Here is a 72,089-nt window from a genome sequence, read left to right as displayed (position 1 = left end):
GGGTATTTAAATATAAATTTGTTATATATTCTTGGGCCTAAATTACTACTATGATTAAATACTCTAACAATGTTGCATTTTGTTTCAAACAATCTTAAAGAATTCATACCTTTTGTTTCATAACTATGAGATTGTCTTATGTTAAGTACATTAAAGTCTAAAAACAATTCTTTAGATGGAAAATCAATAGATTTATGAAGACATATTTCAAATTATAATGTTAATTGTATTCTTAATATTGTAATTGTAAACCCATGATAGAGGGAAAGAGAAAGCCTGATGGTTTATCTCCACCAGATTAAATGAATAACATAAATAAATATATATATAAATATAAAGAAATAATTAAGTAAATAAATAAGTAATTAAGTAAATAAATAATTAAATAAGTAAAGTAAATAAATTAGTAATGAAAAATTACAACATCGCATACAGAGCCAAATAATACTCTACAAAACCATCTCAACACAAACAATACAAACAAATACAACCACACAGGTGTATACAAACCCAAATGTAACACCTGCAACAACTTCTACATAGGACAGACAGGAAGATCATTTCAAACACGTTACAAAGAACACATCACAGCTATAACAAATTTACAAAACACATCCACATATGCAGAACATATCACAAATGCTAATCACACCTACAGAGATATCAACACAGACATGGAAATTCTACACATCCAACAAAAAAGCCAGAAACTAAACATCTAGAGCAATACGAAATATACAGACACACAAGAACACATCCAATTTAAATTCTCAACACACAACTCAATTTCAGAATACACACACTCTTTAACTCCACATTACACTACACAAAAACTCTCCCACAGGAAACAAAACAAAAGGCGCCAAGACCAGCAACACCCAGTTCTGAAGAAGGTCCATAACAGACCGAAACATGTTAACCAGGTACGATAGAATTTAACACGAGAAACAGATAGGCCCTATAATACATATCCGAAGTGATAGTGTTAAAAGTTGTGTGATCAAGATGTATAATGAAATAAATAAATAAGTAAATAAATAATGAAATAAGAGTAAACAAACAAATAAGTGAAGAAAACGAACAAGCAAATAATTAAACAAACAAGAAAGCAAACACAAACAAAAACAGACAAACGAGTGAATATATGGTTAGGTAGACAGACAGACAGACAGATAGACAGATAGATATTATTCCAGAATATCATTGAGACTGGGCTGAAACTGGTCCTGGGAAAATCTAAGTCAGTTGTGAGAGAAATAATGGCAGCTATTTTAGATGACGATCGAGTTTTACATTTTGTTACAAATGAAGATGACACAACACGAACAAAGCTTGCCAAGAAGATGTTTTAGAGAGAATGAAAATCTACTAAAATCTTACAATGATGAGCAGTTTTACAAGTCCTGTAAACTGACAAATGACATCGTTTTAAATGGCATTTCTATTCTATTACAGAATCAAGACAGGTCTTGGTTTTTCCTGTTCCAAAACTTCTGCAACTTTTCACTGCATCGTGAGACCTTAAAGTGAGTGCAACTTAAACTTTATCTTAATTAAATTAGATATGAAACTTTATCCTAGTGTGTTTCTTTGGTTTTAATAGACATAGCGGAATTAGCTTGTTAAAAGTTGGGTATTTTTAATAACTACACGAAACATTGCACGACCGTAAGCAATGCAAATTTACGGGCAGTGATCACGTGATCTGCAATGACAACATAAAATAATGTATAAAAACATTCGCCTTCAAAGTGAATATTATGTTATTCTCACTTGTCAGTACAATCTCATAATTGTCTCAAGAGCATGACAGAATAGAGTACGCGACTTTGTGAACGAAAATGGAGACGGTTCTTCGTCTAGGCCAGGGCTGGGCACATTACATGATTCTGAGAAATGAGCGCTGTTTACTTTAAAGAGCATTTCTCCCGAGCGGTGTGACGTTTGCATACTGTACGTCACTCGCTGTCATTGCAGTGGTTGACTCTGTAGTAGGATGGCGAACTTTAAAGATGCGCCCGCCTGAGAAGCTATATGTCAGACGAAAACCTAAATTATATTTTGAACATGGCTAATTCATTTGTTCCAAACATTAAACGACTTCTGCAAATGAAACGATCTCATAAGTCTCGGAAAACAACCACATAGTTATTTTGGTTATTGAGTTTGAAAAAGTTTTGTTTCAATAGCAAATATTTATTGATTTCAGACTGATAGAAGTACGATTTTGTTACAATAGTTTATTCATACAAAGAAAATGATGCAAGATAATGTTTATTATTAATTTTGTTATTGTGTTTTCTACTTGAAGCAAGTAAAGAGATAGGGTTGGAAGTAAATCCCGAAAAGACTAAGTATATGATTATGTCTCGTGATCAGAATATTGTACGAAATAGAACTATAAAAGTTGGAGATTTATACTTCGAAGAGGTGGAAAAATTCAAATATCTTGGAGCAACAGTAACAAATATAAATGACACTCTGGAGGAAATTAAACGGAGAATAAATATGGGAAATGCGTGTTATTATTCGGTTGAGAAGCTCTTGTCATCTAGTCTGCTGTCAAAAAATCTGAAAGTTAGAATTTATAAAACAGTTATATTACCGGTTGTTCTGTATGACTGTGAAACTTGGACTCTCACTTTGAGAGATTGAGGTTTTTGAGAATAAGGTTCTTAGGAAAATATTTGGTGCTAAAAGGGATGAAGTTACAGGAGAATGGAGAAAGTTATACAACGCAGAGCTGCACAAATTGTATCCTTCAGCTGACATAATTAGGAACATTAAACCCAGACGCTTGAGATGGGCAGGGCATGTAGCACGTATGGGCGAATCCAGAAATGCATATAGAGTGTTACTTGGGAGGCCAGAGGGGAAAAGACCTTTGGGGAGGCCGAGACGTAGATGGGAAGATAATATTAAAATGGATTTGAGGGAGGTGGGATATGATGATATAGACTGGATTAATCTTGCTCAGGATAGTGACCAATGGCGGGCTTATTTGAGGGCGACAATGAACCTCCGGGTTCCTTAAAAGCCAGTAAGTAAGTAAGCAAGTAAGTGTTTATTTCATTTATTTAACTAGCTAGCTAGTGAGTAAAAATTAAATTTATAAAACAAAAGTGTTTCTAGCCACTACCGTAAGAGCCAGGCTCATGTACGGTGTGGTCTTAGCCAATAATATAACGTTAAATTTACAAGGACAGTAAATTTCTGATTTAAAATCCTTTATTACATATGTTTATATTATTAATACCATTATGTAATTGTTAAGGCATTGTGCATATAGCCTAATGATTTGTGTGTGTGCGTGTGCGTGTGCGTGTGCGCGTGCGTGGTTTATTTCATTAAATTAATAAGAGTGTTAAAAAGTCTGTACTGTACAATGGACTGATATAATATCCTTATAAACTATTATGTACTGACAGACTGAATGAATAGAACAACCATAGCTCTTGTTATATTAATGTAAGGAAGGTAGCTGCAATGTGAGTCCGCCACTGCTTGAGCATTCTGCCCAGGCTTTGAATTGAAGTGTCTTTCGGAGCGAGAGCAGCTCTGGCCGGCTACACGGAGCCGCTCTCATGCCCGGCGCTGGTCTAGGGAAAGTCTTGAGAATAACTTGATGTTAACTATGCGTACGGAGAAGAAAAACTACACTTTATTTTCGTCTTATTGAAAAGGTCCTATGGCCTTAATTGTGTCTTCCTCTGACGCATATCGGCAAATGAAATATAATGATAATAGATGTACAGTATTTTGTCACACAGATAGTTTATAAGTTCCAGAAAGGAGACATACCACGAAAAAAAACTTATTTTATTACCGCAATTATTTCTTCTCTTGTTAACCAGGTCGCACGTTCTTCGATCACTCGCACTGCCTCCTTTCTGGGATATCTTTTTTTCTAAGACTGCACATATCAGCCAGAACCTCAGAGGTGGGATGAAAACTATGTATAAATCTGGACATGTAAAGTGTAAATTCAAATAAGCCATACACGTCTTTTTAGATGGTCTGCAGTACAAAGTGCCTGATGATAACATGTGAATATTTTGAAGGAAAAAAATAATAAAAAGTAATAGGTTAGGTTAGGTAACGGTGGCTAGGGGCGGATTAGAGACGGCCCTTTGCACGTCGGCCATACTGAGGCCTATTATGCATTCCGAATTTTATGGGATGATTAAGGATGAGGTGCACCAGCCCACCGACCGCATGTAACCCGTCATCCGTTCATTCAATGGGGGACCCCTCCCCTCCCGCCCTAATTTCATACCGCCTAGGTGACCAAGCAGCACAGGATCCATTCCAACGGCCCTTCCAAGGTGTCGAAGCGCCCTTGGAAGTGCTCTTAAGGAATGAATCCTGGCAGAGATATTGCGGAAGGCTGGGAACCCAGGAACGGTTGCGGAGAGGACGCCCCCTCCCGTAAGCGGACGAAGACAGGAAGAAGATGAATGATATGAAATCTAAATTATTTTATACACGGGAGGGGAAGGTAAATGGACCGTGCCAATGAAAATTTCAACTTGGCATTTGCCTAAGGAACTGTAGAAAACCACAGTCAGGAATGGAACCAGGTCCTCCCGAATGCGAGTCCCATGCAAAACGCATGAGTCATCTCGCTCAGTAAAAAAAAAAAATAGTAAAAATTATGCTTTTATAGTCCCGTCGCTCTAATTTCCGGCAGCCAATCGCGTTGCAGGTCGGCTACATTTAAACGTGTGCGTCTTGTAATTCGCTTATGAAGACGTTATTCATTTCTTAAGGCTCGATAAATACTTAATATAATCGCCCGCCATTTTGGCTCTTTCGTTGGCGTTCGCAGAAAGCACACGAAGCACGTTATTTGCCGCTCAATTATTTGCTGAATTACAGTGCGTTTGATTTATTATCATAGGAGCTACGACATGATAATGTTTAACGGTGTGGCAAATAGATTCCTCGTATGGTAGCTCGGGAACGAAAGAACAAACATGGCGAACGATACTTCTTACCTAGACTTTATAGAGCGTTCACTTCCTAAGACGTAAGCAAAGAGGCGGAGTTACGCCGGAAATAATACCGTCGCGACTATAGTTACTTAAATACTAAGTCATGTCAGTTTCATGGTATTGACTTTTTCGTATATTTGTCTACATTATTAGTTTAATTATCAGTCAACAATTTCTGAATTAAAAAGTAGCAATCAAACCCAAAAAGATTGTCCATTCGTGATATATACATAACTCAATCAATCAATCAATCAATCAATCAATGAACTAATACGTGAGTGAGTAAATGAGTAAATGGATAAATAAATATTGATGTTAGCTTTTATTGCAATTAAAAGTTACGGATGGAAGGACGGACGGACGGACGGGCGAGTGGTTTACTGTATAGTTTTATGGGCTGTTAGATAAGTATACAGGAGCACGGGTGAGTGGATGGATGTAAAGTTAATGGACGCAGGATTATATGAGTCAATAAGTTTGTGAATGTCTGTATGAGAAAATGTGTGTGTGGGAAGATGCAGGCAGGAATGGCATGCCTAGGTTCATTGTAAGCTTTATGGGGGAATGCATGGATGAATGGGTAGGTGTGTGCATTGCTAGATTGATTAATATGGAATAGAGTTTTCAGGAGAGGGCGCTATGAATCAGCACTGCGACATTTCACGATGCTTTGCAGTAACCTTCAAGCTAGGCACATTCCTAAATCAACGCCGGCTGACTAGGCTAATGTTCGGTACGTACTCAGGTTTCGAACAAGCCACCCCACTCGTTCCTTGGTTCCTAGACCAGCCCCCTTCGTGCGTCGCTAGCCGGTGTTCGGGGAATGATATGGAATGATGACATCATCATACTAGCTTAGTGACACCATCATACTTACAGCGTATTCCGAATCTCACCGGACCGGTGGGCAACAATGACGTCACGCTGCAGCGAATAAGGAACAAAACTGCTGGAAGGATCGATGGCTGTCATGGCGACTGTATAAGTTGTTGTCTGTGCTACGGTAGCAAAATTTTGCGAAATTTCCGTACTGCCATCTCGTTCAAAGAAAAGAGAGCATAAACAATTTATTTCTTGAACCGGTAGTAATAACTGGTCCGTTGACATGTTCGCTCATAAGCCATTAACATATTGTTTTTACGTTGTGCTCATTACAAACAATACAGCAGAACTAAAGCAGAACACACCGCCATGACACAACAGTGCACGATGTCATTCGTCTGCTAATTCCCGCCCTATACAAGAACCAATCAGATTCACTGATGGCGGCTGATGGAGACTGCCACCACCTCTGCAAGCTGATGGCACCGGTGCTACACCGGTGGAGCATCAGTGTCACCATCGGTGAAATTCGGAACACTGTGTTACCATCAGATTGCTCAGCGCTGAGATTCGGAATACGCTCTTAGGCAGGGCTGTTCATATTATGAAGTTTAAATGCAGAAAACAAAGAACAGACGTGGCAAAATTTTCCTTTGTTAACCGCACAATAATAGATTGTAACAGATGATCTATGGCAGTCTTTCAGAATTGTCCTCACAAAGTCAATAGATTCAAAAATGATTTTTGAACCATCAAAAGAATCAATATTAAGGGGAAGGTATAGCCTACCTTTTGCTAGTATAATGTACTATATTTCAATATTTCTTTTCCTCATGGTTAATGGATTTTTCGAAATAAAAATTGGCATGCTGAATCTATCTGCACATCACTAAGCAATTTTAATTTTTTTTTAATTAACATTTTTTTAATTGTTAAAGTTTTTGTAGTATTTCAGTCGTCCGAGCAACTTCTACATAATATACCGTATTACTGATATAATTCTTGTCTCAAGAAATTTTAGTAAACATACTATCTACAACATAAAATAAAAATCCTTTTTTTTATTTTAGTAGGTTATTTTACGACGCTCAGGTTATTTAGCGTCTGAATGAGATGAAGGAGATAATGCCGGTTAAATGAGTCCGAGGTCCAGCACCGAAAGTTACCCAAAATTTGCTCATATTGGGTTGAGGGAAAACCCAAGAAGAAACCTCAACCAGGTAACTTGCCCCGACCGGACGTCAGCCTAGTCAGCCGGCGTTGATTTAGGAATGTGTCTAGCTTGAAGGTTACTGCAAAATATCGTGAAATGTCGCAGTGCTGATTCATAGCGGCCTCTCCTGAAAACTCTATTCCATATTCATCAATCTAGCAATGCACACACCTAAATCGAACCCGGGCCACCTGGTTTCGCGGCCAGACGCTCTAACCGTTTTTCCAAAGGTGTTGACAGTAGTAAAAATCTTAACATGTCAGTTCAAAAATTACTTTTCTTTATTTTCAAATTTAATTTGCTATTTTTATAAAGAATTTGATCCGTATTATTTTAAAAATAAACTATATATTGTACATTAAAAATTTCAGAGTATGTTGCTCACATACGAAAATACACATGCATGCCAAAGTAATGTAAGTACTTCCATGTTATCATGTAAAAGCTACTAGGCTAAACAAAATAATTAAAACACTCTCATAATTAAAAAAAAATACTTTCGGATTTTAAAAAACAAAAGTTATTTAGATATGTGCTGATAATGTACAGTAGTGGCAAAAAGAAACCGGACCGACCCTTGTAGCTGAATTCAGAGCCTTGTTCACAGTGACAGCACGATAGACTGGTAACTAAGACTTTCGTGGTTCGAATCCTGCCTCCGAAGGAAACTTGTTTTGCTCCTTATTCAAATTTATTCCCAATACTTTTCGATTGCAGCGATATTTCACTGCTTAATTAACTCATTATTCCCAGAACATGAATTTCACCAGCTTATTTTCTAATGGCTTTCGAAATGGGCTACGTCAGCAGTCGAAACTACAACAATTTCAATAGATCACTCGCTATCTTGTGAATGCGTGCGTGGCATGCGCAGTGGCTTATTTCGGGGACTTTGATTATTCCGTCTGTCCGGTTCTTTTTGACACTTCTGTACATTAATCATGGGAGTTTTTATTTCTAAAAGACTTACAGATTCTGAGGAAAATAATTTAGAATGCAGTACAATTACACTAGCGAAGAGTATGTAGTCATTTATTTCTGAAACTTTCTGCTATAGCTTATTGATTTTGTACTTAACGTTTTGTGTTCGTTATTTAATTATTAATGGAAGACGACTAGCCCATTATCTCTTAAATACTGAACTAATTTATGTACTTCACTATTTACATCTCTGTTATAAAATGAGTACCAGGAATAATAGATAGCTACATTACATATCACAGGGAATATGCAATGATTACAAATATAACATGAATAATAGATAACGTACTTAGCAAATGTAACCAATGAGGCAACTACGACTGCAATCTATACGCTTTTATATAGCAGCGCAACCTCAGACATAGTAGTAATTGAAAGCATAATATCAGGAATTAGGAGCGAGACAAACTAAAATATTAAATGAAGAGAAGAATAGTCCTACTCTCTCCAGATTATAAACAAAACAAAAATGTTACAAATTGAAAATAGATGCAATTATGCATAAAATAATAAATTGTGAAACAAAATGAATATAACGTTTCGATCGATTGAATATATGTATATGTTGTTGATTAGTCAACTGTCCGAAGACAGGTCTTAACTTCACCAATAAGGTACACTTATGAGGCAACTAAACCAGGAGATAATATATCAAAATTATATCACAATGTCAGGCGAAGAGGAAGAAGCAACCAAGAAGGACCCATGAAGAGGGAAGGATTTTTTTTATTTTTCTTGGCTATTTTACGACGCTGTTTCAACTACTAGGTTATTTAGCGTCGATGGAATTAGTGATAGCGATATAATATTCGGCGAGATGAGGCCGAGGATTCGCCATTGATTACCTTGCTTTTGCCTTATGATTGTGGAAATCCTCGGAAAAAACCAAACCAGGTATTCAGCCCAAGCGGGAAACGCACCCGCGCCCGAACGCAACTCCGAGGGAATAATCCTCATCATCATCATCATGGTTTGTTTAAGGAATTGTAGTCCACTTCTGTAAGATTGTTTAAATTCCCAACGATTTGAAGGAGACTGAAACTAGCTGAGACTTGCAAGTTTACCTACAAGTTTTCCTGTATTTCTCCTCTGTCTCCTATGAGAGGAATCAACAACGACTGGCAAACGACTCAAAATCTATGACAGCGGTCATCAAAACACTGCACGCTCGAGCTAGCGTCCATTACCCGCGGACAAGACACTGCCCTAGCGTGCAATTGTGGTTGCTGCGGGTATGCTGTCTCTCTATCCCTTGTGCACGACGGAGCAGAGTTCTTTATCCTCTATGCACTCTACCCATTTCAGTGAGTGCTGACGACCACTGATCTATGAGGTCATGCTACATTTAATTCCAATTTTAAACATTATTAATAACGAAAATATTTAACTCTACAAATGTAAAGAAACATTACAGACTGTTTATCATATTCTATATGACTGCATAATTTTGTACAGAGAAAGATCTAAATAAACATCACATTTATATAATCCTCCTCTTTTGAAAATGTTTGTTAGACCTTGCTGTTATAAACATTTTCTCAGTTTCAGTCAACATATTTATAAAATATTGTAATTATATTTGTACTCACATTATATTATATTTGTTTCATATTATATCGAATTTTACTTCTTTCCGTACTCCAAATCAATACGGAAAACGGAACTTCACGTTATAGTTACTTTCCGATCTTCAGGCCTACCATCATAGGCCTACGAATATACCATGTCAACCTTGTATGAGAAAACTCAATTATAAGCCTTTTGGACGGGTCTATGTTATTGAATATTATTCCTACATCCACAGCTATGACTTCAACATGTAATACCGATGGAGTGTTAAGATTTATATTAGCCCATTGTTCGCCTTATTATGCAATGATTATGCAAGTCCGACAGATGGTCCGGGCGGAATTCGTGGATACGATGCTGACAGATGGGCCATCCTGTTTAGCTCTAACAGAGCCAGGTCCCATCCTCCGACTAATACCCGATAAGCCCTAGACCCGGAACCCCAAGCCATTCTGTATCAACTTCGAAAACCCATACTACCCAAAGACTTTATCCCAGCTTGTTTTTAATTATTGAAGATGATAGATGAAATGAGGGAGATTATTGGTGGAGGGGTTCGAGCTCTGGCCACTTGAATTGCGAACCAGAGTCACTGGGTCAGACATGCAGAACTGTAGCTCTTGAGAGCGACTGCTTTCCTCCCCTTTCTTACCCCACTCACCTTTTCTACCTGTGCGGTCACGGCGTTCTAGTTACGCTCGGCTGCATCAATATTCATTCTCGCGGCGGAAGTCGATCATCCCCAATAGACGTGGAGTGAGGCTGACGTCATATTTCCCCTACTTGCGAGTTCTGCAGGCCTGTACTGGGTGCTTACTTTTTGACCACTGTAATGGAACGTTGCTTCAGCTATACAGTCCTTTGAAATTTTTGAAAGCAATATGTCTGATGTTTCATTTCAGCTGGGCAATATAACAAAGGACACAATTACGCTAATGTTTGTAAAGCTCCAGCATCGATATGAAGAATATCTGGAGTATAGTAGTGCTACACTAGAGCTTTTAGTGTATGAGTTTCAGTACACTTTATTTTCGGCCAGACTTTGTTTTATGACTACGCGTTGAAAACTGAACGAAAGCAAATTACACATCTGTCTATTGATTGATAGGTTTATTTATTTATTGACAATTGATTTATTCATTTCTTTGTTGGTCGATTGATCATTTCTTCCATTATTTACAGCGAAGCTGTGGTACATTAATCACTGCATACTCTCAATTTTTCTGAAGTTGTTACGAGCTTTGGAAACAATTCGTTTGGAAAGCGCTTAAAGCAATAGCTTCAGAACTCGTCAGCTAGAGTAACACACGTAACAGTTTGAGGCATGATGTAGTTCAGAGGCTAGATAACAATAGTGAACAGCAGGATTAATGACGACGATTTAATTATCATGATTGTCAATTCAGTAGAATTGTTTGCCTGCTTTCGAGTATTAGATCTCCTGTTCTGTGCCAACAGTTGGAGTTGCTCAATAAGTTACAAAACATACGAGTAGAGTTTATTATGCGATGGCATCGAATCTCCAATTCCAGCATCACGACCTTATTCCGAAACTCAGTACTGACAAAAACATAACTATTTTTGGAAAATAATGAACTCTTCACGATTTATTCACAAAAATTAAAATAATCAATATTCTACTAATAACAATCCTGAACAAGTTCGTTCGTTCGTTCGTTCGTTCGTTCGTTCGTTCGTTCGTTCGTTCGTTCGTTCGTTCGTTCGTTCGTTCGCTCGCTCGCTCACTCACTCACTCACTCACTCACTCACTCACTCACTCACTCACTCACTCACTCACTCACTCACTCACTCACTCACTCACTCACTCACTCACTCACTCACTCACTCACTCACTCACTCACTCACTCACTCACTCACTCATTCATTCATTGTTTTCTAATATCGAACATACAGGGACATCATTTTATTTTTACTTCAATTTTTATTGTACCTGCGTTTCTAAATGTACTTGACTCACACCCCTTTCACTAATGTTCTTGCTAACGTCAGCCACACAAACTTACAGTCGCTGTTGCTAGCAGTGAAGTAAACAGTACAGAGTACAGTGTGTTTCACAAATATGTTGTATTTTCTATAGAAGAAAAAGCTTATATTATTGAAGCTTATTTTCACACAAGTATGGTGTGTAGCATAACTGAATTTATCTATGTGGACTGAGCACAAGTGAAGATTAGAGTTATCGAAAGTACGGTACCCTATAATACGGTAAGGTACTTAACAGCATTATTTAAACAAAAGTTTTGTTTTACTGTTAGTAGGTATGCTGGAAACTGGCATTACAATATAACAGAATGTGAACAACAGTTTTTCTTTTTTTTTTCGCGCTTTCCTGATTATATCATTACGGAATATTTTCGTAGAAATGTCATTAATCTGGTAGATAAATTTAAAGCAACAGAGTGTACAGAAAGGAAGAAAAGTGTAAGATGGCCAACAAAGGTGACAGAAGATGCTGTAGAAGATGCTAGAGAAAGGATGCAGCGATGTCCTAATAAGTCAGTGAAGAAGTTAGCTGTAGAAATTAGGGTTTCTTATGGAAGTGCTCACAAAATTCTCAGGAATAAATTAGGTTAGTAATATGCTGAATAAAGTAGACATTACATAATATATATAACCGCCTGAAGACTTGAGTTTGTGAAAAAAAAATTGTTACTATTCTACTGTTTTTTGATAAAATACTGTAAAGTAATGACCAAACTGAAAATCGTAATACTATATTTCCTTGTAACATAAATAGATACACAACTTTTCTCTCCTCCTATACCTAGTAAAATGATTTGTTTACATATTGCACTAGCAACTCCAAACTCCTGTAATGGAAGGGGGGTAACAGTGTTCCCGACTATAGCCAGGTTAATGTTAAAAATGTTAGTAAAAATAAATTGATGTCCCTGTAGAAATGCTAATATAGTTACTAATATTGTTAAGGGTATGTGTACGTGAACGACCACAAGTATTATCAGAAAATCCAGGCTCTAAATTTCTAAAATTTTATAAGAAAATGAGCTCACAATTGGACAAAAATTACAAGATATCACAACAAGACTTATTAGAACTTAAATATCTGATAAATGTTTAAAAAATGCTACTAATAATATTTCTCAAACCGGTTTTATCAGAGTATGAAAATAACAAAAAAAAAAAAAAATGCTGCAGTTACATAACATTGGTATGGTCTCACTTACATCTCTAATATTTTTCCTGTATGTAATAAACACTTATTTGTGAAAGGTAGACTACTCTGAGACATGTAGAGTTGTTTATTTTAATACAATTATTTTTTTTATTTGTCCTATATATTAAAATTTACGTAATGTTTTGTGACCTAATTTTTCTATTTTTAAAGAAATGGGGCATTATTGTAATCTGCCTCTTGCGTAATGCATGTTAAATCAATGTACAAAATTTCAGAATTCTATATCTAATGGTTGTGAAGTTATGAAATAGTCTAATATGTGTGAAAATTGTCAAATTTTGGAAAATTTAATTTAAAGTAAAAAGTAAATTTTTTAAAATATTATTAGTAACCTTTTTTACACTTTTATCAGATATTTAAGTTCTAATAAGTCTTGTTGTGGTATCTTGTAATTTTTGTCCAATTGTGAGTTAATTTCCTTATAACATTTTAGAAATTTAGAGCCTGGATTTTCTGATAATATTTGTGGTCGTTCATGTACCCTTAAGAAATGACTTTATTTCAATTTCCTTTCTTTAAATATATCTAAATCAGCCTTAGTTTTTTTCGTTAACAACTGCAATGAATATAGACTAATAATACACAGTGAAAACTGTTTAGATCCCAAAAGTTGTTGATGTCCACATTAAAAGAAGCCACATAATGTCAAATATCTGGGTATAATTATTGATCAAAATTTAAAATGGCCTCATCACATTACTTATCTTAGTAAGAGGCTTCGTAAAACAATTTGTAAATTCGTTAATATTCGATGCTACTACCCATTAGAGTTCTACGAAATGTTTATTTGGCCATTTTTCAGTCTATTATTCAATATGGCATTATTGTTTGGGGTTGAAGTACTAAAATTAATCTTAGTCAATTAAATTTACTACAAAAGCGAATAATTAAAATTTGTTTGAAGAAACGTTTTGATTATCGATCTAAATTAATTTATTCTGAACTTAACATATTTAATATTGAACAAATTTATAAATGTGCTCTTTCAAACTTTTATCATAAAAATCGTAATAAATTTATATTATAAACACATAATCATGACACAAGACGAAATAAATGCGTAATCTTGTTATTTGCTCTGATATGTTTCAGTTACTTCTCTTACACATCTCCGTCCATCCTGTTGTCCTCGATAGTGTATTGGTTACCATGCTTGCTATTAGCTAATAGGTTCGCAAGTTCAAAGCCCGCCTGCGGCAATGGATTTTTTTGCATGTTAAAAGTTCTTAACTTGATTTCTTTCGATTTCTTCTTCATATTGTAAATTTAGAGCTCATGAACCAATTTTATGTAGATGGAATTATTGGGGATCATCAGTGTGGTTTTAGGCGTAATAGATCAACTATTGACCAGATATTTTGTATTCGACAGATACTGGAGAAAAAATGGACGTATAAGGTTACAGTGCAACAGTTATTCATATATTTTAAAAAGGCATATGACTCGGTTAAGAGAGAAGTTTTATATGATATTCTTATTGAATTTGGTATTCCCAAGAAACTAGTTCCATTAATTAAAATGTGTCTTAGTGAAACGTACAGCAGAGTTCGTATAGATCAGTTTCTGTCAGATGCGTTTCAAATTCACTGTGGGCTAAAGCAAGGAGATCTACTATCATCTTTACTTTTTAACTTTGCTCTAGAGTATGCCATTAGGAAAGTCCAGGATAACAAAGAGGGTTTGGAATTGAACGGGTTACATCAGCTGCTTGTCTATGCGGATGACGTGAATATGTTAGGAGAAAATCCACAAACGATTAGGGAAAACACGGGAATTTTATTGGAAGCAAGTAAAGAGATAGGTTTGGAAGTAAATCCCGAAAGGACAAAGTATATGAGTATGTCTCGTGACGGGAATATTGTACGAAATGGAAATAAAAAAAATTGTAAATTTATCTTTTGAAGAGGTGGAGAAGTTCAAATATCTTGGAGCAACAGTAACAAATATAAATGATACTCGGGAGGAAATTAAACACAGAATAAATATGGGAAATATGAGGGCCAGTATTTAATATGAATACTCCCCTTCATACAGACCTCAACCGGATTGGACAACGTAGGACCAATCAGATGCCAGAAGGAGAACCTATGACCTATCATAGCAAGTACTCACCCCATCGAGACTAAATCATATATATATATATATATATATATATATATATATATATATATATATATATAAGAGCTGGCAGATTATTTCCTTATCCAACAACTGCTCTGAAGATGGCCACAACACAGCGGTCGAAACGTCAGCCAATAACAACAAGACAACGCGGTAGAAGCCCTGAAGCTTATCAACACACCAAATATGGGAAATGCCTGTTATTATTCGGTTAAGAAGCTTTTATCATCCAGTCTGCTGTCAAAAAATCTGAAAGTTACAATTTATAAAACAGTTATATTACCGGTTGTTCTTTATGGTTGTGAAACTTGGACTCTCACTTTGAGAGAGGAATATAGGTTAAGAGTATTAGAGAATAAGGTTCTTAGGAAAATATTTGGGGCTAAGAGGGATGAAGTTACAGGAGAATGGAGAAAGTTACACAACACAGAAACTGCACGCATTGTATTCTTCACCTGACATAATTAGGAACATTAAATCCAGACGTTTGAGATAGCCAGGGCATGTAGCACGTATGGGCAAATCCAGAAATGCATATAGAGTGTTAGTTGGGAGGTCGGAGGGAAAAAGACCTTTAGGGAGGCCGAGACGTAGATGAGAAGATAATATTAAAATGGATTTGAGGGAGGTGGGATATAATAATAATAATAATAATAATAATAATAATAATAATAATAATAATAATAATGGCTTTATTTAACCTGACAGAGTTAAGGCCTTAAGGCCTTCTCTTACATTCAACCAGGATTAAAACTTGCTTACACAGTTGATCATAAAACTTGATCAGAATTACGTAATTACATACTGATTATATAATGAGATCAAAAGAGGTAGTTACATAAAATTTACCTCATAAAATAAAAATAAACATAGTGAAATACATATTAATTTGTTAGAATCAAATGCGAATCACATAAAAACAGAAGCCGATAATTCAATAAAAAAAAGAAAAATGAACACAGTAAAAATAAAAATAAACACATTAGTATACATATTAGTATTAGATTACAATTAAATAGGATTTACATAATTAAATCAGAAACAGACAATTGAATGAAATGTACACAAAAAATAGATTAATAATAACAAACAACAACACAGTGGGATACATATTGGCATTAAGTGATAAATAAACACGATTTAGATAATAAAAATAAGAAAAAAATAATAATAAATACAGTGGAACACATTTGCAACACGTTAGGTCTGGCAACTCATCATAAGATACTTTTCTAATTTACATTTAAAGGAAATTAAAGTTCGGCAGCCCTTGACTTCAGGCGGCAGAGAATTCCAGTGACGAGAAGTAGCAACAGTGAAAGATGAAGAATAAAGAGATGATGTGTGGAGTGGTATTTCTAGCGTGTTATCATATTGTGACCGAGTATTTAAGTTATGATACCGAGAAAGACTGTGGAATCGGACAGATAAGTAAGAGGGAGTAGAGGTGTGCAAAATTCGGTATAAGAGAGAAAGGGAATGTAACTTTCTCCTCTCATTTAACCTGAGCCACAATAATTTATCGAAAGAAGGCGAAATGTGATCGTAGTAGCGGACATTACAAATGAAACAAACACACGCATTATGAACACGTTGCAGTTTCTGGGATAAATCCACCCCGAGATCACTGAATAAAGCGTCACAATAATCAAAATGAGGCATAATAAGAGTCTGTACAAGCATCTGCTTTAATTTAGCTGGATAGTGGTACAATCTTTTTAATGAGTAAAGAGTGGAAAATACTTTCTTGCATGTGTGTTTGATATGCGTGTCCCAGGTAAGGTTAGATTCAAAATGAACTCCCAGGTTTTTTACAGTTGAACTGAATGGAATGATCACTTTATTCAGAGTCACGGGAGGAATGTTGAGCTTATTAATATCGGGGATTAATCTTTTATTCGAAAATGAGATAGCCTGTGATTTATCTGTATTTAAGTCCGAATTGTTGAGACCAAGATGAAACGGATTCGAGATCTTTATTGAGTCTATTAATACAGTTACTTAGTCTATCAGGACTGGCGGAAATGTATAATTGAACGTCATCTGCATAAATATGATATCTGCACTATTTAAATGACTTGGCGATATCGTTAATATAGAGACAGAAAAACAATGGACCCAATACCGAACCCTGGGGAAATCCTGACTCCACTCTCTGCCAGGAGGAGAACCGATTATTAAAGACAACACGCTGCTGGCGGCCAGTGAGGTAGGAGCACATCCAGGTGATAACGCTGTCAGAAAAATTTAACACTCGAAGTTTAGTTAATAGTAGCTCCATGTCAACAGAGTCAAATGATGATAAAGAATGGATTAATCTTGCTCAGGATAGGAACCAATGGCGGGCTTATGTGAGGGCGGCAATGAACCCCCGGGTTCCTTAAAAGCCACTAAGTAAGTAAGAAAGAACCAAATTTATCAGTAAACTTTCCAATTATTCCTGGCTCTGACCGAAATGTTGATGTGCACTATGGTCCCATATCTGTGGCAAATATAAGTTTTGGTTTTCCTTTATTTTTATCCATATCATACCACTTAATATCCTTGCAGACATGACATCTGCTGCCATTTATTGCTTTCTTACATCAACTGACAACATTATTTAGCATACACCTTCCGTCGTGGGCGTGCGTGATGTCTTTGTTTTCATTACTCCTACTTGTTATTCCGGAAATAATAAGGCAGAACTTGGTTCATGAAATTGTAGTTAGTTACAGTAAGGGTGGCTTCAACATGGGCGTACTAGTCTCAATTATCGTTGTCGATTACACCTAGTGACCCGCTTCTTTCTCATTAAACTCTCACTAATGATCGGTTTCCTAGCAACGTACCCTTCGTTAAGGACTTTTATTAAAGTGTATAGCTTGTTGTGTAAGAAATTCTGCCACAACATTAATACAAGGCACAGCTTCTTTACTCACTATCACGAGATGTTATCACTTTATTTTTGGGCATTGTTATTTAATTTTGTGTAAAACCTTAATTGAAATTTAGCTCATTGTTAGCATAATAATTGGCAGCACATTGACTTTCTACTTTGGAGAATAACACGCACTCGGTTAAGTTCTGTTAGACTTGTTCCCGTCACATGACATTATGAAAATTAAATTGATTGAATATGTTCTAACTTGTGCTCCCAAATATTTCATCTTGAACTATCTCTATGATGGATTATTAATTTTGGTATTCGATCTTATGCTGTTACTTCGAAACTATGTTCATTTTCTGTATTCGTTTTTAGTATTAATTAAAAATAGTTAGTATTTAAGAATTTTTCATTTCTTCAGGACATATAAGAATGTGAAAATTATTGCATATTTCCTATGCAAACCTGATTCCATTTGTGTCCAATTTTTTTTTCAAATTAATAATAATAATAATAATAATAATAATAATAATAATAATATTAATAATGACTTCATACAATGACTTTTAGAAAACATGGAGGTTCATTGCCGCCCTTACATTTATTTATTTATTTATTTATTTATTTATTTATTTATTTTACATACATATTTATTTATTTATTTGCTTGCTCATTTGTCCATTTATTGATTGACTGATTTATTTATTTGTATTTATTCATAATATGATACGTCATCTACTACTGCGTATTCAGTTCAAAGTGTGTCATGGCTCGCTGTATGCCGTCATGTGGCTAGCCGATGAGCCTAGTGAATTCAATTTTCCTACACTTCCGCAGAGGCGTATTACCTGAATGCGAGAGAAGTTGCCTAGCAAGTACGGCGTTCATTCTGAAGTACGCAGAGTCCGTGGATACCCATGGACTCTGGAAGTACGTACCGATACGTGCGGTAACGCCGGTAGTGGCAGGAATGTGAACTGTTTGGAAACACGTACTGAGGTGAGTTTTTTTCTTACTGTCGGGATATGGCGAGAGGGTTAAGACGATTACTTACGTATTTGTTGACATTTACTTTGACGGTCAACATGGACACGGAGCATTTGATTTGTGTTGTGGAATGTTGCGGTATGCAACGGATGATAACAAATACCCTGCGTACGACTTGCCCACGCAAAACACAGTTCGAAAGAGATTATGCTAGCACACAGACCGTACAGACCGCCATCTGTTGCTACGATGTTCAAGTTATACCGTATACGTTCTCAAATTCAGATTGAACGCCTTGATTAATAGGCAACTTCTCTGACATAAAAGCTGAAACTCGCTTCAAATCGCTGACTCACAACATTGACGTCATGACACACTTTGAAATGAACACCCAGTATTGGTGTTCATTTCAAATTGTGTCATGACGTTGTGAGTCAGCGATTTGAAGCGAGTTTCAGCTTTTATGTCAGAGAAGTTGCCTATTAATCAAGGCGTTCAATCTGAACTTGAGAACGTGTACGGTATAACTTGAACGTCGTAGCAACAGATAGCGGTCTGTAAAGTCTGTGTGCTACTATAACCTCTTTCGAACTGTGTTTTGCGCGGGCAAGTCGTACGCAGGGTATTTGTTATCATCGGCTGTGTACGGCAACATTCCACAACACAAATCAAAATGCTCCGTGTCCATGTTGACCGTCCAAGCTAATGTCAACAAATACGTAAGTAATCGTCTTAACCCTCTCCCCATATTCCGACAGTAAGAAAAAAAACTCACTTCAGTACGTGTTTCCAAACAGTTCACATTCTTGCCACTACAGGTGTTACCGTACGTATCGGTAAGTAATCTTCAGAATGAACGCCGTACTTGCTAGGCAACTTCTCTCGCATTTAGATAATACGCCACTGCGAAAGTTTAGGAAGATTGAATTCTCTTGGCTCAACGACTAGCCACATGACGACATTCAGCGAGCCATGACACATTTTGAACTGAATACCCAGTATATTAACATTGTATCAGATTCACTTTTTATAACGGATTAACAACTCTTAAATACCCATTCCTGTATAATGATATTCCTTGACTTTCATGCTCTACCTAAACATGATGCTTGCCTATTGCGGCGTGACATATTAAAAACCATCATAACATATTGTCCATAAGAGATGTCTTTACTTCGAAACGAAATTTCGTCCCCGCATTACCTGGCAGGACATGTGTGGCTCTTGGAAACCATCTCTTTACCTGTATGCGGAGGCTTTCATTCTTGTCACTTAAATATGGATCACGACCACGTTGCATTGTTTTGCTGGTTTCTTTGAACTCAAAACATTCTACTAAATGGGCGGAGCAACATATCTGTTGGCGGACGGCGAGTGGTTACACGCCGGCATATGGACAGGTCCGTTCACCTTCCCTGTACAGATTGGTCCCATTGCACGCACCCTCTACCGCTTATCTTCCTCGGAACGGACGTTCCATACTACCGTCATATAAACCGCCAGAAAGTGAACTACCTGGGACCGGTCTGGATACTAAGTAGAGATGAACAAAACTAACTGCCGCTCTCGCTCACTGTGTCCATTGCACTTGTCTTTCGAGTATGGTCTCGAAACTCTCGTGCGCTTCGAATCTTGCTCAACATTCTCGAAATAGCATTTGGTCGGCTTGGAAAGATTTCGTAACTTTGAATAACATACAGTACACCATTGAAATAAATGAATTAGAGATGTTTAATTGATACAAAAAGACAAAAAAACAGTATCTAAGGGCCATTTTCATACACATTCTTAGCGCGGGTTTCTGGTGGGTGATCAGCGAACAAACGTTTTTCGTATTCATAAACCAGTGTAAGCGATCCTATATGATATGAATCCTGTACAAGTAATCACTCGATAGCCGGGGCTAGTTTAGCACGCTCGTAGCGCGGGCTAGCGAAATGTCTATGCATAGCATCCATAGATATCATAGAAATATAAAATAGAAAGAAAAATATTCTGGAATAAATTCTCTCATATCTGCAGTGCTCGGGAAAAGTGACATAAGTCAGTTTCCACAAACCTTTTTTGATAATTTATTGACAACTTACATTGGTTTATGTCGATTTGAATTTTTTTCTGTATGAATTATTGTAATGGGAGTTATACTTATGTATATTTTTCCAAGCGAGCAGATGTTCCGTAAGTTGTCAATAAATTATCAAAAAAGTTTTGTGGAAACTGACTTGTGTCACTTTTCCAAAGCACTGCAGATATATTGATCAACTTATCAGAATAGCGGAAATAAATATGTCATTCAAATAAAACATAACGTTAAATAAAGCGTTAATATATTAATTTTTTTACTTGAGATCGTGCACTCTATCTGAAACATAGGCCTACGGAAAAAAATTCCTAGCCTTTTAATAAGGACCTAGTAATTAAATAAAGATTGGGGAACGTATTATTATACACTGAAAGGTAGAGGTGATATTTAAAATAGACTAACTGATTGTTTATACATAATATATAACAGTTACCAAAACAGATAGAAGTTCAGCCTGGTATAAACAGCTGTGACGATTCAAGACTGCTTGACTTCCGAGAGTTGACTACTCCAGATGTCTTGAACGTATTAGAGATGTTTAATTGATACAAAAAGACAAAACGAAACAGTATCATAGTTATCAAAATGTTCTTGTTCAATTATCAGGTATTACCTAGCCTATGGTTATATAAATAGAAAAAAAAAATATTCTGAAATAAAGCATCTTATATATTGATCAACTTATGAGCATAGCGGAAGTAAATAATATGTTCTTCAAATAAAACATAACATTAAGTAAAGCGTTAATATATATTTTTTTTTTACTTGAGATTATAGGCCTACACTTTATCTGAAACACACGGAAAAAATTCCTAGTCTTTTAATAAGGACCTAGAAACTAAATAAAGATTGGGGAACGGATTATTATACACTGAAAGGTAGAGGTGATGTTACAAAAAGACTAACTGATTGTTTATACATATATAACAGTTGCCAAAACAGATAAACGTTCAGTCTGGTATAAACAACTGTAACGATTCAAGGCTGCTTGACGTTCGAGAGTTGACCACTCCCGATGTCTTGAAATTTCGCTTGATTCACTCACAAGCAGTCAATAACGCCGACGTAGGCAATGCTGTCGTGCGGGTTTTCGGCTTTGCGGGCGCTGTTTGTCTTGCTTTCTCGATCGTTGTTTAATTCTAATACGAACTCTCTTTAGTGTACGATTAAGATATAGAACACTTTCTGTATATTCTATGATATTCAGTTTCATTCTCACACAATTACTATATCATTAAAGAATAAATACAAGGGATTTTTTGTTCGGAAATTATAATATATTAAAATGGTAAATGTTTACGTGGATCACTACAATAAATCCTAGACAATTACATTATTGGCTTGCTACTTTCGTATGAATTTTGTTTTGTAATTATTTCAAATACAATTAATGTAAATAGTTTTAAAAGCTCAGGCAAATTTCCGTATACCCCCTATTCACATTATTGTAATTACTCTATTGAAATAATTATGCAAATTGTATGGAGCTCAATTAAATTAGAACATTTTTGCGAGTTACATAATGAGTTAATTGAATCGCTTGTTTCAATATTTGTTATGAATTTAAAATGTAGGAACGTTGTTGTGGCCTCTGTTTCTGTATTACTGCATTGCCAGAAATATGATATATTTGCTTCTTTCCTGCTAGTAATATTGCAGCGATATGTTTAACACTTACACGAAAATATTAAGGACATAGCAGAGTCGTAAAGAATTGTCACTTTTAGATGGTTGAGAATTTCGCCTGATTTTAGCCAGCACAAACTTCTAATTATGTTTCCATATAAGAAGTGTGAGTGAATAATAGGAAGGTAGTGTCATGGGAATTTATCTTTCGTCATTAATTGGTAAGATGTGGTGAATGTCCATTTATCTGATACAGAAAAAATGTCGAAAACAATAGCCAATGTTTTACGCCCTATTCCTGAATAAACCGTACTATATATTTTATTGACCGAAAAATATTCCGTCTCGGGCCAGACTGCAATATATGACATTCAGATAATAAAGGATTACAATTACCAGACTGTCCATAATATTGAAATTTGAGTACTGATCATTACCAGGAAGTTTTTATGAAACGAAGATAAAGGCTGTATGCAATGTTTCTGTAAAAGAATTATGTCTAAAATTTATAGATAATATCCATAAATTTATTTGTTATAAATCCATAAACTAGTCCTACGTCTCATGAAATGTGTGCAAAGTTGTTGTAAAAAATCTATTTAGTAACTATTCATAAATTCATAATAGTTTTTCCGTTAATCCATAGTCATAAATTTCATCATTAAATATCCACGAACTGATTTTCATAATATTATTTTAATGAAATGTTCATAAATGCCTCATGAATTTGTATACATTGTTAAATTGAGGGCATCATAAATTTTATAATCTATTCCTAAAGTTGTCATTTTTTATTTGACTGTACTATAATACGCTTATTACATGTGATGTAACTGTATTTTCATGACATAATTAAAGTACTACTATTCATTATGTTATTGCAACTATCGATTTCAGCATGTGCGATATTGATCAATATCGTGCGCGCAACATCCCGCAAGCCTAGAGAGCACCAATCCAAAATGGTAGGCGAGAGTTTTGAAAGTGACATTGATGGAATCACTGAAATAAACATTAACCCAAATTCAAATATTCCACTAGGAACCATTTGCCAGATAAATTTCACAGACAGCACAATTAAATATTTAAAATAAAATAAATTCTGTTCATCTTAATTTTAATATTCTAATAAATAGAGTTAATTTACTATGTTTTAATGTGTGTTGCTTTGAGGTTAAAATCTCCAAACCAAGCCCTGCAAACAAATCAAGCGTACACGCCTGCCATCTCTTGCACTTCACAGGAACACACTGAAAAGACACTCACACTCGTGCCATCTGTTGGAATAGTCGAGAGTACGCTGAAAATACACGCATGCTCACCATATTATTACTAAAGTAACAAGGTAAGATATTTATAAAAACTCTAAACTTAGACATTTAATTATGTTCGAACAAAAACAATCGTATGCATATTGCGTCATAATGGTAGTAATTAAGACGCTCGTATGAAAATTATGAAACTCACGTTTTAATTACTGCCATTATATGTTCGTTGCATAATGTAGTCTATTATTAACATGCAACATTTATGCTTGAGAATGAAATGGTATGGTATGGTATGGTATGGTTTATTCTCACTCAAACTTTTGGTCCTGCTGGCCCTTCACATTATATAGTATTCGGGCCAGCAGTCCCTTCCATATACTATTTACAACTTGCACAATACTTGATGTTAATGACCGACATCTCTTCATCATTTAAAGTTCACCCACTAAGTCTTTCATGTTCGTTCACCACACTTCCTATATTTCTGCGTTTATTAAATATTCCTTCTTTCCCTCTACTCCTACCTTCTACTATTTCCTATTCCTAATAACAACGTAACAATTACTTTTTCTATTCATCATTTCCACAGACCAACTTATTTAACATATCACTACAATCATTTACTGTACTATAACTAAGCCTACCCTCTATTATTTGCTTTACATCTATCTATATTACTTTTTTTGTCCTACTGATACCTATCTAGTCTAGTCCTACTTTTAGCTCCTCTACTCTTCCTATATTTACAATACGTCCTATTCATTCCTACTAATTAAATTACTCATCATGACCCTTCTCATACTAAAACACTATTCACCCAAATTCACTGCACCCTTAATTAATCCTTCATTCCACTGACACACCATTTCCTTAGATTGTATGCTGGTTTATCTTTGCTGCTCTCCGCCTTATCCCTATCGACTTTCTTTTGCACATTAACCTTTCCCAGCTGTTGTCTCACGTTGCCTTCATTTCTTTCGCTGACACCACACACGTCTACATTATCGCTCCTATACTTGAGAATGAAATGAAGAAAACGTTACGGAAGTTTCAACATCTGACGTCACTTGACTAGCAACAGTAACGAGTTTAGTCATACTATATTACGTTACTTACTTAGCAACGACAATTTACGTCACACTATAACAGTTGGCCGAGTCCACTTCGGCAAGGAGAATATGGAAGTAAACAGATTAATTCATTTAATATAATTATTTCTTATGCATTAATAAAATGAACTATCTTCTAAAATGAAAAACCCATTTGTAATTGAATTACTGTGTTCCTTGTATTGCTTATGGTAGCATATTCAATATGGAAAGAGAGAAAAAATAATCAATAAAACAACACACAAATTGCATTACTCTTTTTTTACTCTCAATCATATTTACAATATTTATAAATAAGAACCAACAATGTTAATATAACTATAATATTCCCTCTAGAGCATAAACGTTTGAGGTAATTACAGGAAAGCTGTGAATCCCACGTCACTTTTTTTAATAAATTAGTTACTGTTTCTCTTATCAGTAGTCGACAATGCGGTAGCCATAGTTTTTATATTCTGTTCATAATGTCATCAACTTTCTTCTTTAATGAATTCATAGTCACAATGTTTCCTCACTAAATGTACGTATACAGTAACGTCAACAAAATTTTAGCAGTACATCCTAATAATGCTTAATGCTTACGTAATTTATTTTATAAATGAACCATCATAATTTTCGTCATGAAATATGTACAGTGTAGTCGTCATAATTTTTCGTCAACTGCCTATCAAGTCATTTTCATTCATACTATATTTTAAGAAAGCATCATTATAAATTTTATAATGAAATTTCAGAAAAGTGTGGTTGCAAAAACGGTGTTTTGAGCTGATGATACGCTAGTTTCACCTATATATTAAGTAGAGCCTGGATGGTTAGGCATTTATAACATTTAAAATAGGCAGACAAGAAAGAGCTTTCTATGTCGTTGGTATTTTCCTTTTGGCTTCTTGGGAGTAGCATATGTTACTACTTACATTTGAAGTTGTCCAATTAATGGAAGAAATTGTCTATGTATCCAATACAACAGTGGTCCACACCTGTGGAGGAACGGTCAGCGCGTCTGGCCGCGAAACCAGGTGGTCCGGGTTCGAATCCCGGTCGGGGCAAGTTACCTGGTTGAGATTTTTCCGGGGATTTCCCTCAACCCAATACGAGCAAATGCTGGATAACTTTCGGTGCTGGACCCCGGACTCATTTCACCGGCATTATCACCTTCATTTCATTCAGACGCTAAATAACCTAGATGTTGATACAGCGTCGTAAAATAACCCAATAAAAAAATACAGTAGTGGTCGTCAGCACTCGCTGAAATGGGTAGAGTGCATGGAGGGTAAGGAACTCTGCTCCGTCGTGCACAAGGGATAGAGAGACAGCATACCCGCCAGCAGCGACGATTGCACGCTAGGGCCGTGGCTTGTCCGCGGGTAAGAGACGCTAGACCAAGCGTTCAGTGTTTTGACGACCGCTGCAAAACAGGAATGCGAACAGTAGCCGATACATTTCTAGCCACAAGCTTTAATACTTTTACCATAATTGGGGATTTTATTTATGAGAATATTATTTTGCCTTCTTCTTTGGATAATGATATCAGTTCTTTTTTTTTTTCATTTTAAACTGTCGTTGATATTTTTTCATTCATAAAAATATGATGAAAGTACAATTATAGTTATTTTTAAATAATTTAATAAAATAATTGAGGCGTTTAGTTGCAAAATCAGATACATAACTAAAAATTATTTTTCAGTATGAAGGAAAGACTTCTGTAAGGAATCAACGATTTTCAACCAATACTATTCTTTCATCATACAAATCCATGTGGTGTATCTGGCTTTGGAGCATAACAGTGCTATAGCAGTTGTAGAATCATATGAAGATATGAAATATAACATTAACTCATTTTCGAAAAAAAAAAAAAAAAGTAATGTATCTGATTTTGCAACTACACACCTCAATTTATTTATTTATTTATGTATTTATTTATGTATTTATTTATTTATCTATTTATTTATTCATCTATTTATTTATTCATCTATTTATTTATGCATCTATTTATTTATTCATCTATTTATTTATTTATTCATATATTTATTTATTCGTCTATTTATTTATCTATCTATTTATCTATTTATTTATCTATCTATTTATCTATTTATTTATTTATCTATTTATTTATTTATTTATCTATTTATTCATTCATTCATTCATTCATTCATTTATTTTATTAAGAATTGTAACATAAAATATAATATATACAGAAAAACTTTAGCTCGCCCCTGAAAGAGTAGAACTCGTCCTCAGGGACGGATTCCTGAATTGAAATTAAGAAGTACATAATGCAATTTGTCTTATGTGTACTACGCAATAAGAATACATAAATTTTAATTTACAATTTTTCAATTTTTATAAAATCTGTACATATGTTTTTTAATTTAATAGTAGAACTATTAGAATTGACAAGATTAAGATATTTAAATATAAATTTGTTATATATTCTGGGCCTAAATTACTACTATGATTAAATACTGTAGCAGTATTGCATTTTGGTTCAAACAATCTTAAAGAATTCATACCTTTTGTTTCATTTAGATTTTTATGTATGAATTTTATTAATACATTATAATAAATTTGTCTGATGTTAAGAACATTAAAATCTAAAAACAATTTTTGAGATGGAAAATCTGTACGTTTATGAAGACATATTTTAATTATTTCCTTCTGTAATAAATAAAGTACATTAAAATTGGATTTAAATGAGCTACCCCATCCTATAATTCCATACATAATTACCGATTGAAATAAAGTTAAGTATATTGTGCGTAATAAACGTATTGACAAGTAATTCCTCAATAAAATAAAATAATATATTATTTTACGTAATTTATTACAAAGGTAATTAATGTGTTGGTTCCATTTTAAACGATTGTCGAAAATTATGCATAAATACTTAACTGCAGAGGACTCCTTAATAATCGGACATTTATACTGTATAAGACAACAATCTGAATTGTATAATTTCATACTTAATATAGATGTAGGAGGTTTGTTACATTTTTCAGATAATGAGAAGTGTTTGATCCCAAAACGAGTTCAGTCCATTTTTATGAAAGAACTGGGATAGTTTTTATGTTCACTGGTCTTCGGACTGTGCGAGTTTTGAAGTGACTTGCACAATAACACAAACTTTTAGATAGGATTGGCATTATTTTTTAAGAAAAGAAGCTTAAAATATGAGCCGTTCAGAGCAAAAGTGGTGTAAGTCAAATTTGGGTACTGAGATTTAAAGTAAAAATTGTATAAAATACAGCGTAAAGTAGCAGTTAACATGTCCTTCTTGCTATCCACTGACTACTAATAGTTTAAATAAATTGAATATTAATTGCTACTTTGCGCTGTATTTTACAGAATGTTTACTTTAACTCTCATTACCCATTCTTGACTTACACCACTTCTGCTCTGAACGGCTAATATAATAATACAGATAAAACAAAAATCACATATATGTATAAATCATGAAAATTGCCAAATGGACTGAGCGAGTTTTGGGCTCACATTATTGAATTACATTACACATATAGTGAACAAAAAATAGCGAATATCTTTCAAAATTTCACAGAAAAGATAATAAATCCTTCAGATCTGTTGTAGCTATTTCCAAATATCGATTCTAATACTTAATAAAAATACGAATATAATAATAACAATAATTCAAAGCGAAATTTCATGAATGAATGTAGACAACTCGAATGACTTGCGAAAAGATACGCACATAATGCAGTGGCCTATATTCTTGGCACTGTTATAATCGAGTTATCTTGCGAAATAAACATGGAGATCGAACTGTAAGTTGACATTTTAATTTTACGAATTTTGAATTTGGAAGAGAGCCCGAACGAAATGTGAGAGTTCCTATAAAATTGCATTCGTCATGTTTCGGAACTATAAAACCAGTAATTTAATACTGATAGGGAAACATTGCGCGCTGCGTCAAATAACAATGAGCGAACCCTCTCACCCCGTACTTCCACAGCAACAGGGGTGCAAATGTTTTACTGCAGTACACAAGGGTCGAAAAGGACTTATATATTCAGGAATTTTTATGCGATGTCAAAACACACATTTTATAAGAATATAGCTGACATCAATGTCGCAGTCATTGTCATTAATATCTCGTGTACTTGATCTTCAGACTATGTAGTTCGTATCAGTATTCAGAAATACTGTTGATGTTTTCAAATGTCTTCTTTTATCGGTTGGTACTTCGAGTTGTCATTAGAGCCAGGATTTTTTGTAATTACATATTCTGTTCCTATTTATGAAGCTATAAGAAACGCTAAAATATCGGCGAATCACACCAAAAAGGGATCATTATTCCGAAATTTTAAGTTATACATATTTCGGTGCATAATAAATATTTTGGTATATACTGTATTACATATTTTGAAGGATAGTGCATATTTCACCAATTTTTCCTCGACTTAACTTATAAGTTCTCAATTTTAAAATCGTTTATAAAGCTTGTCCCTTCCTCTCTAATGCATAAAAATAATGTAAAAAAATAATAACGTATTCTGTCAAATATGGACATCCCTTTACCATGTTAACATTTTGGGTATCCCTTAAGAAGTAACGGTAAAGTAGGAACAAATACCAATGCGAAGAGTGAGTCGTTGTACTGCTACCGCGGTGAAGGAAAAAGTGAAAATTACTCTGTGAAAATGACCGTTTGGCACAAACACCCCAAATAAGTTGTTCTGAAATAAAATAGTAGTTCTTTGAGTTTTGTTGAGAAGCTTATTCTGACATTAGATGATACAGTTAGCTGTCTACTGCTATGGCGCTAGTCGCATCCAAGTTAAAAGATTGGATTGCAATTTGATGATGTCTTTACTAGTAACGACAAAATCGTGCTGTGCAAAGTTTATGACAAACGAATTTAAAAGCTGAACTTCATACCACATTTAAAAATTGTGCTCCGTAAAAAACAAGTTCTACTTACACAAGTGGTGCTGGAACCTTTTTCCTCTTTTACCAGTGAATTTAATAAAGATTTGTGTATGGCAATGATTGCTGCAAACATACCGTGGTATAAACTTGGAGTGTCAAAGTTTCAAGCATTCCTACGCAAATACTGCAACTTCAATATTCCGGATGAATAAACACTTCGGAAGAATTATTTGAACTCTTACTACACTGACACAATGGAAACGATTAAAGCTGAACTTGGCGATTCCTACGTATGGGTTGCCGTTGACGAGACAATGACCGCAGAAAATATGAAAAAATATTTAATTATTAATTATTCCTCGAAGTAATAATTAAATGAGGTTGAATCACATATGCACCTGCAATTTTTTTATCGGTGTTGAAAAATACATATAATGAAGCTTAGATTTTAAGTTCTATATTTTTTATTTACTACATATTTATCTGCTATTTTTCCATGTTTAGCTACGTATTTCTTATTTTCAAATTACATAAAATCCGGGCTCTAGTCATCATCATCATCATCATCATCACCATCATCAACATTATCATTGTCATATTCATCTTCACTCCATGGATTAGGACGTTGACCTTTTCCGTCTTCATTTGTTTTCGAGCTATCTTTATCTTGGTCTCCCTATAGATATCAAAAGAAGCATATTCTGCGAACCTTTGAAAAAAAGAACTAAGGAAGAGACTAGTGAAGTACTTTGTGCGGAGTCATTGGACAGAAACATGGACATTACGACGAAGTGAAGAGAAGCGAATAGAAGCATTTGAAATGTGAATGTGGAGAAGAATGAAGCATGTGAAGTGGAGACACAATAAGAAATGTATCTGTGTTAAAAAGAGCGGATGAAGGAATAATGCTGAAATTGATCAGAAAGAGGAAAAGGAATTGGTAGGGTCACTGACTGAGGAGAAACTATCTACTAAAGGATAAACTGGAAGGAATGATGAACGCGAAAAGATTTCGGGGCAGAATAAGATATCAAATGATAGACGACATTAAGATATATGGATCATATTATGAGGAGATTAAGAGTAAGGCTGAAAATAAGAAATATTGGAGGATGCTGGGTTTGCAATGAAAGACGTTCCCTTGAACAGAAAACTATGAGCGATTGAAAAGGGGGCAGCAGTGGCAAGAACGTAGTAGTTTTTTTCTAATTATCATTCGAAATTCTTCCAGCTGAAGTGGCTAATCACAGATTATTTTACAATGATGACGAGCAAGAATTTATTTGCACTTTTTCATATCGGTGGTAATTACGGAGCTTTGTTCAATCGTAGCAGAGGAAACAGAATACCCAAGAGTAATCCTTCGCAAATACCGTGTTAACCCCCAGAAGTCCCTTTTGGAGTCTCTCGGGTTTCTCCCGGAGTGTCCGGTGTATAAATTCATTCTACCACCCCTCAAGTATATACAATAAATACGATCTGAAAGCACAGATGAACGATACACAGTTTGTAATACAAAGGTTATGAATTCTGATAAGGTATCATTCGGAAAACGTTATTTTATAAAGCAAGGAAATATTGAACTTTGTAACAAACACACAAGAATAGCACGAATTTGATTCTCTGTTTTGAAAAAAACTTTTTCAATGTGGAAGGGAAACTTCGAGAACTTTCAGCGCAAAGATTTATTCAATTTGGTTTGCAAGTCCAGAATTTCTTCCTTAGTAAACACAAAGTACTTTTGCGAATAAGATAGACATAAGTGGGTTCGACGTCACGTTCTAGGAATTGAACAAATCGAAAGTAGCTACGTTTAAATATTGGTAAATTCACACAATCACAGAGAAGCACTCAACTGGACATCTTGTCACAATTCTCCGTTTTAAAGGTAGAAAAAAGAATTGCACCTCTTCGATTTCTGTTGAAATAATAGGAAGTATAATGTTACGAATGAAATGTATTTTCTCCTTATAAGGTAAGCAAAGAAAAATAAGCACTAGAGCAGTAAAAATGAAAGAAATATGCTTTATTATGGACTTTTAGAAACATGAGGCCTATTGTGTACCCCGAAATGTTTGGGATGAATGAGGATGAAGGTGTACCAGCCCACCGGCCGCTTGTGAACCCTCATCCATTCGCCCAATGGGGGTATCCTAACCTTCCCCGCTCTAAGTTCATACCGTCAAAGTGACCAAGCAGTACAGGATCCATTCCAACGGCCCTTCCAAGGTGTCGAAGCGCCCTTGGAAGCACAGCGGAATCTCTTAGGTTCGACAGAAAACAAGTACGACATCCTATAGTTCGATTGCTTACGTAGGAAAATTACTATACGGGCATTAAGAAATGGGTTTGCCATTTGAATGGGAATTGGTTCTGTGTTTTGTAGTGATACTTTTGTTAAAGGAAAACAGAATATTTTATTGATTAGGACATCCATATTTAATCACTCATTTTAAATTAATAAACTCTTTTTTTCTATTTGAGAATTGTGCCGTGTGTGAGACGGAACTGTCGAAACCCACTGTGGTACTAGAAGCGCATACACAAGTCTCGGGGCGGGCAGGAAATTCAAGTACAGTACTGTATTCGTTGATGGATAACCAATAAGAATTTGTATTCATTTCACCTACCACACCCACTACTCTTATTAGACTGAACTTTCAATTCTCTTCAGTCGAACTTAGAAGAGTCCACTGTGCTGTTAAGAGATGAATCCTGGCAGAGATATTGCGAAAAGCTGGGAACTCAGGAACAGTTGTAGAGAAGACGCTCCCTCCCGTAAGCAGATGAAGACATGCGTCTTGACCTGAATATGGCTATTGAATGAGGTGAGAAAGATGAATGATATGATATGAAAATCTAAATTATTTTTCTAAATGGGAGGGGAAGGAAAAATGGACTGTGGCAATGAAAATTCCAACTATGGAAAACCACGGAAAAACCACAATCAGGTTGGTCGGTCCTGGAATCGAATCACGTACCTCCCGGCATAACTATTATGGGCCTATCACTAGCGATAATTCAATGATGACGAGATAATCAAGGATTACATACCAAAATAGTAACAAAAGAATTACGATGAGGTATAATCTTATTTATTATTTCAGAAGTATTCTTCTTCAGAGTCCTACGCATAAGCCAACTCGCTTTGTTATAAACGATGTAAACAACACTTATTCACAACTACAACATAGCAGTTGTTAAAGAAAGCGAAAACAAAGGTCTTGGGAATATTCTGTCTCGCAATATCTCTGCGAAAGATCTTACGACGTACTGTATATGGGTTTAAAACTTCGATATCTTTAATGTGAAAACGTCGGCCTTATTCCCAAGATATAGCCTACTCTTTAAGAAGCGGTCGTGAGCAGCGATGTGTACATGTCGCTGAAATATAGTAACTCTCACCATGAAACCCGGGTCATCAAGTCTGCATAAGGGAACGGCACACTAGGGCACTGGGGGATGGAGACACGGTCAGTATTAAACTGTTTATTACCCCTGGTGACTCAAACGTTGCGACGGGCAATAAATAATCGCGACATTTATCGTCTTTCAGATGGTCGATTACGCATCTAGCTCCTCCCCACGTTCATTTAAATTTCAATAAAAATTTCCTAGTACAAATATTTGTTTCCTTATAAAATACGATATTTTGTTACATTATAGCTAATAATTCTGCATGTGGATCTACTTTCTGTTACTTACTATTAGTAATTCAATGTACTTCATACACAGTTCGGTTTTTTTGCATAAGGCACAGCAGCCATTCCAGTTTTATAGCTGTTTCTTCCATATCACTGATGTTACATTTTGCCAAGGATGTCACAGATGAGTTAATATCCGCCATTTTTCTAGTTTCGAAACAGCTGTGTCAATTATCATCATCTTCACTTCATGGTTTAGACTTAGTGCCTGTTCCGTCTTCACATTTTATTCAGTTCCACCTCTTCCTAGGACGTCCGACATCTCTTTTGCCTTTAGGTTGGTATTGTTGTATCAGTGCTGGAATTCTTTCATTATCCATTCGAGACAGGTGTTCTTTCCACTTTCCTTTATAATCTTCAACTTTATCGTTTATGTTGTATATATTTAATTCTTTACGGATATCCTCATTTCTTATCAGATCCCTTCTTGTACATCCCTTTACTCTGCGAAGAAACCTCATCTCTGCAGCCTGTAATTTACTTTTATCTTGTTCTTTAATTATCCATGATTCGCTTCCATATGTCAACACGGGTACTGCCATAGTTTTATATAACTTTAGTTTTGTTTTTTTTTTCTAGTTTTATTTTTTAGTGTTCTATTTATTGTTCCTCATATCCACTGGAATTTGCTTATTTTGTTGTCAATATCTCTACCTACAGTACATCATAAGATTGCTAATTATTAACCCAGACTACTTAAAAGAAATGGCAGGAAGAATATAGTACGGAGTAAAATATTAACAGCTTCTCTCTCTATGAGTAAGTGTTGCAAACTTTAGGGAAAACTAGATTTGAATAACATCACCGTTTACATTTACAATTATTGTAACTACATAACTGCAAACATAGATATACTTAAACATTTACAAATATATAGTAGGTAATATGTTTCACAATGAACTGAATTTAAAGTTATCCATCACTGTCAAAATTTTCATCAATTTCGCTGGCTTTAAGTCCCTTCTAGAATCCGTGATAAATGCCAGGAATGTGGGCGTGTTTTTCGTTACACAGAATAGCAGAACGTTGAGTTCATCTTGCGAGATATGGAATGGTGCAGTGTAAACACATTTTAGATTAATATCCTTCCAATTCTTGCTTCTTCCTCTGACTTAACGATGTATATCAATACCATGCTCATGCTTATCATAATTATTGTATTTTATGAATATCTTCTTGTCAAATATCCTGTCAAATTCCAGTTGCTCTTTTCGTCGGTGATTAAAGACTTCAATTTTATAAATAACTTTGTGCCCTTCCATTTACATCATAGGGATTTCCATTTGTTTTAGCATTTTAGCTAGCATTACCCATTGTTCAGAAGTAAATACAGTTAGTCTCATTTTCCTTCGTTCAATTAAAGCAGGGATTGAATCTGCTTCATTCTGTTTGTCCTTTTTTTAAAGAAATTTATGTGTAATTTTGACATTGAATTTTTCACTTATAGATAAATAAAGAGCAAAAATCGTATATCTGTTTATGTCCTGTTCTGTTCTGTTCTAAACAGTTATTTAGAAAAAATATTAATTTCTTTCTATTTTAATTTTTTTTTGTTCTTTCTTTTTATCTACTTCAATAGGCAACTACCAATTTCATTACAGTCTCTTCTTGCAACTGATAAATGCCACAAGGAAAAATACCGGTACCGTCTATTTTCTCCTACATCATGGATTGTAAAATTCTATGTAGATTATTTCATTAAGTAATAAAAAGTGTTTTATTGTGTAAGATGATGAACGACTTCATCACTCTGTTTTCAGTGCATTGAGAGTTGTAACTTCCTTTATCCATCCATCATGCTCCAAGAAATAATAATAAGTTGAAATGCGCACACACCGTGCATGGGGTAAGAATCATTACCTGTCTTCACTATAAGCTGCGATGGATTTCTGTCTCTTCTTACACTTGATAATATGATATCTGTCACATAGTTCTGAGCATAAAACACACACACACTTATCATTTGGTTCTTGGTAAGTCTTGTTACCGCACACCTTGTGGTGGAAGCCATGGATTGCCAATCTTGTCGTCACGTGTCTCATTTCATGATTAGCTTCCGTCCATGTCCTATCTTGCATCGCACACGTTGTGTAGAATTCCTCCGGTATGCTGGTTTTCTTCTCGTGCAGATCTTTTAGGAGCCGTTTGTAGGCGTCGTTCGCTGGGAGCATTATTTCGCACCTTAGGTCCTCTATCAAAAAGGTCTCTCTGGTTAGTACGTACACTAGTCTCGATCTTGCGTTCTGTGGTAGTCCTAGAGCTCTCTTCAAATACTTAGCTTTCACCCGCTCTAGTTCTTCCATCTGCTTGTATGTGAGGTATTCTCCCACTGATTCTAGGCCATACGTCAGGACGGGTAATATCTTTATCCGGAACAGGTCCATAGCTGTGCTGATCGACAATTGTGTGATGTTCCTAATTTCATTCATGGCTCTTGTGGCCGCCATTACTCTCGATCTTATGTGTAGCCTGAAACTTGTCCCAGTCGTCTGAATTGTGATTCCTAGATATTTAAAATCGCTTGTCCTTTTGAGTTGTTTGCCATTGCATTTTACATTTTCTTCTTCGGTGAGTCTTCCTCCTTTCCTGAACACTACCAGTTCCGTCTTCTCTTCGTTTATCTAGATGTCGTTTCGTTCCGCCCATTTGCTTAGCGTGTCTAGTTCTGATTGTATATTGTCTAAGTCTGTCGCTGCGATGGCCATGTCGTCGGCGTAGATGTACGTACTTACTCCTTCCATTCCTTTGTGTGACCTCGTGTGTTAGGACATTAAACAGTATCGGGCTGAGCGGGTCTCCTTGGAGGATGCCGTTCGTCTGCGGTAGCCAGTCGGACGTGTCTACTCCGTCATCTATCTGAAGAAATGAGGTTCATTAATAAATGCATATTATATACTTTTCACTTAAGTTTAATATTTCCGTATTAAGCCGCATTTTTGATTGGCTTACGTACAATCTGATTTCAATTCTGAGCGTCCTTACCATGCTCATATATCATAGAGAGTACAAGCCATACGAAATTGCAGTTTGTATACAAATAAGTTTGGACACCCCTCCATGAAATGGGATACAGAATAGGACCTTCCTGCATTCAACTTGTAAGTTATTGTAACTTTATATTGGAAATAGATAAAGAGGAAAATTTAAAGCACTGGAAAACAAATGTCTACCTTCTTTACGACAAGGAGAAGAGGGAGAAAGTAGGGAGAGGGAAAAAAGAAGAAAAATAATATAGAAATAAAAAACCCTTTGCCGGCTATGTGTGGAATGCGAATTTGTGGAAGGCGAACTTGTTGGCGTCGAGTGTACAATTGCAGATATTCACACGATTGTAATTCAGGTCCTGTAGTCGGAGCTATACAAAACAAACTTTTACTCTGCCTTCTTATTCCTTTTTCTAGCACGGTGGCGCTACTGTCTCGAGGCGACGCTGCGATGGACTATGGGACTCCTCGTGGGGGATAGAACAGACGTGAATGTTAAAAATGTCCCGAACCCCTCTTCAGCCCCATCTACCCCCGCGCATATTGTGACATCCTGGCTGAAATATCGCGGTACACGACATTTTAACCTGTAGTACTGGTTCAGCATCGTGTCTTGAAGACTGAAATGCTTTCCTTTTCCAGGATATAGAGCTCTCACAGCGCCGTCGCCAAATAAACAAAACACTAGATGTAACGTGAATCGTTCATTTTAAGATACCAGCAGAATGGCTGTGGGGAAGGTCACTTACTCATCATCCAGAGTTACTAAATTGGTATTCAAACTCGAAATGTTTACTGAAAATGTTCATAGTTTCACATAAAAAATTGTTGTGTTGCAAATTTTATTCTTTCAAATAATTTAAGGGGACATTCCACTAAGAATGATAACTTTTTTTCCTAATCATTTTTTCAACCAAATTTTGAGAGGATGTTTACTATGTGAAGGACTAACAAAATCCATATTTTGAGCTCCCCAATATTCCTGGATTTCTATTTTTTATTTCTTTCTATTCTTTTTAGAAATATTTTGAATCCCAAGAATTTAGCACAATATCTCAATTTTTAAGTTTGAATTTGTTTGATTACATTCACAAGACATAGAGAAACATTTCTATGCATTCATATTATGAAATATCTCATTCATTCACTTTCATTTTTTAAATTTGAAAATGTTACTTTTTATAATTCATAAAAATATTAATAAAATAAGCTAGCAGCAGTTCTCACAAAATAAATGCATAGAAACATGCAGCTACGTCATAAATACTTACAGTAAAAATTTCATTCAGATTGATTAATATTTATCGTAAGAAAGTTGGTGTTAAATCAAGAAAAATAAATTTACGGACAAATGAATTTGGAAGTAAAATTAATATTTATGTAACATATACCTACTAAAATTCTCCTCCGCTGCATTTGTCTAGTAACTTCAGGGAGCCAACTTTAGAACAAAAAGTTATTAGATTTGTAACCAGAAATTTGTAAGAAAGACTTCTTTGATAAAAAATAATTTTGACAGCACTTTAAATGCCACGCTCCCTTACAGCTTTAATTAAAAACAAATTAAACTTCATATTTGTAATCAGAATTGAACGAAATATGTTTGGGGTGTGAAAATGTAGTACATTCTAAAGAAATGAAATAACCAATAACATTTTTTTTTTTTTTTTAATTTTTCATGATATTCAGTGGAGTCTCCCCTTAAGGGGGGATGGTAAATATACTGAAAAGTAATAAACCTTCAATTTTTTTTGTTTCCTTTCAAATGCTCTTCGATTTTTTCTCTTGTATGGAGGAGGGACCCGAAGGCTTGCACTGCAGCCTGAGGCTTATTGTGCTTACCACTCCTATTCTGTGAATGATTGGATAGCCAAACGGCCGCGCTCTTGTACAAGTACAGCATGCTGCATCGTGAATTTAACCCGGGTAATTCTGCTTCAATTTGTTGAGGGAAAATGCTGGAGAAAACCTCAATCAGGTCATTTGTCCCAACCAGGATTTCAAGCCAGGCCCGCTCGTTTCACGGTTAAACGTGCTAACCGTTATTACACAGCGGCGGTGTACTCTTAGATTTAATCCAATGATTTTTTTTAATTTAACGGGCTCATTATAACTGTGAATAGTGTACTTTGAACAAATGATCCTAAAGTATTGAAGAGCCTGGCATCAAAGACAGACATATGCAATTTTTATCGAAATTTAGTTAAGGATAGGTTCTTATAGTATTTTTCGCGCTCTTGCCAAATCTGCGATCCGTTTATTTCAGAAAAGTACATTTACATACTTTTGCGAACGTTATAGTATGTTGAATAATTCCAAGAGAAAAATTGTTCTGGGGCTGGGTATCGATCCCGGGACCTCTGGTTGAACGTACCAACGCTCCACCAATTGAGCTACTCAGGAACTCCACCCGACACCGTCTCAATTTTTCCGCTTATATCCACACACCTCAAGTGGGCTGACAAGACGCCTGAGACACACATCGAGTGCACACAAACTTAGTGTGACTTGGAATTGTGGTTTTCTGTTAACGTACCTACAGTAACGTATATATTATGCAAGTCTAGTTTTTCAGGTAAAGTTTCCTGTGTCGTGTGTTACTTTTATAATCGGACACCTCCATACATGGTTTGTTTCAAAAGCGGACATGATCATTTCAGCCAATCACATTGCTGGAAATTGGTTAAAACTGTCATGGCGACCAGTTAATGTTTACTTTATGACGAGTTTGTATGTTTTAATGATTACAATTTCCCTTCATTTCGATAATTTATTGAAATATAAGAATTTTGGGACACCTTGATTTCAATTTGGAGAGCAATACTTTCGGAAGTACATCTGAACTGACCAGGAAACGTCAATTTAATCCTTAACAGTGGAAACGTGCTAAAGAAAAATGATTGAAAATGAATTCTTCACCAATTAAAATAGGGCCACAGTAAAGTCAGATAATCTTGTGGATTTTCAGATGTTAATAAGTAAATACTTCGGAAATGAGTAGTGTGGTATTGTAATTCAGAATTATAACAACAATGCAGACACTCATAATGAAAGTTATTGTTCTGAGACCCTTCAAAATTAAGAACTAAAAAGTGAAATTGATATTATTATAAGAATTGATTATAAATAACATTACAAATTTAACTTTTCCAAGTTGTCCAGTTCGATATTAGTTTTAGAATAAAATCATAAATTTCCTAGAATTTTCTCATCATTAAGTAAAGTTACTCGTATCCTGAATGTGGGTTGTGTGTTTCAAAAATGGACATTTGCATCTTTGTTTCAAAAACGGACAATGTAATTTTTAAGTATGTTTCGAAGTGTTTTAAAGCAATATCTTAAGTAAGACCAGAATTGTTTTGTTAATGAAGTCACCAATATGACACACAAACATGTTTATACCTTATATTAGAAGTTAACATAATGAAACAAAAATATGAAAGTCATTGACCTCATTGCTATGCTTCTTCCTTAAGTCAAGATACATGACTTCTTATCATTGTGTAGGGACCGGAAATCCGCTGTCTGTTACTAAGTAATTCACAAAGAATCGAAGATTTGCTATATCATCTTATCAGGCGAAGTAATGAAATAAGAAGAAGAAAAGGCACGAGGCAGCGTACGAAATGATACATAATCTTATATTGTCACATAACCGTGGACATGAAATGAATTTTTGAACCAGAATAGTTCCTAAAATCCGGTAACCCATCAATACAAATTCATTCCAACCTATAGTCTTTGGTCTGAAATACATAATACCTTCTTTAGTAAATCAGGCTTCATCTACAAACAACACAATTTAAGGAAACCAACATTCTTGTTTGGACTGTGAAGAAACGAGTATGCAAACTCAACTCGAAGAAGTTGCATTCTGCGTCCAATTACCTGGACTGTCGTGCGACGAAAGGAATGAATCAGCTGTTCGTGCAACATGTTACAGCTGAGGCGTTTCTGAACACAGAGCTCGACAACAACCACACACGTGTTTGTGGATGTAATAACACTTCCTCATTAAATGCAATCACTATTGATTGATCGGGTCGGCCTCCATTAGGTCTGGTTACTTTCGATGAGTCGGTGTCCCCAGATGATGGATTGAATAAAAAATACGATCATCCGGACTTACTCTTTCCGACAAACGTCCATTGTACATGCTTTGGGTTTTAATGTGGAACATTTTTCTGCATAACACTCGAGAAAAAAAAATTTAACGAAAATAACATTGCCCCTAATGGGAGTTATATCGATGCCTCCCATAATTTACAGGTAATTTAAAAAGTCTTCATTTGTTCATTCATGGTTCAGATTGTAGTTCCCTTTACATAGAGAATTGAGACAATTCCTGTTGTCCTCCTGATTGACTGGAATAAGTTATTATCTTCTTTAATTTAATAATAAGTAAATCTAAACACATAAGTATTACTAATAACTGGTTCGATGAAATAATAAAGCCTCCTCTCTCAAAATGGGAGTTCAAATTTCACAACACAACAACCGGTAATATAATATTCTATTGAGGTAATTCTGAAGAAGAGTAGTATCTTCATAAATTTTTATTTCCCTGTATACGATACAATTCTTCGCGAATAAGTGAACCCTGGACAAAATGTTAACTGGCAGATCATTTACAAAAGCCAGGAATAGAATGAGCCCCAAAACACTTCCCTGTGTGTAAAAGTAAGTGAGATAAAAGAATAAAGAGAGAAGTGAACAATAGAATAACTGAGAATGGGATAATAAGATGAATAGTGATGAAGAATGGCAGTTGACGGAAATATTAGATGGAGTGTGGATAAGCCTAAGTACTATACAGAATTTGGGAATTTAAAAAATGAATGCTTTGAAATGTAACCAAAAAATGTAGTCAATGTAATGGTGGAAAGTATACAAAAATATGAGGACCACCATTACATGAAGAATATATTGTTGACAATAAATATCAGTACCAATATCGTCTTATTCTCTCATGAAACGACTGTGATAGGCGTTACATGCCTTGGTATGCTGCAACAGTGGCTCCTCCTCTGTGCAGGCTATCTTACAACGGGATAGTGCCCCCTCCCCGTAGTACTCTCAGAACATTCGGGAGAATCTCAACGTTCGATTGTTACAACGATGAATTGGGCGAGATATAAAAAACTAATGCCTTGGCTACCACGTTTCCCAGATTTTAAAGCGTGTGATTTTTTCTTGTGGGGTTTCAAGAATCGTTTATTTGTACCACCATTTGCAAAGACGCTGGTTGACCTGTGCACTAATCTCGGAAGTTATCACAGAGTTTGACAGCGACAGTTTAGAAAGAGGTTCGCAGGGACTTAATAATAGACTTGATGTGTGACGTGTGAAGCTTGAAGCGAGAATATAACGTTTATAATGTGTCGTAAAGAAACTTTGTGAATTTTACTTTCCACTGTATCAATTTTGTGTGCCTCCGTTATATTAAACTTCAATGAAACATTATTGAATATAGGAATACAATTTTCACTTACCGTGTACTTTGAACTTCATTAACAGTATATGTGGGTTGAAACACTAATAAATGCTCTAGGAAAAATTAGCCGATCGTTTCTTACATGTATTTAATTTTACGTCGCACAGGCGGCCTTCTATTAACTGCCTTTGGGGTACTGAATTCTTCCACGCAATCTGTCTATTTTGATTGGCAAAAAACTAGAATATACACATATATACATATATAATGCTCCGAGCCTAATTGAACCTAGTAAAACATCGGCAGAGGGAGTCTTTCGTTTTGAAATATCGTGTAAAAATGATTTTAATTTATTCAAAATTATGAATGCAACATATGCGAAATTTCACACACGAGCTGAGCTCCCTTGATTCCAATCATAATAATGTTGTTCCCACTTAGTATAACTGCAGGCTCATTTTAATTGATGGATTAACTTCAATAACAAAATGCTCGCTCATAGACTATAACCACAAAGTTCAATTACACTGAATCGCGTTATCGATTTAGAACGTATTCCACAGAGAGCAATCAGGGGAGACAGCGAATTCAGTAGCCAGTAAAGGATTTGTAATGTGATGTTTATTTTGTTCAAATAATATTTCATTTTCTCACTCCTGAAGGTCAAGTCTAGATTCTAGTCTTCAGGATACATAACAAATATATTTATTCAAATCAAGATTTCAGGTATAACTCCCTGTAAAGTTGATTTGAATAATTTCGAGGGAAAAATTGTTCCGGAGCCGGGTATCGAACCCGGGACCTTTGGTTTACCGTACCAACGCTCTACCACTGAGCTACCCGGGAACTCTAACCGACACCGATCCAATCTTTCCCTCTATATCCACAGACCTCAAAGTGGGCTGACAACCGTCAAGCAACCAACTTCGAGTGCACACTAACTCTGTGTGACTTAAATTGTGGTTTTCTGTTAACGAACAGTGACGTGTATTATGCAAATCAAGATTTCAGGTATAACTCCCTGTAAAGTTGATTTGAATAATTTCGAGGGAAAAATTGTTCCGGAGCCGGGTATCGAACACGGGACCTTTGGTTTACCGTACCAACGCTCTACCACTGAGCTACCCGGGAACTCTAACCGACACCGATCCAATCTTTCCCTCTATATCCACAGACCTCAAAGTGGGCTGACAACCGTCAAGCAACCAACTTCGAGTGCACACTAACTCTGTGTGACTTAAATTGTGGTTTTCTGTTAACGAACAGTGACGTGTATTATGCAAATCAAGATTTCAGGTATAACTCCCTGTAAAGTTGATTTGAATAATTTCGAGGGAAAAATTGTTCCGGAGCCGGGTATCGAACACGGGACCTTTGGTTTAACGTACCAACCCTCTACCACTGAGCTACCCGGGAACTCTAACCGACACCGATCCAATTTTTCCTTCTATATCCACAGACCTCAAAGTGGGCTGACAACCGTCAAGCAACCAACTTCGAGTGCACACTAACTCTGTGTGACTTAAATTGTGGTTTTCTGTTAACGAACAGTGACGTGTATTATGCAAATCAAGATTTCAGGTATAACTCCCTGTAAAGTTGATTTGAATAATTTTGGTACGTTAAACCAAAGGTCCCGGGTTCGATACCCGGCTCCGGAACAATTTTTCCCTCGAAATTATTAAAATTATTCAAATATATTTATTAACACATAAAATTTGTTTTTAAAATATTAAAATAGTTTTTTGAACATAATACAATGATAATTGCAGAGAAGAACTAGAGCAAAGAAACTATCATTTTTTCTTTAATAATTGTGCACTATGAATAGCACAGAATACTGAGCACGTGGTTTCCTTTCCGGTATATAATGTTATCCGCTGAATAATCTACAACTACTGTATTCATATGTTGCAGCTAATAAGAATGAAAGACAAAAAATATAGATTTTTTTTTTAACGATCCATCATCTAGGCCTACATTCAACAATCCCTAACTCCGTCGAAGATACTCGTATACTTTAAAGATACTGGAGTTCAATCTGATTTCAGTATTGTGTAATAACTGTAAACCAAAAATGTACACGATAAATGTCATGTCATACTAACTAGTCGCTATGGGCCATATGCATAGATATTCTTAGCGCGGGCTTCGGTGGATGATCAGCGAACTAACGTTTTCCGTATTCATAAACCAGTGTTAGCGACATGATATGATATGAATCCCGTACAAGTAACCAGTCGATAGCCAGGGCTAGTTTAGCACGTTCGTAGCGCGGGCTAATGGAATGTCTATGAATAGAACCTATATGACCTAGATACCAAGCGATTGCCGCCCCTGAACACGAGTTCTACTCTTTCAGGGGCGAGCTAAAGTTTTTCTGTATATATTATATTTTATGTTACAATTATTAGCAAAATAAAATAAATACTAAAACTATAAATATAAAACGATAAGTACTTTAAATAATTAAATAAATATACAAACAAATAATAAATAAATATATAAATTGAAGACATTATTACAGAAACAAAGTCCACACCTGTGCAGTAACGGTCAGCGCGTCTGGCTGCGAAACCAGGTGACCGGGTTCGAATCCCGGTCGGGACATGTTACATGGTTGAGGTTTTTTCCGGGGTTTTCCCCTCAACCCAATACGAGCAAATGCTGGGTAACTTTCGGTGCTGGACCCCGGACTCATTTCACCGGCATTATCACCTTCATTTCATTCAGACGCTAAATAACCTAGATGTTGACACAGCGTCGTAAAATAACCAAATAAAATACATACAGAAACAACCCTTGTCAAAATTTCTATTTTTCAGGAGAACAATAAAAATAAATAGAACGACACATGTCAGCTGTTTCCGTACAACTGGTGTTTATCCTTGTGGCTATTGCACTTGACATATGTGTCATTTTTGGAGTCTATAAACATTTTAAATAGTATCAAATGTGTCCTTAATTCAATTTCATTAAAAATGACTAGGGCTATTTTTGTAATAATGTCTTCAATTTATATACAATAAACTATAATTAATTAAATACAAAAAATTCCAATACAATTATATCAACTCTTATTTTGCATCTACAATGAATATTTTGTTATACTCTTAGCACGTCTTCATGAATTTATCAGTATTTATTTTCAAAAATATATCTCTTTTCTATTTATCAATATCGGTTTGTCAACTCTTGTTTGTTACTATTAAAGCGCTGTAAATTTCGAGCTTTCAGGTGAACGTTATTGTTTGTGCGAAAAAATAATAGAGAATCTGCACAGCGAACCATTAATTTAACTGAACTTCTGTGATTTATTATTTTGCCCTGCGACCAGTAAATTATTTGAACAGCAAACTGGAAAAGGCGCATGTGGGCAACATGACGACAACTTTAATGTTTGAAGATTGATTCCAGCGATAACATCCCTGATTTAACACCGACCGCGCTCTCGTCCGTGTAATGCACAGTATTTCAGCCAGTAGCTATATCGTCAGATATCTTTTACTTTTAAGTACCACGGCCTATATCTACTCGCCCGCAAATCACGAATCCTCCTCATTTGCCCGCTATCAAACGCTTAAATCTCAAATAATATCAAGAAGAAATTTTATTGCAGTGGCTGAGTGTACTAAACCACCGAACTGTCACTCAGACAGTCGGGGTTCGAGTACACGTTAGACCTGAGTTATCCACAATGACAGAAAAGGTCCCAGTTAGAGTTTTCTCAAGGTTCTTCCGTGTCCGCATGTTAGGAATTACCATAATTCTGTCGAGATCTTCACATCATTACCATTCTCTTATCTATACTCTAACCACGACGTAAATACCAGATCACTTATCTGTGGCACGCTAAGTATACCTCTTCCTAGAACATCTTGTTATTCATCATCTTTTACAATATCCACCTCGCGTCAATGGAATTCCTTGTCACAAAGTATTAGGGGCTGCAAGACAATAAACACCTTTAAGAACAGCTTAAAAGATAACCTTATTAGCATTTCACTCCAATCATACTGATTTAAACTATCACTGACTACATTGTTACTTTTTTCTTTAGACATCATCCTGATTGTGCTGTATTTTAATTGTCTCGTAATAATCTCTTTCTATTACCTAATATTATTTGAAATATATTAACATTCTATGTATTTTAGTTTAATTCTGCTACACAGTTTATTTCAGTGTTTAATTAATAGTTCATAGTATTTTGTTGTTTAATTTGTAAATAACTTTTGTATACATGTAACTCTCATCTAAATCAAATTGTTGGATTCTTTGTAAGTTCATGCATATGTATATACACTTTTTGCTGGTTGAGTGGAAGAGAAGGCCTTACGGCCTTAACTCTGCCAGCTAAAATAAATCATTATTATTATTATTATTATTATTATTATTATTATTATTATTATTATTATTATTATTATTATTATTATTTCACAGCATTCTTCGATCGTCGATTGGCGAAACGCAGAGGAACTTTTCGGGGCACGAGCGGGGTTGCCTTATCACAATTAGAATACACAGGGACATCATTTTATTTTTACTAACTTTTCTAATATTAACCTGGCTATACCTTTGGATTAACGTTTGAGAACCGGAAACATCGTTTGCTACCCCCTTTCACGATTGGAGTTCGATGATACTGGCGTAATATACAAACAAATCACTTTCTGGTCAGTTCCAGTATTATTCTTTCTTCACCCACTCTTTCCAACACAGCTTCATTTCTTATTCTATTATATTATGATATTATTTTTTATTATTAGTATTAGTATTAGTATTTATCAGTCAGGTTTCAGAGCTGGACACAACACAAGCACTGCTCTACTTAAAGTGACAGAAGACATTCGTGAAGCAATCGACTCTAATAAAGTAACAATACTAACACTTCTTGACCTTAGCAAAGCTTTTAACTCTGTAAATTTTGACATGCTCACCCATAAATTGAGAAATCTGCATTTGTCAGAGATTGCTGTGAGTTGGTTCGAATCCTACTTGGGAAAGACAACAATGTGTTGTATCCGGGAATCGAAGCTCTTCCTGGCTTAACATAACATCAGGTATACCACAGGGTTCGGTACTCGGACCATTGTTGTTCACAATATATGTCAATGATATTACATCTCATGTAAGGCATTGTAACTATCACTTGTATGCTGACGACCTTCAATGCTACATCTCTTCCCGCTTAGATCAAATAAATGGCGCTGTAGATAAATTGAACGGAGACATTGACTCGATTGTGACATGGAGAAAGAAATTCCATCTTAATATCAATCCTGGAAAGACACAAGCAATCATATTAGGACACAAACGGCAAACCGACGCTGTAAAGCACCTCGACATTTCCCCCGTTAAAGTAAGTACAGTGCATCCCTTTCAGTTCTTCGGTAAAAAATCTTGGCATTCACAAGGATAATAATCTCAACTGGGACATACAAATCACAGAAACCTGCAGAAAAGTATTTTCTATTATCCAAGTGCTAAAAAGGGTAAATGTTCATCTTCCCTCTTGCTTAAAAAAGTCCCTTGTGAAGACACTTGTATTTCCCTATTTTGACTATGCTGACATTTTACTGACTGACCTTTCCTACGACAACAAAATGAAACTTCAACGTGCTCATAATTTGTGTATACGTTTTGTAAGCAATGTTCGTAAATATGATCACATTACCCCATCCCTGGAAGGAATAGGTTGGCTTAAACTAGATAAAAAAAGAAATTTACATTCACTTCTCCTTCTCTTCGAAATCTTGAACTCTTCTATTCCTTCGTACCTATCGTCTCGCTTCACTTACCTTTCTTCCCACCACAATCTGAACACACGCTCTCGTCATGAAACAATACTAACAATACCATCCCATCGCACCTCCTCATACTCATCCTCTTTCACAATAGCCCTGCCAAGACTCTGGAATTCGTTACCTCCTAGCATCAGGGACTGTCGAAATAAAATTCAATTCAAACGCAAACTTACTAGGCACTTGGTCAGTAATCGAGATTCGTTCAGACATGGCCTTATCTCTACCAGGTTAAATAAATAAATACTAAATACTAAATAAATACTTTATTTATTTAACCTGGTATAGATAAGGCCGTCAGGCCTTCTCTGCCCCTCTACCAGGGGATTACAACTATAATATGAACAATAAAATTACAGTTAATATTAAATTTACAATTACAATTACAATAAAAATTAAAGTACAACAAGATTACCTGATTAATGAAAACTAGACATTTTATCATAGAAGTTAAGAACAAAGAATATTTTTGTATTTACTGAATTACAAATTAAACCTACGATAACAAAAATCTATAGTGATGAAATTACCGGATATTGAAATATTTTGTGATAGATTAAGAGAACTATTTACAAGAAACCATGTGTGAACGAGTCTCAATTACTGACCAACTGCCTAGTAAGTTTGCGTTTGAATTCAATTTTATTTCGGCAGTCGCTGATGCTAGCAGTTAACGAATTCCAGAGTCTTGGCAGGGCTATTGTGAAAGAGGATGAGTATGAGGAGATGCGATGGGGTGGTATTGTTAGTATTGTTTCTTGGCAAGAGCGTGTGTTCAGATTGTGGTGGGAAGAAAGGTAAGTGAAGCGAGACGACAGGTACGAAGGAATAGAAGAGTTCAAGGAATAGAAGAGTTATTATTATTATTATTATTATTATTATTATTATTATTATTATTATTATTACTATTATTATTATTACTATTATTTTGTTTTCATTATTATTATTATTATTATTATTATTATTATTATTATTATTTTGTTTTCATTATTATTATTATTATTATTATTATTACTATTATTTTGTTTTCATTATTATTATTATTATTATTATTATTATTTTATTTTATTTTCTGTCCATATAAACTGCAATGTGGACTCCCAGAGGGAGAGGGTTAAAGTACTGATAGTTGTTTGTTAGCTAAGGTGTATTTCACACCTCTCTGTCCGATAGTTCATTCCTAAATTTAGATTACATTTCGAGTGCGCAGTAAATTTTTATACGCAGAGGCATATTCGCTGTTTTGATAACTCTTAGACATATGAGCCGTTCAGAGCAAAAGTGGTGTAAGTCAAAATTGATCTATTCAGGTTTAAAGTAAAAATTCTGTAAAATACAGCTCAAAGTAGCAGTTAATATGTCATCTATGCGATCCACTGACTACTAATGGTTTAAATAAATTGAATATTAATTGTTACTTTGCGCTGTACTTTACGGAATGTTTACTTTAACCCTCATTACCAATTTTTGACTTATACCACTTCTGCTCTGAACGGCTCATGTATTACTATTAACTCGGCTATATGTCTTACTGCAGAATGGGTACCTTCATTAATGAAGTTGCGTTATTTAAATGCATTGGAGGTAAAATAACACACACACACTGCTCTAACCTTACAAAATGTGACAGTATAGCGCAAGGGTCGTCAGCACAGAGCACGCTGGGGCTAGCCTCTCTTACCCGCGGAAAACGCAGTGCACTATAGTGCTCTCGTACCTGCTAGCGGGTATGCTCTCTATCTCTCCCTGTTGCACGACAGTGCACACGGAACAGCACCGCGTACTCATTGCACATTTCAGCGAGTGCTGGCGATCACTGGTATAGCCTATACGTATTACAAAAAACTGGAGAAATGTCTGTCCGTGGCGCGAAAGCCCATGAAGGTCCAAGACCCAATTGTCGGCAGATGACAGCAGTGTGGAAATATCGCACTGTTCCTAACAAAGAGTCCCTGTATGAGAGGCTACGAATAAGGGGCTCTAAAATTTTAAAGTGAAAAATGATTGAAATACGTAACTGTTTAACCTGACTAAAAAATTGGACCTGTTTGAGTATTTCATGTACAGAGTATTTCTTGTTATTTTATAACATATACAGGATGGGAGTGAAATAACCTTGCTGATTGAAAGGGACGATAAAATACACTGAAATGAATAGAAAACCTATATTATGTTTGTGAATAAATGCAAGGTTAATTAGAAAATTAAGTTCAAAGTTTCAGCAGTCCGACAACAACGCCGCTAACACACTCTCCTCATGATACAGATGTAAGAGGTCAACGAATTCGGTGTGTCTTGCTATATGAGCTGATCGCTGGCGCTGTGTTGCGACCAACTCGCTTCGTGCAGTGGCTTCAAATTAGAAGATTTTTTTAAAATTAAATTTACACGAAAACCTTCCACGCTATTGAAATACGCCAGAGGGATACATTTTATTCTTGTTTCTCAGATTTCTTATCGATAAGGACAAAAATCATAATCCTATTCGCAATAGTTACTGAATAGGAGGTTGAGAAATATTAGAGAGAAAACATTTTTATGAAAAAAAAAAACTCTTAACTTTCCACCGATCGCTCTGAAAATCTGCAAGGCTGTTTCATTTCCACCCTATATGAATTAATTTATAAATTTTACTATCTATCTATCTATCTATCTATCTATCTATCTATCTATCTATCTATCTATCTATCTATCTATCTATCTATCTATCTATCTATCTATCTATCTATCTATCTATCTATCTATCTATCTATCTATCTGTCTATCTGTCTATCTGTCTGTCTGTCTGTCTGTCTGTCTGTCTGTCTGTCTGTCTGTCTGTCTGTCTGTCTGTCTGTCTATTTATTTATTTATTTATTTATTTACTTCAGCAGAATTTCAATTGCAATACCTCTTCGTATATTGCATCTTCTTTTAATATGCTTTCGTTTCTTTCACTTTTTAAAAGGTATAAAATTATTTTTAAAATAAATACATAGTGAAATATTTTAAAAGCTACTACTTAATGGCAAGAAAGGAACAGTTCTGAGAAAGATTATCGCGGAAGAGTATTTACGAAGATTGATCATATAGTATACTCCCTGTTTTGCTAAGGATTTTGTATATCAATTATGCACAAATTACATTTAGAGTGTTGAACTGCAAACTGATTACCGGTACTACTTTTTTACATAATCTAATAACTATTTATATACTTACCATTGTGACACAAGCTACACGATTCTTTCTCTGTAAAAAATCCTGCTCTTGATGTTGAACCAGTCCTGGACGTCATTCTATACTGTTAAATCATCAAGAAATCGTCTTTCTCCAAGATGTTTCTTCAGTGCCCCTAAAAAATGAAAAATGTATGGTGCTAAATCCTTGCTGTAAAGGGGTTGCTCCGTAATATTCCAGTGAAAGGACTGCAAAAGTTAGTGTGTTGGGTGAGTCGTGCTGTCGGAACACGTTTGATCTTGAGCATAGTCTAGTACAGGGTTGGGCAGAATTATGCACTCTGTGCTTGCACGGTGTACTACGAGAGAAGTGAGCTTATAGAGTGCACGAAAACCGGTTTATTCAAGTTGCGGTACGTACTGAATGTTTCAAAAGAAAATGTCATTCTTTCTACCAAACTAAATAAGAACACAAAGTAATGAAACACTTCCTTAAACACAAAACAAAACATGTCTGTTGCTCATTAATTCATATTACTCAATTTCTCAAAATTTGAAGAAACTGTATTAGCACAAGCTATGCGAAGAATTGCCGTTAAAAGCCCATCATTTCTTGTTTGACATTTCTTTATTTTCGTAATAGAAAATAACTGTTCACATCTATAAGTGGAACCAAATAAACACAAAACTTTCTCACATAGCTTATGCAGATTGGGAAAGCGTCCTCTTGAGAATCCGTCATAAAACTGCATAAGACTCGTCCTTGAATCATATTTCGCTCGCATCTCTCGATCACATCGCAGGTCAATCAATTCGCACTATAATGAAGGGGGGACGTTATCAATAATCAGTTGGAATCGGAACATGTAGCAAAAATACCCAAATCCATTTCCAGGCAATCTAAATCGTGGAACCATGATGTAAATTCCTCTAATAGACCGGATAGAATACATGCGTACATTTCGAAATGTTCATTGTTCAAAATTCTATGCGCTTAGATAAAGATGGTGAATTACATATTTCGCCCTTTTGCATTTGACGTATCCATAACAGCCATTTCTCCTTAAAAGATGCAATTCTATCTGCAAATTGTGTATTAAGAATTTCTTTTCCCTGAAGTCCTAAATTTAACTCATTTAAAAGCTGTAAGATCTGTTATAGCTGCTAGCTCGCTGCAGCGCTCGCACTTGGAATACCCAGTGCGCACGGAGGGCAAATGCACCCAAACCCCCGTCGCTGGTCTAGTACAACAGGAAAAAATAAATTCCCTTAGCATGGAAGGAATTATTTCGGATGGAACATTCCCGAGTTGTCTTTCCTAGCGTATGAATTACTTTCGGCGATGAAGAAATGTGGATTCTAGGGATAATGTGTTCTACTTATCATTGATAAACTATATTCACACAAAATACCTTACCTAGGTCTATTTCTCTCGGCAATAGTATAATTTTTATTTTGAAATTTAATTCGTGTAGGTATATTTTAAGAAATAAAATTTTTCTCTAGAGAAGTTTCCTAACGGAGAAATAAATCAGTTCGTGACGCCTAGATCTATGCCGCTTCATTTTTCACTTCAATTCGTGTATTAAAAAATTCAAGAAGAAATTCCTTACAGTCGAGTGAATTGTCATTTAGTGTTAGTTTCTAAACAAACAAACATTCACATCTTCCTCGTCTTTGCTGTCGAAACAATAGGCTCCTGGTGTAAAGAAGCAAAAGACCTAGTTTTCAAAATTGGTAGAAGTTTGGTGACTGTTACTGGAGATCCTCACTGCACCAATTACCTATGGTAACGAATAGCAATAGCCATAGAACGTGGAAACTCAGCCACCATTTTGGGAACCTTTCCAGACCCCAATTCTCTGGATGAGATTTTTCTTATTTGAATATCTGAAAGCAAGACAAGGGTGAAGTACGAAGCCCTGTAGAATGAAGATAAAACTCCACTCACTGCAAGAATCGAACCATGGACCGCTTCTTTGGAAAACACACGCACTATATACAGAGAAATAGTGCCATACCATAAATTCAACCGTTACGAACTGTATAATATATAAAAATCTATTGTAAATTAATTTTATTCTGAGATATAATAAAAATAAATAAGAATACTTATTAAAATGTAGACTTTCACATATAAATTAGTAAATATTTCTATATTTCATCTGAATTACTTTTAATTGAATTTATTCTTAGCTATTGAATAATGAAAATGTTTCAGTAGTTCAGGACAGACTGCTTTACATAGGCAAGCAACAAAGAAACAAGTTTTCTTTGAAAACGTGTGTTTTGGTGAGTCTGAAAATTCATTTATGCTCGACCATGCCGAAATGTAGTAATTATACACCTGATAGTAGCCCTTTAATGTACCTCATTAAAGTACAACTATTCATTATAGTTCAGTTGTTCAGCCAATGAGAAATCACCATTGTAGCATTATAAAACAGCAAGTATCGATTATTCTCGGATATGCAATCGAAAGACAACTAGCGAAACGTCACGGAAGCTGGAAATCCAATACTGTTGCAGAAGGTTATGTTCTGTTACTATAATAATTAGCGTTAATTGTAAATAATATTCAAATAAATTTAATTTGTCATGTCGTTTTTCAATTCTAAATCAATTTCCAGGTTATATCAAGATTAATGTTCATGCTATTTTCTAGATCAGCGTTGTCAGACACAGCCTAAACGGAGCGGAGCGCTCCACTATAACTTGTTGCGTGCTCCGGTGCTTCCACAGACATAAGCAAGTTCACGCTCCGACTGGACGTCTCTAGAACCACAACCGGTTTCGGAGCTTACAACTCTGACACTACTGTTCTAGATTATATCAAGGTCAATGACATTCGTTCCTCGGAAAAAATCAATACTTTCGCGTCTGCGCACATCTCACAATTTACAAGATCAGTTCCGCTCCTCACTTAGATAACCATAACATGAATACTTATGAATAATTTAAAGTTAGAAATATGGTCGAGCATAAAAAGTCGTATGAAACTTGACTATAATGGTAATTAAGACGCTCGTATGAAAATTATGAAACTCGCTTGCGTTCGTTTCATAAACAAACATAATCGCGTCTTAATTACTATCATTATTGGCTCGTTGCATAATGTACTATTTTGCAACATGTAAAAACAGCAATTACGTAACAACTATATCGGAATATTAAAATCCTAACTTATGTCTTGATTTTTGTCCCACACTCTGCTAGTTGTACTGAATTCATTAAAAATAATGAAAAGTTGAACATTTTTGGGGTGAATGAAAAGAGTGCGTGTCTCACGTTACTTTGGTTGATTGTGATGAACAATGCATAATTTACGTGTCGGCGCTTTTGGTAAGATGGACTGCAATCCACCCCGTGTGATTCCGGTAACACTCTGAAACATTAATAAACTAGTTAAGTCACCTCATTCCTTGTGATCACGCGAAAGGCCAGGGGATTGGCGGCCATCACCACAGAAACTGCTGAGTTTGTCAACACCTTGCTTCGGCGAAGCAAATGAATTAGTAATGTTCGTATCGCAGTGTGGTATACATTTCTGAGCGTTGCGACGCTCACTACACAATCGTGGCTCATACAATAAAGTAATTTCGCAATATTTTAGAATATTGGAATAACATAATAATAATTAATAATAATTATTCTTTAATTATACTGGCAGAATTAAGGCCATAGGGCCTTTCCTTACACTCTACGAAGGTCACAAAGTATACAAGCAGTTAAAATTTAACAAAAAGTTAAAGAACAGAGTACTAACATATTACAATAACTAGCCGTACCAGTGCGCTCCGCTGCACCCGTTAGAAATAAATATAAAGTAATCACATAATTAAAATAGTACATTTGATCCAGGGAACATTCGTGTTTGATACAAGGATAAATCGTTTATTATGTTACTTAATTTAAATTGTATTTGCATAATTAAAATGCGATCATTTTGATCCAGAGACTACTCATTTGGTCATAAAAATTATTTTAGGAAATACTGGAAACGAATGTACAGAATAGCCTATCAAGTTTTCTGTGCATAAGAAGCTATTTTAATCTTACCTGTCCTCGATTCACTCAGAAGTTACTGTAATAACATTATAGCATTATGTCCATCTAGAGAAACTACACTTTCCAATGGTGCATTAATAATTAATTATACAAATCGGTTAATTTAGCTTCCGATATTACTTAATACAAACACAGAAACATTATCTGTAGGCTATCTTTCGTAGCTTTGGATTGTTGCTGTCCAAGGCCCCTTATAGACGAAGTCATTTGTTTTTTAATTTATTACACGGCCTTAGATGGCAGTTATTTTAATTTTAAAACTCATTTATCTCATTACATATCAGTCCTATCAAAATGTTTCAAGGAATAAAACTGATCGGAAATTATTTTTAAAGAAGCTTTTGTTATGTAACAGTTTTCATAAAAATCAATAATAAGCGAGATATTTAGATTTATTTAATACAGGCCCCCTTATAACCCCCCTTTTAAATAATGCATTTTGAATGCCATATAGCCTAAAATCTAAGTTACAACGAAATTAATTTATATTCCAATTTTCATCGAAATCCGTTCAGCCATTATCGCGTGAAAAGGTAACAAACATATAGATAGACAGACAGACCGACAAACAAAAATTTCAAAAAAGCGATTTTCGGTTTCAGGGTGATTATTTATATTTGTTAGGACCAATTATTTTTGGAAAATCGAAAATTACCAGAAAAATTTCGGCTACAGATTTATTATTAGTATAGATAATAATAATAATAATAATAATAATAATAATAATAATAATACTTAATTAATTACTTACTTACTTACTTACTTACTTACTTACTTACTTACTTACTTACTTACTTACTTACTTACTTACTTACTGGCTTTTAAGGAACCCGGAGGTTCATTGCCGCCCTCACATAAGCCCGCCATTGGTCCCTATCCTGAGCAAGATTAATCCAGTCTCTACCATCATATCCCACCTCCCTCAAATCCATTTTAATATTATCTTTCCACCTACGTCTCGGCCTCCCTAAAGGTCTTTTTCCCTCCGGCCTTCCAACTAACACTCTATATGCATTCCTGGATTCGCCCATACGTGCTACATGCCCTGCCCATCTCAAACGTCTGGATTTAATGTTCCTAATTATGTCAGGTGAAGAATACAATGCGTGCGTTGTGTAACTTTCTCCATTCTCCTGTAACTTCATCCCTCTTAGCCCCAAATATTTTCCTAAGAACCTTATTCTCAAACACCCTTAATCTCTGTTGCTCTCTCAAAGTGAGAGTCCAAGTTTCACAACCATACAGAACAACCGGTAATATAACTGTTTCATAAATTCTAACTTTCAGATTTTTTGACAGAAGACTAGATTACAAAAGCTTCTCAACCGAATAATAACACGCATTTCCCATATTTATTCTGTGTTTAATTTCCTCCCGAGTGTCATTTATATTTGTTACTGTTGCTCCAAGATATTTGAATTTTTCCACCTCTTCGAAAGATAAATCTCCAATTTTTATATTTCCATTTCGTACAATATTCTGGTCACGAGACATAATCATATACTTAATCTTTTCGGGATTTACTTCCAACCCTATCGCTTTACTTGCTTCAACTGGAATTTCCGCGTTTTCCCTAATCGTTTGTGGATTTTCCCCTAGCATATTCACGTCATCCTCATAGACAAGAAGCTGATGTAACCCATTCAACTCCAAACCCTGTCTATTATCCTGAACTTTCCTAATGGCATATTCTAGAGCGAAGTTAAAAAGTAAAGGTGATAGTGCATCTCCCTGCTTTAGCCCGCAGTGAATTGGAAAAGCATCAGATAGAAACTGGCCTATACGGACTCTGCTGTAAGTTTCACTAGACACATTTTCATTAATCGAACTAATTTCTTGGAAATACCATATTCAATAAGAATATTATATAAAACTTCTCTCTTAACCGAGTCATACGTCTTTTTGAAATCTATGAATAACTGATGTACTGTACCCTTATACTCCCATTTTTTTCTCCAATATCTGTCGAATACAAAAAATCTGACCAATAATCGATCTATTACGCCTAAAACCACACTGATGATCCCCAATAATTTCATCTACATATGGAGTTAATCTTCTCAAAAGGATATTCGACAAAATTTTGTACGACGTCAACAAAAGTGATATTCCTCGAATGTTGCTACAGTTGGTCAGTAATAATAATAATAATAATAATAATAATAATAATAATAATAATAATAATAATAATAATAATAATAATAATAATAGGCCTAGTAATAATAATAATAATAATAATAATAATAATAACATAATAAAATCGACACTAAACAACATGAAAATAATACCATAATAGAAGAAAAAGAAAGAAAAATACATTGGAATATAGTGAAAGCAACTCATTTAGTACAAATGGTTAATATGGAAAAACGTAAGGAAGAATATATCAAAATGTAATGTAATAACATAATAATAAAAAAAGGAAAGAAATACGAAAATTAAATAAAATTCATGATAAAAAGGCTATGATAATAAATTCATCGGCTGATAAAGAGAACAAAAAGGGGAAAAAAGGAAAAAGAAATATATAGCCTATATTTTTACAAAACTATGGCAGAGAAAAGGGCTTATAACTGAAAGGAATCAAATTCAAAAAGTGCAATTTTAATTTATTTTTGAAACTAGACAATGTCCGACAGTCTCTGGCATGTTGTGGTATAGAGTTCCAGAGATGGGCTACAGAGACGGTGAAAGATGAAGAGTAGAAGGATGTTCTGTGTTTAGGAATGGAGAGTGTGATATGGTGTTGTGAGCGAGTAACTATTTCGTGATATGAGGACAAATGTTGAAAACGAGAAGCTAGGTAGCTAGGGTTAGAGGTTTGAAGAATATTGAAGAGTAAAGTAAGAGAGTGAATAGTTCTTCGCTCTTTGAGACGGACCCAGGACAGCATATTCAGTGAAGGTGTGATACAGTCAGATCTACGGACGTTGCAAATAAATCGAACGCATTTATTAACTTGACATACATTTTAACTTGAAAACATTTGCCTCCTAATACCGTTTCTACGACTCTTAATATGTCCTCAGATTGTTGTTCATAGAACTCTGTCTTTTGGGAGTATGCTATGGGAATTCCAGGACGTTTGGAAGGAATGATGAATGAGAGAAAAATTTGTGACAGAAGAAGATATCAGATGTTAGACGACCGTAAGACAAATGAACCAAATGCAGAGATTATGAGGAAGACAGAAAATCGGAAATGTTAGAGAATGCTGGGTTTGTAGTGGAAAACCTACCTTTGGACAGAACATTGTGGATGGATGGGAAAATGAAATAATACATAACATAAATGTATCTTCATGGTTATTACTTCTTTATTTTTATTGCTTCTCAGTAAATTTTGTCATAATTCGTTTCTTATTCGGTATCTAAGTGGCTATGTTTTGTCACCATACCGCAAAATATTGGATATCTATTATTATATTAACAATTTAATATTACTACTTTCTGAAATTTGAATAATAAATTAGGTAATATTTTGCGTTACGTAGACACTTACTCTTTATTTAGGCGTTGAGTCGCGCATGCGTGCTATGTACAATGTGTTCCTCTGCTTAGCCGCAGTGTAAGCTACAGGACTGCTTTGCATTTCTTGCGGCTTGCCAATTGATACGAAGATTGCCGGTGATTGTTTCTACTCGCAATGCAACTATATTTTTTCAAGTTACGTTAATATTGCGTTGTAACTGTTGCGGAATGCACACCAAACTCAGCATTAACACTGCCTATCATTGTAACCTAAATGCATTGTTCTAATGTTACTATGGAAACAATTTTCAAAATGTAATGAAGCAATTTTAATTATTCAATATTAAGTGCATCTCTTTCGTATGGAAGTGAGTATCTTTATCGCTATATTACAATTTAAATATTAATAACATAAGTAGACTAGTAATTAAGTAAACTGAAATAAAAATTAATATAAAATAAGCTTAGATCTATACCATCCACCGCTAGCAAACACAACCCAGCAAATTACCGATACGTTCTCAAGAAACTTAACTTTGAGAGTTGTATTTCTCTTAGAGCTGTACACTGTTGGTATGTACTGTATATAAATGTGAGAAAATAATTATTATCATTATTTTGTATTACATTATTTTTGTATCTGATAGTTCGTTCTGTCTATGAGCAACATATGCAACAGCAGATTTGTTTTTAGACTTCTCCTTCTCATTTGTTCCACACAAATTGTGCATGTAGATGATATTCATTGCTTCGCGGGATAATCGTTCGGCTACATTTGATAAGGATGCGTAGGCGAAGGCGAGTCAATATCTGATTCTTAGTGATCTGCCTGTCTAAATGTGAAATAAATTCTTAAGTCCTCGGAATATAAGCATTTTCTTGTAATTATTATTTGCACGTAGACCTCCGGAATAAGTTTTGAGTGTTCCTGATTAATTTTGTGATTCACTCAATTTTTTTCAAGAAACTTGATCAATTCAGATTTTAAAATTTTTAGTATTTAAAAATCTCTTTAATAAAATTCTATAATGAAAATGTGATGAATTTTGTAGCTTACCATATGATTATATACAAAACGAAGTAAAATTCTTATTTTGATTCAACCTAACGTCTTAGCATATACGTAGCATAAATTATGGTCCACATCTTTATAATTCGAAACTAAAACTTCAGCCTGAATTGGGTACTTGTAGTAATGAAATTTTCAAATGTAAAATTAAGAATTTCATACTTTATATTATGTATCATATTCATTTTTTCCCTAAGTAATTTGGTCATTTATCTCAAGGTTATATTTGTTAGTATGTCAATATGATTTGCTGCTCATTACACTAATAATATTAATCCATTACCATTCTTAACATCACCTTTTCTTCACGCTGAAATTATGAAATAATCTATCTCAATCACTACTAGTATCATTGTTATTAACTATTTTTTATCTTTATATAGCTTACTTCAAGTATTAAATTCTGGTGCTTAAATGTTGGACTACAAAGTGTACATTTTGTGATTTTTGTAAGTTTTTCTCTATCTGCTCCTCTGAAGAATTTGATCCTGGTATTATAATTTTGAATTTTATTTTATAAAGAACAGAGACTTTTATATATCCGAATTAGGTAAAAATTTTTTAATACTCTCTTATTAGAATTTTAATTTTCAGTTTGGGAACAACAGAGATATTTTTGTGATTATGTACAAAATTTTGTGCGTGTTATTTTAACAAAACGGAACTGTTGCTGAACACGAGCTTTGTCTTTTTGGGATACTTACATGTAACGTTTTATTATTATTATAACTATTATTATTATTATTATTATTATTATTATTATTATTATTATTATTATTATTATTATTATTTGTAAGACAATGTTAAAAGAATAAGCTTAAAGAAAACAATAGCTAGTGATTTTCTCTCTAACCGTGTCTTTTTATCATTTTTATATTCCCGGCTTCTATATTTTGTGTCCTCTTAGACAAAACATTATTTAGGTAGGGTACATATTACCGACCTTCCTGGTTCTATGTTGAGCCCGGCACAGAATCACCTCGAAGACAACACAGAACATCACACAGCAAGGGACAAACTCCCAGTCACGTTACAGATTAATAAATATCTTCCATAGCCAACGCCGGGAATTAATGCATTGACCGTTTGGATGAGGAGCGTGTAAGCTGTTGATTAATACGAGAAGGCTGGCACTAACAAGTAGTAATGGGACTAATAGCGTGGGATTGTAATTTAGAGTAATTTTTATGCGGCTGCTAAGCAAATCAGTAAAGTATGTTTCAGAATTATATTGTTCATGAGCATTTTATTTGCCGATGGCACGCATCTCATTACTCTTACCGTAGTGATGAGACGTAGTAATCTAGTGAGTCAATTTAAGTAAGTGAAGACAAGGTATGAACACGGTTGGTGGGTTGTTAGCCGAATGAACTTAGTATTCACGCCGGAGGCTCGGATTCAGACCCAGTCGATTCCAAGTAAACATAATACCGGTATTTCCAATTCCTGTCCCATGACTCCAATTTTTATCTATGTAACACCTCGTTATCACGTTTTTTGTAACAGTTTTCGTTGTTAATGATTAGCAATAAACCCTTTCTCCTTCACATTACTGAGTTTTCTTCATTCCATGGACCACTTGAAGCTTATGGCTCATGATTGTTGACCCCTAAAATGTCTAGAAAAATAATTTAGGCTCATGATATTTTATGTCCATGTAATATTCGAATGAATTATTGAATTAAATATGCTAATAAATTGATAGTACATAAAATGTAAGTTTTAGTTTCGAATACCGATATAATGATTTCAAAATACATAACTACACAATATTTTACGTGCTGTGAAAAACGACACCAGACTTTTAGATATACTACAAGATTGTCAAAGTCTGCTCTCAAAAAGGTTGAAAGTTAGGATTTACATTTATAATATCTGACGAGAGATCGCCATCATATGCTGTTAAAACTCACACAGAGTGGGATATGAATGGAATACTCAATTGATAGATAACTCACGGATGTTACAAGTTTAATTTCTTTATTGTTGTTTCAGTTTTAAGCTCGCTTTGTATCCACTGTAAAAGACAGACTGCGAAGATGTGAATTGGAAGATTTATAGAAACTAAAATTTTGAGATTCTTGAACAAAATATGCAAGCATATATTTGCATTCCTGTTGAATTGTGAGATTCTTGAACAAAATATGCAAGGCATATATTTGCATTCCGTTCAATTCTGTGCTTGTATCATTCAGGTAAGCAAAAAATATTTCATCATCCTGAGAAATATCAGAGAACATTATAAAAAAGTGATAAATATATGTATGTATGTATGTATTGGCATGAAATTCGTGCACCAAAACATGCAAAATGCATAAATGACTTTAAAATGTTAATTTTCCATCACGAGAACCTGTTTGTAGTTGTAAAATATAGCAAAGCGATGAATTTAGATATGTACTATTTTGATAAAATTGGCCAATATATACACAGGTATATATGAAATTTAATTGATTATTTTTTCTGAAACAATCGAAAATGAAGTTTTTCTAGATTTTCAACCGCATCATTTGTTAATGGGTAGCCGCGAAATAATTCTCACAGCTCCTCTTCTTTTTGAAGAAAAAACAATTTTTGTCATTATGATTGCAATTTTCTTCCAGTTACTCTTTCCATTCCAGAAAGGAAGATGTTCTTTGTATGATAATGTTAATTAATAGTTATTTATTTTTATATTTATAATGATGCCCGAAGAGAGATCGCCATCATACGCTGTTAAAAACTCACTGAGATTGGGATATGAATGGAATACTCACTTGATAGATAATACACGGATGTTACAAGTTTAATTTCTTTATCGTTGTTTCAGTGTTTAGCTGGCTTGGTATGTACTGTAAAAGATAGACTCTGAAGACATGAATTTCAAGACTTTTTAAAGAGTGAAAATGTGGGTTTCATTTAAAAAATGTGCATTAAAGATGTACCGTACCCTTCTCTGTTGACTTCTGTGTCTGTAAGATCGGAGGTAAGCAAAATATATTTCGTCATTATTAAAAATAAATCAGAGAACATGGTAAAATTAAGCTCAATTAAAAGATGTAATAGATAGATATATGTATATGCAAGATCTTCGTGCACCAAAATATGTAAAATCTTAAAGTATGCAAAAATAACTTTAAAATGTCGATTTTCCATCTCGGGAACCTGTTTGAAATTATAAAATACAGCTAAGGTATGAATATTCATATGCATTATTTTGATAAAATTGGCCAATATATACGTAGGTCTAGATGAAATTTCATTGATTATTATTCTGAAACAAACGAGAATGAAGTTTTTCTAGATTTTCAAACATGTCATCTCTCAATGGCTAGCTGGGAAATAATTCTCACAGCTTCTCTTCTTTTTGAAGGGAAAACTATTTTTGCCACTATGAATGAAATTTTCTTCCAGTTATTCTTTCCATTACAGAAAGGAAGATGTTCTCTGTATGATAATGTTAATTAATAATTATTTCTTTTTGTATTTATAATGATGGCCGAAGAGAGATCGCCATCATACGCTGTTAAAAACTCACTGAGATTGGGATATGAATGGAGTACTCACTTGATAGATAAAATTCGGATGTTACAAGTTTAATTTCTTTATCGTTGTTTCAGTATTAAGCTGGCTTGGTATGTACTGTAAAAGATAGACTCTGAAGACATGAATTTCAAGAGTTTTTAAAAAGTAAAAATGTTGGTTTCATTTAAAAAATGTGCAATCAAGATGTACCCTTTTCTGTTGAGTTCTTTGTCTGTAAAATCGGAGGTAAGCAAAATATATTTCGACATTCTTAAAAAAAGATCAGAGAACATGGTAATATTAAGCTCAATTAAAAGATGTGATAGATAGATATATGTATATGCAAGATCTTCGTGCACCAAAATATGTAAAATGTTAAAGTGTGCAAAAATAACTTTAAAATGTCGATTTTCCATCTCGAGAACCTGATTGTAATTGTAAAATATAGCTAAGCCATGAATATTTATATGTATTATTTTGACTATTACACTCTTACTACGTCATACTACTTTTGACCAATAAAACGGTACGAAAGGACGTATTTCAACCAATCATGGCTGCTTATCGCACAATTTTATCGCGTCCCTAGCATTTGTTTAATTTTATCGCGTCCCTAGCATTTGTTTCCTTGTTTACCAACATTTGAAACTGCGCTGGTCTGGACGTCAAAAAAAAATATATATATATATATATATATATATATATATATATATATAATTAAAAACCACTCCAGTCGATGCACAGCAGTTTCAAATATGACTCGCATTGGCATTCAAGAACAAGAATTAATAAAAATCACTGATCATACCTAGGCATCTTCTGAAATCCTATTTACAAATAAATGAAGAGCACCATTTGGAAATCCTGAATAAGTTGAATACACCATGTAGGCCTAAATCAACGAGTTCCACTTCTATTACGCACACGTCCAATATAACATCAATTCGACCACCAACCACATTCAAATTTGAAAATTGTACATTCAATAATTATTCCTTTTAAAATTATTCATTCGGAAATCCTGAATAAGTTGAATACACCATGTAGGCCTAAATCAACGAGTTCCACTTCTATTACGCACACGTCCAATATAACATCAATTGAACCATCAACCACATTCAAATTTGAAAATTGTACATTCAATAATTATTCCTTTTAAAATTATTCATGTTTATTTTTTATGTTATCGACGTTAATTAAACTTTTCTAACACTTGTGTATATTATTTAGGTTATGTTATAGCTTCTGCTATATGATATTATGGATAGACACGTATCAGAGATTGTTTAATATTAAGATTTATTGATAATCTGTGACGTGACGTTGATTACTGGGATCCGGATAATTGAAGTGGAATGCAACTGTTTTAATAAAAATGAAACTGAATCAACAAAGCCTTCTTGACTAGTAACACTGTGTATACATCGTTAACTTCTCGATGAGAAGTAATCATAACTCACTACTGCCATCTAGCATGCATCTGGCGTAATATTTGTAATGTTGAGATGGTACAATTATACATTTGAAGACAGTTGTATTTTCGTAAGTCAATTAATATTTTATTGTATTGGAGTACTTCGTTACTTCTAATCTTTATATACTTTCTTCTAATCGTGTAATAGTCAATTAAATCCCACTCGTGTTTTGATTTTCTCTAGATAAATCAAAACTTCTAGTGAGATTACTGTTGATAAAATTGGTCAATATATACGTAGGTGTAAGTATAGGTATGAAATTTCATTGATTATTATTCTGAAACAATCGAAAATGAAGTTTTTCTATAGTTTCAACCATGTCATCTCTTAATGGGTAGGTGGGAAATAATTCTCACAGCTCCTCGTCTTCTTTGAAGGACAAACTATTTTTGTCACCATGAATGGACTCTTCTTCCAGTTATTATTTTCATTCCAGAAAGGAAGATGTTCCCTGAATGTTAATGTTAATTAATAATAATTTTTTTTATATTTATAATGATATCCGACTTGAGATCGCCATCATATGCTGTAAAGAACTCACTCACAGAGAGATATGAATGGGATACTCACTTGATTACTCACGGATATTACAGTTTAATTTCTTTATCGTTGTTTCAGTGTCATGCTGCCTTTGTGCCAGGTGTTAAAGATAGACTTTGAAGACACCGATTTAAATATTTTTAGAAACTACATTTGTTAACTGTTTAGCAAAAATGCCGACACTTTTCCATTCACGTTGAGATCTGTACTCTTTGAGGTAAGCAGAATATATACCGTCATTCTGATTAAAGCCAGATAACATGATAAAATTATGCTCAGTTTAAAAATATGATACATCGAAATGAGTATTGGCGTGATCTTCGTGAACATGCAAAGTTTTACTATTAAGTAGAGCTGGAATTTCCAATTTTTTTCCCTTAACCATTAATTTAAGTATTTAAATTGTGTATCTTTCGTGGAAAACCATGAAACTTGGCATACTTTTATGGTACTTACCCTGAAACGTCTATTTGAGTCTTTCGTTTCTATTTGATCCCTTGAATGTGATTTCGATGTTCATCTCCTCGGCGAATCAGTTGAGTGCAGTTTACATGATAAATTCAATTTTATTTGTAGTGCAGTTTAGGCTACTAATTTTGTTAGTGCAATTTACAATCGCCCGTTAATTATATTATGATATGGTAAATAATTGCAGAAAATGTAAGGAGAAACAGTTAAATGGTACGCCATTGCGCGTCCCTGGAAGGGAATTTGGTTTTTTAGGAAGAATCTATGTGAGCTCTAAGCCTTTTACATACATGTCTCGCTCCATTTTTCTTAAGAGAATTTAGAAGGGGAGAATATATCGTGGTAGGCACGGTAGTGCAGTGTTTCTGCACTCTTTTGGTGATGAAAACTCCTTTTTCTCACTTTATTTTAGCGAGGACACTGGAGTAATATATAGAGTAGAACAGTGGTTCTCAACCATTAGACCGCGGTCCTCTGTGGATGAAATTTCCCTTTTGTAATTTTTTCTATACACAAACCTCTTGTTGCTTCTATTAATTTCCCCATAACTAATAGTTTAATACTTTTTAATTACCTCATAAATTTGTCAAAATTTTTACTTTTTCAAAATTCATCTATTACTACCACAAAATACAAGTTGCAAGTCAGAATGAAATGTACAATGTCTTAGAAATGGATGTAATGCAACACAACAGCCATAATTTGAAGCTATATTATATTCGAATAAGTGAACTGAAACTCAGTTAAAATGTTATATAATAGCCGGATAATATATGATATGAGATCATCCTCATAGGCTAGTAGCCACAGCTTATGACTACATTTCACGAGGTCCCGGGTTCGATTCTCGGTTAGAACACAGGAACTTTTCCTTAAAGTGGAATTTTCTTGTTTTCGTCCACGGTCTGCAAATTAGGCTTAGGTTTAAGATCTATCCTGGCACTTAATAATCACCCTATCGTACCTTCGGGGCAGCGCAACTCCGTTTCCAGGCACCCCACCCTCAGAAGTGAGTTACAAATAAGCCATTGGCAGGAGAGACCAGAAATGTCAAAAGACAACCTGGTGGTATTTGTAGATATGGGTATAGATATGGGTATAGCATATATGTATATACATATATGGGTATAGCATATATATAGGCCTACATATATGATACGATGTTTATATGATATTTATTCGTCAACCAAACTTTGCAATTCATAGTTATTGTGGACCTTTACATTTTTGGTTTTCGATCAACCATCACATTAAAATCTACCAACATACCATCCTTGTTGATTGTCTTATTATTATTATTATTATTATTATTATTATTATTATTATTATTATTATTATTATTATTATTGCTTTAATACGTAACAATAATATAATACAAATTTTATATAATAATAATAATAATAATAATAATAATAATAATAATAATAATAATAATAATTTTCATTGTGCCTTTTAAATCAAATATACTTATTATTTTATTATTTCATAATTAACAATTCACAATACATGAAGTTCACAGCAGTGCAGTAATGGGTAGCATGTCTAACGGTGAAGCTAGAAGGTTGGGTTCAAATTTATTCTGGTTGGGACGTGTTACCTCGTTGAGTTTTTTCGGGTTTTCCCTCAACCCATTAAGAGCAAATGCAGGGTACCGGTAAAGTGAGGCGCTGGACCGTGAACTCATTTCGTTAGTGTCATCACCTTCATTTCAGTCGCTCCATAACCATAGCAATTGAGGGATCTGCGGAAAGAGAAAGATAAATAACGTTTTGTTTATTTTTGTTTTTTTTTGTTCCCATGTAATAGCTCAAAAATAGTACTATCTTTGTTGTACATAAGAATGTCAAAAACCTGCATTATAACATGGTAATTTAAAAGTAAATGAGATATAAACTAATGATGTTGTATCAATGTATTAAAGTTAAGAAGTACTGTCCTGTAAAATTTACGAAAAATTACTTTAGAATATTCTTCCCGTGGACATTTGAATTGATAAAGTGTCTTTAAGTAAACAGTCAATCAAAATACATTGGAAGATACTCCACATTTATATTGATGAATAAGGCGCTAATGATCTAATAATAGTAATAGTAGGCGTTCAAAAGTGGAATTTATCTCCAACAGCTGGAAAAAAGATAAAGGGATATACTACATTAAAACAAGTACTACGTACTTCCTTCTACCCCGTCCGCATAGTGGAGGGTGAGTAGGCTACTCGAGACAGTGATGGCATTTAGCTAACTGTTGCTAGCAATGTCTGTATCCAAGGCGTGTTTTTCTGGGTCCGGTGTCCAAAATAAAGGAAATTTATTTCCGAGTGGGAAGATACTTTTTTTTAGTCACGAGCATGAGGACAACAGGCAATGCCTTATTTGTTCTAAAATGATACGTGGAATGTAGAAAATTAATACAGGGCGACATTAAATTCTGTATACTCACAATTAGAAGGTAAGCTCTAAACAATTTCTTGCACAACTGCGTAATGATGTAACCGACATAAGACCTGATTTTGAACCCACAATTACTAGTCACGGAAGATGTGCGAAGGAAAGTGAAGACGAAAACATGACAATGAGAAATAAACAAAATGACAGTGAACAGTAAAAAGAAAAGAATAATCTGAAAATGCAAATGACACTTTGGACCGTCAAAAATTTTCATATTCAAAAACAATTTAATATTAGCCTAGTTACCATATTATTATGTTAAAAAGTTTACAAGTTAGTGAGCGGTTCATAAACATAATTAATTTGTCTGTTTTGTTTAGGTTTATAATTCAGGAGTTTATACTGAAGAATTGATTTCGGCTATATAATTTTTATGGAGTGATTTAAAATGTTTGAATGTAAAAATGATTGGCTTTTGCTTTTGTAAATAATATTTTAAAATAATCAGTGCCATATACTTATTGATTTCATTAATTTTTGTAATTTAGTTCATGACACTAAATACGTTTTATTTTCGAACAACCTACCAACTTTTTTAATATCTTAAAACTAATGCAATGAAATGTTTCATGGTATATCTTTGTTCTATTTATGGCCATCTTAGGAACCAGATACGTAAACTCTAATAAGCAAAACACTATAACTCGCCGCTGTTTCGGTTCTTTCTTGAAATCGCCTTCCGCCGTACACGCACATTACATATGTGTGCTGCGGGATGTATTTCTTTGAATCTCTCCAACTTATCGTTCTGAGAAGGTCAGATTTAGATAGTTGTATCGTTTTTAAAAACAAATTTCACACTACCACGTTCTACAATATACCTCAAAGTCCACGGACACACACTAATCCAAAAGGGTGGAAAAGACTGCAGCTGAATGTAGAACAGAGTAATATTTAAGAAGAAGCAATTTAAATGTCGTCTTTATTTCAGGCAAAAGTTTAAAATCCGTTATTACTATATAATGTTATTTTATTTTTTTCCCGGTCCCCTATTAACTTCTATGCAGATTGACCCTATTTCAGAATCAGTGGGGTAGAGTAGGGCTCAGGAGTCAGGCCAGGACAATCCCACGCTAACTGATGTCACTGGTACGATCCGATTGCGCACCTTTGAAATTTCCACATGGATATGACCGACGAAATATTCCTGGAGATCTCCTCCTCGGACTGATTTCTTAATTGCCGTAAATCTACGACACCGGAGCCCCAGCTTTACTTCCCTCCCTAAAAAATTATGCCAATCATTTTATCACTCTATTACTGATTTGAACCTGCGAATCTTGGTTTCAAGGGCCATATTGGAAACCATGATACCACCGATGGCGATAGAACATAAAAATAACCCTACAAACTATTGTACTCTTTTCTCCAGTGTGATGTCGTTTATTTTACTTCAATATTATAATTTACTGGATTTCAGCAATTTTAATTGGCCAATACAAGATTACGATCACAAACTACAATCTCGTTAGTCTACCATTTGTCTATTGCAAAAGAACTGTATCCACAAAGTTCAAAATATATTTATATAATGTAATTCAGTAGACTAGTTCTTTTTCGATAAATTCAAATTACCGTTTTCACGAACGTTTGACCCACTACTAGAGTATCCAACTTGTTGCATACATAAAAACTGGTCAGAATGTATTTTTATACTACCATATCTTAATGTGACAATTACTACCTTAGTTCAGAATTGAAGGACATTCATTTCCTGCAATAAAATAAAATAATTTTATTGAAAATGAGGGTCGTAAAGAAACAATGCAGCCCTACTTTTCCGCATTGGAATACTTTCCTGCACTATCTTTTATAAATGATATTTTACCCAATATTAACGCAATCAGATTACAGTAACTCAAATTTATCCAGCATTTTAACAGTCAATAAACAGACAATAATATGAAAGATTTCATTGATGTATATTTTTCTAGGAAATACGCCCACATAACATTTTCTGTAATCGTAGTAATCCTCTAAAACTAATAGGATGCTCTCTCATATAATAGTCTAGATATTTCAAGAAGCAGTTGGTTACTCACAGTGTGTGATACTTCAGCGATATCGTGTGGAGCTCCGATCATTTACTATCCGTCACATAACTATGCATAATAATTTCCGGTATTTTTCCTAATCTTCAAAGAAACTCGAAGCAAAAACAATTGTTAAATTACATAACGTTTGGCTTACACTAAATAAAAGTTATCTGGCCATGGGATAGTAACAAACTAACAAGAGCTCGTCTATTCGCGTTTTCTAGCAATGTGGAATTTTAAACCAAATATTATAACATTATTTACTATGTACTTTAATATTTTAATATTATCGTAGTATCAGAAATAGTATGAATCCTTCACTTCACTTGTAAATGCTCAATGAAAAACTCGTGTCATATGCAATCCACGGTAATAATTTGGTTGTAACCAGTGACACTCAGATATGCAGTTGGTGCTTTTTCACGTTAGTACTGCAATATTCTATCAACTGTTCTCTGTTGTAACACGCGAATTAGGCGTACAATATGACTTTCTTGTAATTTAAAGGCATCTATACGTTGTCCCATATATTTCACTCCAAGGAAAATTAACAGTGCTGAATTAAGGGAACTAGGTAGTCTGAGCATATGACTGTTGTGTGTAAGTGAAATAAGTGAAGAAATTTTGCTGTTATTCTTCAACTTTTGAATCTATCAATTTACAATTTTCACAGTTTACACACAATAATTACAGGTATACTTCAGTTTTTAGATTATCTTTCTATCTCGTATACTTGATTTTATAAACAATTTTAAACCCGAAAAATATTAATTAAATTTAAGTTAAAACATAAATAATTTAGGAACATTTTTCTCAAAAACTACTGGATCTAGCAGGCTGAAATTTGGTATAGCCCTAATTCATATTGTAGTGAAGATTCATGGCCACATTCATATGGTTATTAAAATTATTATGGATTTCACAGCCAGAAAAGTATTAAAGAATATCAACATTTTTAAATAACTTTTTTTTCAGTATGAAAAATATTTTTTTAATAGAACGAATATATATAATGTGATTAAAATGGCTGAAAATATAGTCAACTGGATTGGAAATATGCTTGAATTTTTAGGAACCTGTAATGCAAATATTTTCTGGGAAAAAATGTTCCTGAAATATCTATGTTTTAACTTAACTTTAATTAATATTTTTCAGGTTTAAAATTTTTTTATAAAATCAAGTAAAAGACATAGAAAGATAATCTAAAAATCAAAATATACCTACAAATAATATGTGTATGTTGTAAAAATTGCAAATTAATAGATTAAAAACTGGAAGACTAATAGCAAAATCTCTTCACTCGTACACAACAGCCATATGCTCAGAATACCCAGTCCCCTTAAATAGAGTAGACTAGAATAACTCCAAAATATGTCCTTCTTCGTTCTAATTGATGTTGTAAGAAGGATATAATCTTAAGCCACAAAGACAATCTTTCACAATAGAGCGTATTAAAGGTTTAGAGTTTAGTAAGTTACCACTAGGTGCGGCCGGCTCCTAATTTCTCAGCGTACATTTCAGTTATTTCTTGAGCATATTTCGAAATATTTTTCCAGTAGCTTCCACATATTATACGTAAGAAATGAACGTGCACAAAAAAGTGTATTGGTTAAAAATGTGGCATTAGCAATCTCAGTCTCACCTCTCCAATTATCTGCAAAATTTCATAGAAGCATCCTGGGGTTAAGTAAACAATGTTCTTAAATCCTCATGATTCTCGATCTGAAGTGGGAGAAAGACAGTAACATTGTCGAAGTTGAGTTGATCCTTTGCCTCCCTGTTTGTACATTCTTTGATGAGGGATTGAAGTCAAAAAACAACTTGGGTTTTGTAACTGAAAAATTTACAAAATGTGATCGAGAATAAGTTTGTAAACGTTAACCTAAAATAATTAATAATTCAATAGTTGAGTAACATGGTTGCTGTCAATGTATCTCTGAAAACTAGACATCGAAAAGATGTAAGTGCTAATATTGTTTAAAATTACATATATAAATATAAATGGAAACAATGTTCTGCCTCAAACCACTAAGAAAAATTATATCTCTGTATTTTAATTAGCCCTCTTACACCTATAGATATGCATAATCTACAATATAACATTACTAGTAGCACAAGAAAGCTCTGTTTTCTACGATTTGTCTCTTTGGTACGTACAAACCTTCTATGTACAGTCTTCAACCCTCTTAGT

At 34.6% G+C, this 72,089-nt stretch overlaps 2 non-coding genes across 2 annotated transcripts; both read right to left on the bottom strand.

The window, feature by feature from the left end:
* Positions 1–42,636: 42,636 nt before the first annotated feature.
* Positions 42,637–42,708, bottom strand: TRNAT-GGU (transfer RNA threonine (anticodon GGU)). The gene has a single exon. It is a non-coding gene; the product is annotated as a tRNA-Thr (tRNA).
* Positions 42,709–42,921: 213 nt separating this feature from the next.
* On the bottom strand, positions 42,922–42,993 carry TRNAT-GGU (transfer RNA threonine (anticodon GGU)). The gene has a single exon. It is a non-coding gene; the product is annotated as a tRNA-Thr (tRNA).
* Positions 42,994–72,089: the final 29,096 nt, after the last annotated feature.

Source organism: Periplaneta americana, chromosome 17 (assembly GCF_040183065.1).
Source record: "Periplaneta americana isolate PAMFEO1 chromosome 17, P.americana_PAMFEO1_priV1, whole genome shotgun sequence".
NCBI classification, from domain to species: Eukaryota; Metazoa; Arthropoda; class Insecta; order Blattodea; family Blattidae; genus Periplaneta; species Periplaneta americana.
This window is presented reverse-complemented; position numbering and strand designations above follow the sequence as displayed.